Source organism: Peromyscus leucopus, chromosome 13 (genome assembly GCF_004664715.2).
Source record: "Peromyscus leucopus breed LL Stock chromosome 13, UCI_PerLeu_2.1, whole genome shotgun sequence".
Classification (NCBI taxonomy): Eukaryota; Metazoa; Chordata; class Mammalia; order Rodentia; family Cricetidae; genus Peromyscus; species Peromyscus leucopus.
The window spans coordinates 21845992-21897077 of NC_051074.1; the positions used below are offsets into that span (position 1 = coordinate 21845992).

At 48.3% G+C, this 51086-nt stretch overlaps 1 protein-coding gene across 2 annotated transcripts; it reads left to right on the forward strand.

Moving 5' to 3' along the window:
* The first annotated feature begins 2830 nt into the window (after positions 1-2830).
* On the forward strand, positions 2831-37281 carry Ddx11 (DEAD/H-box helicase 11). Of its 2 annotated transcripts, XM_028873971.2 has the most exons (27): positions 2831-2961; positions 4424-4571; positions 7865-8107; positions 8587-8676; positions 8953-9107; positions 12971-13019; positions 13826-13933; positions 15569-15656; positions 15961-16166; positions 17766-17918; positions 18707-18753; positions 19094-19173; positions 20243-20287; positions 20402-20469; positions 23517-23555; positions 23759-23879; positions 23983-24105; positions 24516-24628; positions 28648-28720; positions 29020-29123; positions 34825-34974; positions 35221-35289; positions 35399-35499; positions 35779-35863; positions 35948-36026; positions 36186-36340; positions 36415-37281. In XM_028873971.2, exons 2-27 carry the CDS (start codon positions 4428-4430, stop codon positions 36448-36450), a joined length of 2724 nt encoding a protein of 907 aa, XP_028729804.1. In that variant the 5' UTR covers positions 2831-2961; positions 4424-4427; the 3' UTR covers positions 36451-37281. The 2 variants fall into 2 exon arrangements, with proteins under 2 accessions (XP_028729804.1, XP_037066075.1); XM_037210180.1 differs by lacking the exon at positions 23983-24105.
* Positions 37282-51086: the final 13805 nt, after the last annotated feature.

The window sequence follows — 51086 nt, forward strand, 5'->3', positions numbered from 1 at the left end:
CAGGTCATGGCACAAGGGCAGCCGAGAAGCTGGGCTCAAACCTCAGACCCAGGCTTCTCTCTCATTCCTTGTCGGCAAGAATGGGGTCGGGGCTGTAGAGGAAGAACCGCTCCCATGATGCCACAGGGAGACTAGAGCAGGCACATGCCAGGAAGTGAGGAACAGGCTGCATACCTAGAGCTGTGAGCCCAGCTCTGTCAGACAGCCCACAGCTGGAACAAAATCCCAAGAGATGCAGTGACCCAGGTCACAGGGCCACCCTCTGACACATCTGGAGAGACCCTCCTCCAGGTCTCAGAAGCCAGAGGAAGAATTCTCAAGGAAGCTGTCGTCCTCTTGAGGGCAGAGCTCTTACTACAAGGAGGCTGCAGGGACCTAAGTCAAGAATAGGGATTTGTGGCTTCATCATCTAGCCCCTAAGTCCTTTGGCCTACAGCTGGCTCTGTCCATGCCGTTGTTGGCACACTGGGGAGCAAAGGACCCCTAGTGGTGGGACTGGACAGTCTGAGAACTCCTTGGACTTGGAAAGGGAGCTGTGAACGGGAACATCAGTGTAACAGCTCCTGGCTCGAAGGTCCTACGCTCGAAAACCCCAGGAGCCCTTCCAGGTTGAAACTCAAGAGTTTCATTCACGATAGTGAAGATGGGTCATGTCCAGGAGGGTCATAACTGGCAACAGCCTTGTGGCTTTGCCGTGTTGTCTGGCCTCTCTACCATCCATACCTTCCCAGGCTGAGGGTTTGGGGCAAGCAGCCGTATCCTCAGAAGATTGAGTCACAGAGGTTCTTGAGGGGTTCAGTAGTAAACAGAGAGCCAGGCTTGTGGTGGTGTTGTGTTCCCCAAAATATTGTGCACCCTAATAAACTTATCTGGGGTCAGAGAACAGGACAGCCACAATATTAAACATAGAGGATAGGCAGTGGTAGCACACACCTTTAATCCCAGCATTCCAGAGGCAGAAATCCCTCTGGATCTCTGAGTTCAAGGCCACATTGGAAACAGCCAGGCATGGTGACACAGACCTTTAATCCCCAGAAGTGAGCCTTTAATCCCAGGGAGTGATGTCAAAAACAGAAAGATATATAAGGCATAGAGACCAGAAACTGGAAGCATTTGGCTGGTTAAGCTTTTAGGCTTTTGAGCTACAGTTCAGCTGAGACCCATTCTGGATGAGGACTCAGAGGCTTCCAGTCTGAGGAAACAGGATCAGCTGAGGAACTGGCAGGGTGAGGTAGCTGTGGCTTGTTCTGCTTCTCTGATCTTCCAGCTTTCACCCCAATAACTGGCCTCAGGTTTGATTTTATTAATAAGAACTTCTAAGATTCCTGCTGCACAGGCTGGAGACAGTAGGGGCCTGAGGGTACTGTTTCCCCCGAGAGCCTGCATCGTGAAGCCCCCTCACAGTCCTTGCCATATTTTCCACACTGCATCAGAGCTTGGGGGACACTTATCCAAACCAGTCAAGAAGGTGGGACGACTCTCTGTCACCTCCTGATTGCTGGGATCATTTTGTTAAATCAATCCTAGCCGCTAGACCTGTGTGTAAAATGAATGACGATGAAGCCTGTTTGATGCAGCGTCAAGAGACTTTAGGGTTAAAAAGGATGGTAGGGTTAAGATGGCGAGGTCCTGCATCCTAGAGGGCTTGTACACACGAGACAGCCAGAGAAGAGGAAGGACTGGGGTCTGAGAAGACCAAGCCAGTATGGGCATGTCTGGCTCTCATTCCCATGAAACCTCCCCTTCCCTAAGGAACACATGAAAAAACGCTGATGCCTACTTACTTTTTTTTTGGTTTTTTGAGACAGGGTTTCTCTGTGTAGCTTTGTGCCTTTCCTGGAACTCATTCTGTAGCCCAGGCTGGCCTCAAACTCACAGAGATCCGCCTGCTTCTGCCTCCTGAGTGCTGGGATTAAAGGTCATGCGCCACCACTACCCGGCTTTTTTTTTTTTTTTTTTTTTAACATATTCTTGATCCTAATGCAGCTATTTGTAACAGACTAAACTGTGAGAACAACTTCTGAAAAGCCCCCGCACTATCCCCAGCCCATCCCACAGACAAGGGTCTAGATACGAGGTAACCAAGACCGAGTGCAGTCCATCCATGAGGGTTAGCTACTGCAGGCTTTGCCTTGAGCCTTTGATGCCTATGAGTAGGTGAGAACAAAACCAGCATAGTTAATTAAAGGCTGTCAGACCCCAGAAGGATTGAGTGCAGCTGCTGCCCAGCTCATTATACAGCGGGCACGAAAGGGCAGAGAACGAGTCATTCTTGTGTCTCTTGGAAAAGAAGAGGGAGAAGGGACCCAAGCTTGAGGCTGTGGTTAGGATTTCTAGCCACAGCCTCTGCAAGTGGGTCATGTCCAGTGTCCTTTATGCAGTAAACAGAGAGGTTAGTAAGGACCGATCGCTATGCTTTCTGTGCTGTGTGTGCTTTTTTAGTGACAGAAAACCAAATCTCGACAGATTGTTCCTCAGAGCCTGGCAATTCTTTATTTCTCATTACCCAACTCTAACGAATTCACCGTAGTACAACTTTGTACCTACAGTACTGCGAAACAGATTCACTATCTACATTAAGGAGGAAAAATTCATAAATAGATGCATGAAGTACTACATCAAAAAAAAAACCCCAACCTCTTCAGGCTTTATACCGCTGATAAATTTATTTTAATGTTTAACATTCTTCCATAAAAGTCTTATTTAACAACGATAACTGGTGAGGCCAAAAATCTAACGTCGGAGGTTAGATCAAGGCTTGATCCCAATATCGGAGGACGCTCACACACCCTTCAAACCCAGGCTCACAGCCCGCCGGTGATCTGAAGTGCGCAGGCGCAGTGGCGCGGGGGGCGTGTCCGCGCGGCGGGTTTTCCTGCGGGCGGACGCTCCTCCAAGTGCAGCCGCGGTTCCAACTCAGCCGCCGCTTGCTCGCCTTGGTGAGACCGTCCTGCGGCTGAGGTGAGTTCGGTGCTGCGTGGGGGCAGAGCTGAGGGCGAAGGAAGCGAAGCGAGAAAAGTCAGGCTCGAGCGGAGACGCAAACGAAGGGCGCCAGCGAGAGCCAAGGGGCGGAATGAGCGGAGCGCGCGGAACGGCCGGAAGTGGGGGTGGGTGGGTGGAGACAGCGCGTGATTGACTGGCCGAGAACCAATGCGAGGGGCAGCCCGGGGATAGCGGCGCCTTCAAGTTGAATGTAGTGTGTTGAGTTCTAAAATTTAGGAAAGCTGTATTAAGCGATTTTTTCCCCTAGGGAATTATTTCATTTAGTGTACGTCAGGTGTGCACCATTACCACCTCTGTTAAACATGAAGACGCAGGTGTTATTGATAATTATTAACCTGAGATCCATTTTGGCAATCTACCCCGGGGCCCGGCCCATACAGTTAAGTGCTCTGCTGTCCTGCTGTTTTTTAGGGCTCAGGAAGGAAGATCGGATGTATGTAAATCTACCACATTGGTAATGGAAGTGGGAGTCAATAATAAATACATAGTTCCCACACTGTCCTGAAATCCAGGCTCACTTGCGCATGTATGTCTAGTTTACCCAGACAGTGGCACTCTTCACCTCCGTGTGCATCATTCCAGGGAATCGCCTTTTTAGTCTTCCTAGTTCTGTTGTACTTAGGTGAGCTTGACCGAAGCAGAGCTCTATGGACCCGGGTTAAATCCGTGCTTCTCTTCTTGGAGTAAATAATGTTTCTTCTCCTTAACACCCCCGACAGCTTTCTGTTGGAGATTAAGATCAGGGCTGCTAGAGAGCCGGTCACCCCAGCCAGCAGTTACTTAATTTCTGTAGCCCCAGGAAGCTCCTTCGTCTTAAGGCCAGAAAAACGATGGCCAGTAGGTGGCGCTGCCTGTGTCGCACTAGAGGTTAGGCTGTAGAAAAGCAGATGTGAGCTGTCTGGTGCAGGAGGCTGTGGATGTGAACTGTCTGAAGGAGCCTGGCCTCTGTGCCATTTCCCTTCCTTAGTTCTAAGGGCCTCGGTCGCAGGAGCAGGTGAGGCAGCTGGGGCGTGGGAGTGCTTCACCACAGAGTCCTTGGAGAAGGGTGCCTGAGAAGGAAGGAATCACAGGGGCAGCTTTGAGCCTAACGCTCACCTTGGCATGAAAGTGCTCTGCTTTTGTGGAGGCACTGGAAGGGTATCCGGTAGCAGCGTGAGAGGCTCATGTTAGGGCTTTCCTGGGCTGGATGCTGCAATAATAATGTCTGACGGGCATCATGAGATGGAATGTATGGTTCTGGTATAGCATGTATATGTATAAATGGACAGAATGTGGTCTCTGATTGCCAGAAAATATACAGCTGAGAGGGGAATTCTGTGACAAGTGAGAAAACTGCTTTGGGCTAAAGATTTCAAGCCAGTTCATGGTTGATGAGAAAGGTAGTAGATTTCTCTTACTTTTTTTTTTTTTTTAACTCTAGGGCAATGGCTGACAAAAGCCAGGAGGTCGGTGGCATCCATTTCCCTTTCCCCTTCCCACCCTATCCTATCCAGAAGGACTTCATGGCGGAGCTCTACAAGGTTCTGGAGGCTGGCAAGATTGGGATCTTTGAGAGTCCAACTGGCACAGTGAGTGTGAGGGATGAGGGAGTGTCAGCCACTAAGACAACTTGGAGGTAGCCTTGCTTTCCTTGACAGTTCTGTGCAGACATTGCCTTCCTTGAGAAGAAACCGGGCACAGGAGTCGTCACTTTGCCTTTCTGCATAGCACTGGCTTCCGCTATTAAACTGTTAAGCACAGCACCGCAGTCTGAGGAAAATCAGGCTAAAGGCAGCTGAGACTTTAAAATTGCAGTGGACACCATAGCACCAATGCTTTGGGGTTTCTCTGTCACACTACTGCCTTGGTGTTGAGGGACATGAACATGGCTGTGGCTTTTCTCCAGGTTCGACGTACTGTTTTAGAGTGTAGGATATAGGTTCCTGAGTGTTGTGAGGAGCCCACCGAGGGACCCTCTGTTTTCCTTCCTGACCCAGATTGAGTGAGCGAGGTAATTGAGGTGGGCTGTGGAGACTGAAAGGGCTGTGGCTAGTGATCCCCAGCTTCTTTCCGGCACTCTGGTGTGTTACCTTGCATGGTGAGTACTATGTGATGGTGTGAAGATTCTCAAACTCTAGGCTTCAACCTCACAGATACAAAAACCTTTGGTCGCTGTTAACTGCGTGCCTGGTATCTGTGGAACTTGGCAAGGCTGGCCTACAGGAGGCTCTTCACATGAGTTTTCTGAATGAACAAATAAAAGACAGTGAATTATCCTCATCCTTATAAGTGTGCAGAAGTACATCTCTAGAATTGACACCCAGGATTCTGGGACAGAAAATATGTCTTCTGGGATACTCCGTTGTTCCTTTTCTACCAGTGGTTCTCAACTTGTAGGTCGTGACCCCTTTGGGGAGTAAAAAAAATGGCCCTTTCACAGGGGTTGCATATCAGCTATCCTGCATATCAGATAATTTTTACATTATAATTCATAACAGCAGCAAAATTACAGTTGTGAAGTAGCAACAAGAATAACTTTATAGTTGGTGGTCACCACACATGAGAAACTGTATTAAAGGGTTGCAGCATTAGGAAGGTTGAGAGAACTGCTGCTCTGTATGGTGAGTGGGAACATTTTCTGAGTGCCTTGTGAAGGTTGCTCTATGGCTTAGGAGAACATTTGGATTTGCAGGGTTTTGGTTTTGGTTTTTTTGAAACAGGGTTTCTCTGTGAGTACTTGCTATACTGGAACTCACTCTGTAGACTAGGCTGGCCTGGAACTCACTGAGATCCACCTGCCTCTGCCTCCCAAGTGCTGGGATTAAAGGCGTGCGTCACCACAGTCCGACTGGATCTGCAGCTTTTTAACAAGTTCCAGTCAACCTCTTTTAGTACCATTATTATTACTATTATTATTATTATTTCTGTTTTACATTACTTGAGACAAACCGGCCCTCTCAGTCTGCGGTTTTTATGGCCTTCTTACAATACCTAAGCCTGCGGGGCTTTAGTTACCATCGGTGATTGTGTTAGAGTGGACGCTGTTAACTTTGGAAGGTGATTTGGGGTGTACCCTTAGGAACTGCCGCTCCCTTTTTAGTGAGGTTTATAGGGGCTCTGTCCCTGGACCATTGTTGCACGCTGGTGTCTTACTGTCTTGCCCAACAACAACTGAGGACAGTTTTTCTTTTCCACAGTCAGCACATGATCCCCTTCCCCCCAGGCTCTTCTGGAGGAGTGCTGCTTGGATTTCTTTCCATTTAGTGTTTTCTGGAAACGGAAACAGTGCAATGGGGTGTTCTTTAAGTTGTGTGATCTGTCTATTCCTCAGAAGGGTCATCCTGCCAAGAACCATTCAAAATATTAATGAAAGCTGATAGATTCCACATCTCCGGATAGTGATATTCCATCATTATTTAAAAGTAGCAAGTACCCCATTTCTTACTTTACTGCCAGGTATTTTTTTTTTTTTTTTGTATTCTGCTTTCTGTGTATTCACTATCCTAATGCTTGTGTGGGCTCCATGAGTGGATCTTACTATTTTCTGTCCCAGTTTTGTATATATATGGAAATAAACTTTGAGAGTCAACTCAGAGTCCAGAGCTAGTAAGATGAGTTACTGTTTCATCCAGGATTGCAAGCGAGGAGTCTAAGGCTTATGTACCTCCCAGGGCTGGTAGGTCTAGAACACTGGTCTGCAGACTCTCAGCCACCCTGGACTAAGTAGGCAGAGGGATCAGTAGACAGAAGGCTAGCTCTAAAGATTCATTTGAAACCCAAATGGATCCTAGGAGCAGCAGCCTGGGAGACGCCTCCCTAGAACTATGTCCCTTTCCTGGGACTTCATAGTATAGCGTACCACAGATTGGGTGCACAGCAGAAATCCAGCATCTTACAGTTCTGGAGTTTCAAGATCTGGAATCAACATAGTAGCAGGTTTGGTTCATTCTGAGGGCTATGTGGGAAGGGTGTCCAGGCTCATTTCTTGGCTTGTAGATGCCATCTTCTTCCTGTTTTTCTTCATGGTGCCTTTCTTCTGTGGGTGTCTCCATCTGAATGCCCCTCCCTTTTTCATAAGGTTCCCAGTCCCTGTAAGAATTAGGACCCACCTAAGAGCCTCATGTTAACTAGTTGGACCCACCATGATTCCGTTTCCAGGAAGTTCACATCCTGAGATACTGGAGTTAGAGTTCAGCACAGGGGATGCAGGTCAGCCTGTGAAAGGGACCATGGAAAACTGACCTCAGTCAAGAACAGTGTTGTGGACAGCAGTCATCTTCAACAGTAGGGACGAGTGTGACTGATTATGTTGTATCCGGACTTCAGTTGCCTTAAAGTTAGAGTCGAATGTGGCCTTGGCAAGACTTTGGGATTTCATGCTTTGTCTTTGTTTTTGTTTTTGTTTTTTCAAGACAGGGTTTCTCTGTGTAGCTTTGTGCCTTTCCTGGAATTCACTCTGTAGCCCAGGCTGGCCTGGAACTCACAGAGATCCGCCTGCCTCTGCCTCCCGAGTGCTGGGATTAAAGGCGTGCACCACCACCGCCCGGATGGTTTTCATGCTTTGTATTTCTTGGATATTAGTGAATTTTTTCCACCATTGTTTAGTTATATTAACTTGCAGTGTTTGTAAGTTGAGAAGACACTTGAATTCTTTTGGAACGTGGAGCTATGTGGTTTCAAAGCTGCTCGTTACTGCTTCTTGGACCAGGTTTTACACCCCCTTGCCTGCTTCTGTGGACTCTGCTACTAACTCGTTTCCTTTCTAGATGGTCTCAGAGCATCCTCATGCTTAGAAGTACAGCTTCTTACTGTTAACTGGGGAAGTTGTCCTTCAGGGAAGCTTTGCTGCTGGCCTTGTCTGAGGTCATCTTTCTTCCTTCAGGGCAAGTCCTTAAGTCTCATTTGTGGGGCCCTCTCCTGGCTCCGTGACTTTGAACAGAAGAGATTACAGGCAGAGGCTCGTCTCCTTGCACCCGGGACTGGCCCCACGTGTGGGCAGAACTCGCTCCCATCTTCCTCCTCTTGCCAAGAGCCCTCTGACACCCCGAGGCCTGGCGGAGAACCTGACTGGGTCACCGAATTTGTTCAGAAGAAAGAAGAAAGGGACCTGGTGGAGAGGCTGAAGGTGAGCTCTGAGGGGCTGAGAGAGGGGAGCGACCCGGGACACAGCTTTCCCTGATTATTTTCAATTTATTACAAGTTGAGGAATTCCATATCCTTTGTTTTGGTGGCGCCTTTCAACCCTTCTGTGAACTTGTGTGGCTATCGCTGTCTCTTTCCGATGCGGGCAGACCTTTCCCATTTATGGCTCACTCGGCGAGGGACTCGGTTGAATCATGACTTTTGTATGCCCCAGAGAAAGAGGATGTAGTTCTTTTGCACTGAGCAGTGGGGCCAGACCTGCAGAGATGGAGCGTGTGTGTGTGTGTGTGTGTGTGTGTGTGTGTATGTGTGTGTGGTGGTGGTGGTGGTGGTGGTGGTGGTGGTGGTGGTGGTGTGGGGAGGTGTGTGAGGCAAGGGCAAGAAGGCCCCTAGTAGACTCCTGGCTGAGAAGGGCCCGGGTGGCCTTCCTTCAGGAGTCTCTCTGCTGTCCCTGTCCTTTAGGAGGAGCAGGTGAAGAGGAGGAAGCGGGAAGAGCGTCTGCAGCAGGTCGGCCAGGACGGAAGAAGGCTCAAGTTTGCAGCAAAGCGCACGGTGAGCATCTGGAGGGCTGCGGCATGTGAGGCAGCTGGACGCTGCCTGCGGTGGAGGTGAGGGACCAGAGTGGCAGACTCCAGTCCCTGCTCCCTTGGCCAATAGCTAGGGATCTTAAGTGGTGGAGAACTTGAGTCTGGAAGAGGCATTCTTGAGTCGGGTAGGGACGCTCGTGTGATGGGGTCAGTCTGGGTGCCCTGTCCTTGGTGACGACTCTGTCAGGGAGTCAGCAGGGCCCCAGTGCTGAGACTTCTTTTTGTCGTTGTTCCTACCCAGAAGAAGGAGGAAGAGGAGACCGAGACTCTCCTGCGCCTCAGCAGGGAGATGCTGGCTGAGGGGACCGGGCCGGAACGCCTGGAGCAGCTGGAGTGCGGGGAGGAGGAGCTGCTTCTGGCAGAGTACGAGAGTGATGAGGAGAGAAGAGCCAGCAGGTGAGACCTCGGCTGCAGTCAGTCTATAGCCCTGCGGGTGCAGCTCTGCCCTCGGGCCACCTGACGACAGGGCCTGATAGCCAGCTGCCCTTCACTCTATTCCGGCTTTTATTTGGAGTCCATAAATGCTGGTGACAACCATGGCTGGCCTTTACTCTGTGCTGGTCCTCTGTATATGTTGAGATAGTTTTCCCCGTGGTAGCTCAGTGGTGGAATCCTGGAGGCTGTGGATTGGTCAAGTGCCATGTCTTGGCCATTGCTGTGGGCTTATCAATGGAGGGGAGAGCTAGGCCTGGACCTAGGCCACCTGGCTCTAGTTCCCATATTCCCCCCCACTAAACCTCAGCATGTGTGGAGCGCAAGGTCCTAACTGTCAAAGAGTCCCTGACTCAAACTTGGCCACTGTTTTAGGCTTCTGGTCCAGATGGACAGGTAGGTTCCTATTTTATGAGCTTCACTTGGGGGTGAGTCAGGAAACCCCGATGGGGGGGACTTGGTCACTTCTGCAGCTCACAGAGCCTTTCCAGACCCTCCTTTCTCATTCCCACCTTAATTCTCGTGGAGGGAGTCCTGGTCCAGGTGCTACAGCCCGTAGTCACACCCCGAGTAGGCACAGTGACCATAGGTGGATGTGGCGTGGCCATTAGGGGAACAGAACAGGACTCCCCTAGCTGGGGATCTGCGCGGGGAGTGTTCTGTGGGACTCTGAGTAGTCAGTTGAGATGGGCGGGGTGTAACTCTGTCCATGAGCAGCATTTCAGGGCTGGGAGGTGGGTGCTCAGTAAGCACACAGCACCAGTTTGAAGCCAATGTGTTCGCTGCAGACAAGCAGTGCAGTAGTGTGTGGAGACATGCCAGAGGGGAGGCCTCTGAGGAGCCAGTGTGTTAAGACAGAGGCTTAGGAAACCTGGGGCGTGAGGGCTCTGATGAGGGGACCCATAAGCTCATTGGGCTGGAAGTGGGGACAGTGTGTGCTCGAGGGGAACCCCAAGTGTCAGAACAGAGAGATGAAGGAAGAGAGAGAAGACCCAAGGTTGGAGCAGGTACAAGTTTCTCTAAGCCTCAGAGCCCCGTGTGTACTTTATGGATGTCAGTCATTACAGCAGGAGGCTGCGGAGGGATTAACTAACTGAGCCAGAGTGAGATGTTCCATTTCCAGTACCAGGAAGGTCCTTAAAAAAAGCATTAAAGTTCATGGCTGTTTCTAATGGCACAAGGATTAAGGCAGCTTTATTGCTCTCCTGTAAAGGCCGTGGCAGGTCCCGTATGTGCCGTGCTCTGGTGGACACTGTGGTTGTCACATGGACTGATTGTTTCTAGTGAACACTCGGGAATTCATAAGGGATGAATCCGGGCTCTTTATAGTCCCTATGCAACGCACCTGTGTGACTTACAGCCACCCTTTGCCAGACACCAGTGAGGCAGCTGTTTTGTCTTCTCTGTTTGAGGGTTTTCTAATGTTGAAAACGCCCTTCTCTCCTCCCGAGGCAGATGTCCTCACTTCTTCAGAGCCCACTCTAGTCCTACAGCCTGGACAAGGACCGCGGGTCCTCCAGCTTCCTACACTGGACAAGGACCGCGGGTCCTCCAGCTTCCTCCGGCTGGACAAGGACCGCGGGTCCTCCAGCTTCCTCCGGCTGGACAAGGACCGCGGGTCCTCCAGCTTCCTACGGCTGGATAAGGACCGCGGGTCCTCGGCTTTCTCCGGCTGGACAAGGACCGCGGGTCCTCCAAGCTTCCTCCGGCTGGACAAGGACCGCGGGTCCTCCAAGCTTCCTCCGGCTGGACAAGGACCGCGGGTCCTCCAGCTTCCTCCGGCTGGACAAGGACCGCGGGTCCTCCAGCTTCCTCCTGCTGGACAAGGACCGCGGGTCCTCGGCTTCCTCCGGCTGGACAAGGACCACGGGTCCTCCAGCTTCCTCCGGCTGGACAAGGACCGCGGGTCCTCCAGCTTCCTACGCTGGACAAGGACCGCGGGTCCTCGGCTTCCTCTGGCTGGACAAGGACCGCGGGTCCTCCAGCTTCCTACGCTGGACAAGGACCGCGGGTCCTCGGCTTCCTACGCTGGACAAGGACTGCGGGTCCTCGGCTTCCTCCGGCTGGACAAGGACCGCGGGTCCTCCAGCTTCCTCCGGCTGGACAAGGACCGCGGGTCCTCCAGCTTCCTCCGGCTGGACAAGGACCGCGGGTCCTCCAGCTTCCTCCGGCTGGACAAGGACCGCGGTTCCTCGGCTTCCTCCGGCCTGACTCGGGCAGCAGGTCCTCTGTGGACACACCGATCCCATCTACAGAGGGTTTGCTCTTACCTGGCATTGTGGCATATGCTTGTTATCGCAGAAGTTGAGTGTATGAGGTGGGAAGATACTAGGCTTAAGGTCGTGCTGGGCGGTGGTGGCACACAAATCTCAGCACTCGGAGGCAGAGGCAGCAGATCTCTGAGTTTGAGGCCAACCTGGTCTACAGAGTGAGTTCCAGGACAGCCAGGGCTATGTGGAGAAACCTGTCTTGAAAAACAAACAAAACAAAACAAAACAAAACAAATCAGCCTGGGGTACGTAGTGAGATTCTGAGGAAAAAGTAATGACAATTTTTTTTAATCTCTTACCCAGATCCTGCTAACTACCCCACTTGTATGAGCCATATAGATTCAAACTTTTCACAAAACTGATGACAGCTTCTCACTGACTGTGAAGTTAGCCCTCCAGTTAGTCTCTACAAACCCCAAGGCATGGCATTAAAAAACATGACTTGGAAGGAAAACCTTTCTTTCTTTTTTTTTTTTTTAAAGGATTTTGATTTTGCTTGCTTGTATTTTTTGAGACATAGTCTTTTTATTTATTTACTTACATTTATTTATTTGTTTGCTTGTTGATTTATTTATTTATTTATTTTGTATAGTGTTCTGCCTGCATGTATGCCTGCAGGCCAGAAGAGGGCACCAGATCTCATTACAGATGGTTGTGAGCCACCATGTGGTTGCTGGGAATTGAACTCAGGACCTCTGGAAGAGCAGCCAGTGCTTTTAACCTCTGAGCCATCTCTCCAGCTCCTCTTTTTTTTAAAATTCTGTATGATACTCGATTAAGTTAGCATGTTCATGTAAGAGACCTTGTGTCTCTGTGGAGCCGGGTAGTGTTGACTGGATCTCCTTTCCTGGCCCTGGTGCAATGGGTCCTTTGCTCTGGGAGGGCAGACCGAAGCTGTGGTCAGAACCGACATCTTGCTTGTTCCGCCAGGCGGAGTGCTCGCTTCACTCAGGCCCAGGATTCTTGTAGCCAGATCAGGGGCACAGCAGAAACAAGAGGTGTTCTTGGCTTGTACACACGACTGGAGGCACACTAAGAGGAACTCACTTGGAGATGGGGTGTCACCATAGCAGGTGTGGCAGGGCAAAGCCCCAGCCACGCCCCAGGAGGACAGGGAAGAGGCATCAGTGTTTACGAGGGAGCAGCAGATAGAGGGAAGAGTTAAAGGCCCCCGAGGTAACAGAGGGGAGGTTCTCCATTTTATGGCAGAGTGGCCTGTGGGTGCCGAGGAAGCCTGGGAGGCTGACATCAGAGAGCACATCTAGGCTTCAAGCGTGTGAAGTGGCTTTAGGCTCTCTGGTCCCGTCCTCCATTAGTCTGTGTTTTCTGGGTTCTGCAGACCTGAGGTGGGTGTCCTGAGGAGCAGGGCTTGGCGGTTTCTGGGGGACATGTCTGTGTTGTATTCCGGGCTTGCCCCTCGGCCCTGTTGATGTCTGAGTAAAGGGTTGCCCTCCTGCTTGTCAGTGAGCGGCCAGAGCACATTCCAGTGCTTTTTGGTATCTGGTTGTCCTCCGTGTGCTGTGTGAAAACTCACCTCCGTGTTTGTCTGTCTCTTAGAGTGGATGAGGAGGAGGAGGAGGACCTGGAGGAAGAACATATAACCAAGGTAAGCTAAGCTGCCTACTCCGTGGATGCTTCTAGAGGCGGGAGAGGGGAGTTCCTAGGCCCAGGACTCTTTGTTCTAGCAGTTTCTCAGCCTCCTGTGGGTGAAGAGCTCCCAGCCTTGGAGGTGTGTGCTTCCCAAATGCAGAGCATCGATGGCTCTCGTTGCTCCCTTGACTAGCTAGGCTCAGAGGGGAGGCCTCGGGAGGAGCAGCATTCGGGGCCAAGGACTCACAGGGTTTCCCTTTGCAGTGGGCACTAGTGAGGGCAAGGGAGGAGCAAGCCAGTGTGCCCTCCTTATTCTTGGACTCCCATGGTGTGTTTCTCTTCCTGCTTGTGTTTCACATGCGTGGAGTGTAGTGAGCCATGTGTGGTCTGCCCATGATGGATCTTGTCTGTTGAAAGTAGGTGTCCTTCTCTGCTCTTCTCTCTCCTCACTGCTGAAACCTAGAGTTACCGGAATGTGCACCTCAGGCTCCATCTTTCCCTTCAGGGCACATGCAGGGAATAACCCTCCACCCATGTTCTCTAGAGGGCTGAGGGTCACTGCTGAATCAGGAGTCGGTGCTGTGGGGAAACTCACTCTCTGAGGGTCCCCGGCTCCTGCTGTGCGGTAGACTTGAGGTCCAGTGTGAGTCGTGAGAGTTGAGTCCTGGGGACTGCTTGGACTTCCAGAGCACTGCTAAGCCCTCCTCAGGGCTGACCTGAGCTGACGTGCGCACTTGTGACCGTCCTCCTTCCTCCTGCGGGACCTCAGGCCGGCATGAACTGGTCAGACCCCTCTTTGAATCCCTTACTCTCCTCTGGCAGATTTATTACTGCAGTCGGACACACTCACAGCTGGCCCAGTTTATCCACGAGGTACGGAAGAGCCCCTTTGGCAAGGAAACCCGGCTAGTCTCTCTTGGCTCTCGGCAGGTAAGCAAAGGGGGTGGGTATGGGGAGCTCAGCCCAGACAGATTCCTTCTTCTGTGTCTTTTGTCTTGGCCCAGGCATAGAAAACTGGTGGGGTGGAGGCGAGGGAGGCATTGGGATCCCTGCTCCTGTGCTGGCCTGTTGTTCTTGAGAAGGTGCAGGAGGAGCAGGCTGGGTAGAGGTCCTTCCTGTAACCTTCAGCCAGCACGGTTTCCGGTCTTTCACAGAAGCCTGTCAGTAGTCAGTATCAAAGATGTTGAGCTGAACTCAGGAATGCTGAGAGTGGGAGAAACAGTCTTCCCCAGGGAAGAGCACAACATTGGTTATCCTAGACCAAAGGGTCAGTGAAAACATAGTTACAGACGGAGCAGGCTGTAGTTAGGGATACTTATGCCTGTATGTGTACGTATAAGGCTGTAATATCAATTCATGAAGAAAGAGGCCATGAGTTTGAAAGAGATCCAGGAGCATTTGCAGAGAGGAAAGGGAAGGGAAAAATATTGTAATTATAATCTCAAAAAAATAGAAATTAAAAACTGTACTATTGGTCATGCTTCTCTCATCCAGTCCCAGAGACCACAACAAAGGACAGTATATTTTATTTAATGAGCTGTTTCCCCCCCCAAAAAAAACCTCACAGAAAACTCACCCTTTGGTTGGGAAAGAAACAGACTATCAGCACATTAAAAAAGCGTTCATTTAAGTCAGGCATGGTGGTGGGGGCACATCTTTAATCCCAATACATGGGGAGGCAGAGGCAGGCTAGTCTCTGAGTTTGAGGCCAGCCTGGTTGATGTAGTGAGTTCCAGGAAGTCAGAGCTTTGTAGTGAGACCCTGTCTCAAAAAAATAAAAAGCTGGGCGGTGGTGGCGCATGCCTTTAATCCCAGCACTTGGGAGTCAGAGGCAGACAGAGCTCTGTGAGTTTGAGGCCAGCCTGGTCTACAGAGCAAGTTCCAGGACAGCCAGGGATACACAGTGAAACCCTGTCTTGAACCTCCTCCTTCAACCCCCTCCCCCCAAAAAAAACTAACCAACTAAACAAACAAACAAACAAAAAAACCCCAAACCTCTCATACCCAAATGGGGCCAGGCCTCTAGCTGCAAAGAAGCAAGCTGCAAGCTTCCAAACTACCTAAAATGGGCTGGAGAGATGACTCGGTGGATAAGAGCACTTGTTGCTCTTCCAGAGGATCCAGGTTCAGTTTCTAGCAACCATCTGTTACTCTAGTCCAGGTGATCGTAGGCTGTCCTCTAGCCTCCTTGGGGACCAGACACACAGGGTGCGCAGACATACATGCAGACGGAACACCCACACACCTAAACTAAGAGTAGATAAGTAGGCACTGACCAGTACAGAGCACAGTGGGCGGCACATTTGAAGACAGCAGTTCCAGTCTCAGAAAAGGTGATGCGTTTTGTGTGCTATACCTTGGGCACAAACAAGTTTCTTTCATTCAGGAAGGCAGAAGAGCAATTTAGTGGTCGCATTTATATTAACAGTCCATTCCGTATTTGAGGGGAAACAGGTCAAGATGAGACAATATTTAGGGTTGACTGAGGGTGGGCTTGGTGGTCGAGGTTTTGCCCAATGTGCATGAAGACCACCGCTTTCTCTCTCCTTCTCTCCTGCCTTACAGAACCTTTGTGTGAATGAAGATGTGAAAAAGCTGGGTTCTGTGCAGCTTATGAATGACCGCTGTGTGGACATGCAGAGAAGCAAACACGGTATGCACAGGAACGTGGGCCATGCTGGACAGTGGAAGTGGCAGGCATGTGGTGGGGTTGTTACAGGGCCATGACGATGAAGACTGTGTTACCCAGAAATAATGGGCAAGCAGGCTTTCTGGGTCAGGGTCGGGAACCTGGCTCAGAGATGTTTGTGCCATCTATGGAGGGTATAAAGTAAAATCCCAGAGTGCTCTGATGAGCCCACAGTCGGCAGCAGGAGACGTGTTTGGACATCGCTGCACCTACTTCTGACCCCAGAGCTCCTTCATGTCCTTGCTTTCTCTCAACTGTCCCACCACAGAGAAGAACGGAGCTGGGGAAGACAAGCCAAAGAGAAGGAGAACGAAAATCCAGACCTCTTGCCCATTCCATAACCATGAGCAGATGCAGCTTCTCCGGGACGAGATTCTGCTGGAGGTGAAGGACATGGAGCAGCTTGTGGCCCTTGGGAAGGAGGCACGGGCCTGCCCCTATTACGGAAGCCGCTTTGCCATCCCTGCAGCCCAGGTGAGTGTGCTGGAGAAATGGGAAGTAGTTCTTGCACTAACTGGGGCTTGCAAGGCTTTTCCCTTCCTCTCTAGTAGTTGCGGATGTCCCTGCATAGGTTAGGCAGACAACTGTGCTGCATTGCATCCCCATGGCACAAAATTATCTTATCCAGAGCGTGGAGTTGCTTTGGGCTAGAGGCCAGTTGGCGTTATTGAGCATTCAGCGGATAGGAGCTGAAGGAACCAGACTGAAAGGGTGTTGGGCAGGAGTTGAGCCCAGAATGTGAGCATAACCAAACGGCTTTTCAGGTTGACTGCTGACGTGTCCACCGCCTGCCTGCACCCGGCAATCCTGTCTTGCTCAGACCTGCCCTATCTTTATATGGAGAGGAAACGCTGGTTTTTGTCTGACAGCCCCTTGCTGTTCACTATGGCTGATGTCATGCTGTCTTGCTCCCTCCCTGAAACGCGTCACTCATAGGGAGATCTGTGTCACCTGGGAGACTTAGATGGATTTCAAAAGAGGGCAGGTCTCAGTAATCACACTGCACAGTGCTCACTCGTGATGTCCCTGCTCTGTGTGGGCACTCACAGACAAACTGGGGGGCTGTCTATAGATGTCTCAGTGAGTTGGTGCTGCCGCCATTTATATAGAAGTATGAAGACCTGAAATTGGCATGGTCTTGACATGTGAAAGCAGTTTTCGCCTCGTTTTCCTTTGTAACAGTCCATTGAAATAGTCCTGTTCTCCCCAGGAGAACACTGGGGCCCAGAAGAGATGATTTTCTTTTCTCTCGCTGTCTTAAATGCTGGTACCCACATTGGCACCTGGGCCTTGAGTTTCCAGTTTTCTGAATTTTCGTTATCGGTATCTTTTTGTATGTTTGGTGGGTGCATGTGTCTGCACGCATGTGTGCAGGCCAGAGAGCAACTTTGGGTGTGTCAAAGCTGGTGGGTATGTGAGCCTGTTCTCGTCTCCCTGCTGCTGGAATTTTAAGCGGTATCACCACCCCTGGCTTTTTCCCCATGGGTTTGTGGCTCAGACTTAGCCCTTGCTTTCAAGGAAAACGCTTTACCAACAGAGCGATCTCCCTCAATTACCTGTTGTCTTTTAATAGGAAGATATTCATAGCAACATATACCTTCAGATTTGATGTTATACTCACCCCTCAATTGACATGGTTTGTCAAATTCACTTAGCTGATGAAAAACCAAGGGTCACTTAAATTAGGTTTTGCCAGGGTCACAGCTCCAGGACCACAGGCTACTGTTGCTTTCTGGTACTCAGTGTGCTGAAGAAGTTTGGAGCCTGAGGGCTACTTGGGATCTTAGATGAGGTTCACCTCCAGGGACTCCACCCCCTCCCCTTCCCCAGATGATCAGCTCCAATGTTGGTTCCTCACAGTTGACAGTCCACATAAAACATCTGAAGGAAGGTCTGTCGGAGCAGCAGAACACTGAGCTGTGCTGGTCTGGCTTGAACACCCCTGTGCAAGGTTGGCGTGAGAAACCGAACAACTCCACAGGACTTTAGTGGCCTGGAGTTTATTGCAGGATAAGCCTTCTGCCGTGTGCAAGACTGGTAGCTTCACTGTCCGACGGTCATCTTTCCCTACAGCTGGTGGTGCTACCTTACCCAATGCTGCTGCATGCAGCCACCAGACAGGCTGCGGGAATCAGGCTGCAAGGCCAAGTGGTCATCATCGATGAGGCGCACAACCTGATCGACACCATCACCAACATCTACAGCACAGAGGTCAATGGTTCCCAGGTGGGGCAGCCTCTCCCGTCTTGGGCAGAGTGACATAGGTCATTCCTTTAAATGCCCGGGCCAGGAATTCCTCTGGATGTTGGGCTCGGTAGAGGGCGAGCTGAACCGAAACCCTGTCTTTTCCTGTTCATCGGCAAGCGTGAGGTTCTTGGTACCCAGCTTGAGCAGAGTGGCATCCTCTGTCTTCAGCTATCCTTCAACCAGGATGCTGCTAACTAGTTCTCTGTCAGTAGGATGGTGTCGTGAGGGATCAGGAGTCTCACAGGGTCGCATTTTATCATTATTGATACTGCTTTGGGGGGTCTCTGCAGGCTCCTGTTTACTGTCAATCTGGTATGTGGCAAGCATTGAAAGGCGTTCTGTGTGCCTCACACTTTTCTCTTGGGGTGGGGGTTCACCACTTCAGCTTCAGAGCTTTGGGGTTCTGGAGGGCAAAACTGTGTGTCGTGTACCCACACTACACAGATTGAGGTAGCCAGCATTTGACCCCTGGATTCTGAGCATGAAACCTAGGTGATTATCTGTCACCATCTTGAATCTTACTCTTGGTGGAGTGTGAGTCATCTCCTAACCCAGTTCCCCTTTGGCCTCCCACCCCCCCCTTACCCCCTCAGCTGTCATCAGCCCATGGCCTCTACATGCTTGGCCCTTGTCTGTTTCTGTCAAGCTGCTCATCACCTTGATGGTATCCTGGGCCGACATTTCCTAGACACGGACTAATGTCTCTCGGCAGAGATCCCCTTAACCATATCCTGGGATGCCTTCATGCTGTTCTGTTTTCTCCCCAGCTCTGCCAGGCCTATTCCCAGTTACTCCAGTACATGGAAAGATACGGGTAAGACACTACCCTGAGGAAGAAGATCTAGCCATGCTCAGTCTCAGTGGCCTCCAGCTCAGCCTTCCAGAGCACAATGGAGGTTACTGTTAGTGCCCAGGTCTTGGAGGGTTCGCTTGAACTGGTCTGTTCTAGTGTGTGCCCTCCACATCCTAGGCTTTTTGGACAGAGCAGCAGGCTCTGAAAGCCTTGGTCTTAGCCAGCCTTTTTTTTATCTGCTGGAGGGTTCGTAGCTCACAGCCCAGCATGCCAGGCCCTAGGCAGAAAGGCCCAGTGGCATCCAGTGGAGGGAAGCTGCTGCAGGATCCTGTGGTAGCTCTGCCTGTGACTTGTTCCTCAGGAAGCGTTTGAAGGCCAAGAACCTAATGTACATCAAGCAGATCCTGTACTTGCTGGAGAAGTTTGTGGCTGTTTTGGGAGGTAGGAGCGTCATCCCCTGGACCACTCCTCAGCTTCACGTGGTGGTGTTAGTCTTGTTCCTTGAATGCCAGGCAGCACACAGGGTGTGTTCCGCTTTGAAGCCCTGGTTGGATCATTTGGGGATGTTCTTTCCAGTTTAACTTGAGACGTTCGACCACAGCTTTTCCTTGTTGCGGCTTTTGTCCCCTAGTGACTTCCCCATGGTTTGCTCCTTCCACTTTAGGAAACCTGACTGCATGGTTATGTTAATCACACGGTGCAGAGCGAAACCTGTTGTGTGGCATAGTCACAGCCACGTGGCATTCTGGCACTGACACACAGGCAGTTCTTATTTGCCCCCGTGTGGCTGGAAGCCCAGGAACTTTAAGCCTCGTTACAGAGGAAAAGCTAAAGCTCAGGGTGCGACCTGCCTGTGGCTCGTGAGACTGGAGGCTGCCGACTCCGGCATCCAAGTCTTGGGTTGTTCTGGTCTGGGACTGTTTCATTATATGAACATGCCTTTTTTTTTTTTAAATTTTTTTAATAAGATTTCTTTATTATGTATACAATGTTCTGCCTGCAGGCCAGAAGAGGGCACCAGATCTCATGGTTATGAGCTACCATGTGGTTGCTGGGAATTGAACTCAGGACCTCTGGAAGAGCAGCTAGTGCTCTTAACTGCTGAGCCATCTCTCTAGCCCCATGAATATGCTTTTAAAGGCTTCTGTGGAGCTGGATTTCCAGAAAGCCAGTACAGGCTTTTCTAGAGAGATCTTGTCCCATGCTGGTATTCTCAACTTCTTCCTCTGCCTGTGTCACAGGAAGATCCTATTTTTATTCTGGAAGATCCTGTTTTTTCCCTTGCTCTGCTCAGAGTGACAGTGGGGAGACTGCTCTGTTCCTGTCCCCTGCCTGGCCTTGGGCTCCTGGAACCTCCTGTCTTCTTAGTGTGTTCTTTGTCGGCTGTAAATGCCCCAAGCAAAGTCTCTAGAAACATGAATGTTCCTTGTAGTTCATGGAGACAGGACAGAGTTGAGAGCTCAAGTGAGCAGAGAACTGCCACCATGACCTACTCAATTCCCTTTTTTAGGTAACGTTAAGCAAAATCCTAGTACACAGAGCCTGCTCCAGACAGGTGAGGAAGTCGCTGTCGAGGGTGGGAGGTGACGTGAACCACTCAGAGCTCCACCCTGGGACTGAGCAGGGGACTCAGCAAGGTACAAAACCAGGGTCCTTTGTCTGTTTGCAGGGTCTGAGCTGAAGAGCATCAACGACTTTCTCTTTCAGAGCCAGGTGGACAACATCAACCTGTTCAAGGTAAAGGTCTATTCTGATTTAAGCACCTTCTGATTTACTTAAGGCTAAAAAGGAGAGGTGGGGTGGAGTGCAGGTGTGGAGAGGTGGGGTGGAGTGCAGGTGTGGAGAGGTGGGGTGGAGTGCAGCTGTGGACAGGGGGTGGAGTGCAGGTGTGGACAGGTGGGGTGGAGTGCAGCTGTGGACAGGTGGGGTGGAGTGCAGATGTGGACAGGTGGGATGGAGTGCAGCTGTGGACAGGTGGGGTGGAGTGCAGCTCTGGAGAGGTGGGGTGGAGTGCAGCTGTGGAGAGGTGGGGTGGAGTGCAGCTGTGGAGAGGTGGGGTGGAGTGCAGCTGTGGAGAGGTGGGGTGGAGTGCAGCTGTGGAGAGGTGGGGTGGAGTGCAGCTGTGGACAGGTGGGGTGGAGTGCAGCTGTGGAGAGGTGGGGTGGAGTGCAGCTGTGGAGAGGTGGGGTGGAGTGCAGTGGTGGGACAGGTGGGGTGGAGTGCAGCTGTGGAGAGGTGGGGTGGAGTGCAGCTGTGGACAGGTGGGATGGAGTGCAGCTGTGGAGAGGTGGGGTGGAGTGCAGCTGTGGAGAGGTGGGGTGGAGTGCAGCTGTGGAGAGGTGGGGTGGAGTGCAGCTGTGGAGCACTTGCCTGTTATGAGTAAGGCCTTGTGTTCTGCCTCTAGCACATGATCAAAATAAACAAGGAAGAAGTAAAATGCAAATCACTGTCCTTGAATAGTCTACCATCCAGGACCTGAATCGGGGACAGGCAGTTAGCAGGTCTTCAAACTGGGCAGCGACAGCCAAGTGCTCTTCAGTGGGGTTGGCAGTTGTAGGGTTTGGCAAGGGACGTTGCTGTTGTTTGCACTCCGAGGCCTAAACCCAGCTTCCGGTCCTCTCCATCCTTTCCCATCTCCGTTCTGCCAGTCTTTCTCCAGGGAATTGTTTTCAGATTATAATCCATGGTGTAATGTTTGAGGCGAGCAGGGTGAGAACATGACTGAGACTGCCTGACTTCTCTTCCTGCCGGAGCCTTGGGTTGGATGGCAGTCTCAGACCTCTGCTTATATTGCCTTTGCCATCTGATACTCCCGCAGGTGATGGTAGCTGTGAAACTAAACCACAACCTCGTGTGTCTAAATTGAGTATTATTTCCTCCGTGGATGCTGTCCCTTTGTTCTGAGCACTATGCCAGGACACACTATGGTTAAATGGCCGTTCTTAAATGGGAACAGGAATAGTTGCTCTGGAGGACTGGCCCAAGCTACACACCAGTGAACCAAGGGTGACTTGATTGGGCCAGTGCTCAAACCCAGCTAGACCCTTCCTAGATCTGATTCCCTCCTGCTTTCCTTTCACTTCCTTCCTGCTTTCCTTTCATTTCCTTCCTTCCTTCCTTCCTTCCTTCCTTCCTTCCTCCCTCCCTCCCTCCCTCCCTCCCTCCCTCCCTCCCTCCCTCCCTCCCTCCCTCCCTTCCTCCCTCCCTCTACCCCTCCACTCTCTCTTAAAGATTTATTTATTATTATACAGTGTTCTGCATGCATGTATGCCTACACACCAGAGGTCACAAGATCTCATTACAGATGGTTGTGAGCCACCATGTGGTTGCTGGGAATTGAACTCAGGACCTCTGGAGGAGCAGCCAGTGCTTTTAACCTCTGAGCCATCTCTCCAGCCCTCGAGGACAATATGTTTGTTTTTCAAGACAGGGTTTCTCTGTGTAGCCTTGGCTGTCCTAGAAGTCATTCTGGCCTCGAACTCATAGATTCACCTGCTTCTGTCTCTGCTGGAGTTAAAGGCATGTGCCGTCAACCACCCGGCTGCCTTCATTTTCAAATCGCTGTCCCTTAGACTACGCCTTTGATCATTGTGACTACTGGGATCCTCTCAGTCACCTTTGGTACCTCTCTTCTCCCCTTTGTGGTCCACTCTGAATAGCTGACAGGTCCCATGCTCCTTCTCCAGCTTGCGTCAGCCCTCTCCCTCCTCACTGGTTTTGTGAAGGCTGGCTGCAGCAGTCTTAACCAGATGCCAGTCTTTGTAGCCGTTTTTCTAAGTCATCCAACCTCTTGCTCTCAAATTGTGAACCGAGCCGAGGCACCAACCCCTACGTACTGAACACAGTGGGGGACTGCAATTCAATCTTTCCTGGGACAGGCCCAGGACCTCCCGCCTTCTTGCTTTTGTGCAAAGGATTGGATTTTTTTTTCTGTGTTTTTTAAAAGATTAGTCTTTTTATGTGTGTGCTGTGTGCATGGGCACACATTCGTGTTTTGAATTCAGGTGTGCCTGTGCCCCAGTATGTGTCAGATCCGAGGACCATGCTCCTTGTTGGTCCTTGCTTCCTGCCCTGGTTTTCCACTGGCTCGCAGGCTTCTTGGCTGTCTCTTGTCTCTGCATCCCATTTCTCAGTAAGAGCACTGGGGTTATAGACGCTCGCATCACTGAATCTGGCTTTTGTGTGTTCTCTGAGTATTCCAACTCAGCTTTCATGGTTGTGTGGCAAGCTTGTGAGCCATCTTCACAGCCCTTGGGATTGTTTTCAAACTACCTTTTACTTCTTCAAGGCCCAGTCTGCATATGGGCACTTTTACAATTTTGTACGTATGAGTGTTTTGCCTGCATGTAAGTCTGTGTACCACATGTGTGCCTGGTGTCCGAGGAGGTCATGAGAGGGCATCGGACCCGCCAGAACTGAAACTGTGGATGGTTGTGAGCCGCCATGTAGGTTCCAGGTTTTCTGGGAGAGCAGCCAGTGCTCTTCTCGGCTGAGCCAACCTTCTCAGCCTTCAGGTCTTGTCTTGAACACCCTTAGGGTGATGAGGGCAGTGGGGATATTTGTGAGGAGGCTATGGTTGTGAGGTCCCCTGTGCAGAACTCTGAGTTCTTATGGGTAGTAGAGCCGTGACCTCAGAAAGTAGACCAGTAAGCTTTCTTAGGATGCTTTGGGCTCCTCTGAGGTGCCGGTGAGCCGGAGCCCCTTAGTGGTATGGGGTGGCCATCTCTGTGGAGTTTGGACCACACTTTGCTTCCTTCTCACATAGGCCTGTGCTGGTTTTACAGGTGCAGCGGTACTTGGAGAAGAGCATGGTCAGCAGGAAGGTACCTCTCCCACTGTCCTGGCGAGGGGCCAGAGCAGCCCTGCCTGCTTTACTCTGCTGCCCCGGGGACCCAGGCCTCTGATTCCACTGTCCATAGCGTGGAGCGGCCTCTGGCGTGGGGGGAAGGGGACTGCAGACTGGCTCGGTGTCTCATTGGGGGTCTCTTCTCATTCTGTGTGTCTGCCCTGCTCTCCCCACACGTAGCTCTTTGGCTTCACAGAACGCTTTGGAGTTGTTCTTCCGTCTCCCTCGGCCTCTCAGGAGAACCGCCATCTCGACGGCTTCCAGCACTTCCTGAAGAGCCTGCAGTCAGGGCCTACTGAGGGTGAGTTGGGATGGTGAGAGAGAAGAGCCAGGCACAGGCCCTTGGGAGGAACATGGACTTGACCTGAGGAAGGCCTTCTTTCCCATCCCACCCTTTTCTGTAGACTCCCTGGAGGAAGGCCAGGCCACAGCCCCACGGCCTGCCTCTCCACTGATGCACATTGAGGCCTTTCTGGCAGCTCTCACCACTGCCAACCAGGATGGCAGGGTTATCCTGAGCCGCCAAGGTAATCGACTGTTCGTCACAAAGGGGCCTAGCTTGAAAGGGCTCTACCATACTGCCCCTATGCTGTGTGTGAAGGACCCACTCCAGGCCTGGAGCTGGCAGTGGTCCTGGAGACTGGGTTTCAGAGGTGCCGAATTGTCTCAGGCAAGGTCCCTACAGAACCTAGAATCTTACGGTTGAGGTTAGATGGGGTTGGACTTGGTTTTTGTTTTCTCGTCTGAGGGTTATGTGATTCTGGCCAGACTATCTTTGCACCCGAGTCTTCACATAAGTCCATAGTACCGATGGCAGGAGAAATGGGTTTTTTCTTAAAGGGAGAGTGCTAGCTCGCGGGCCTCTGTGGATCATCTGGGGTTTCCTGTGCCTAATCTACTCCTCCCTTTGCCTTTTGTCTGTCTGTCTGTCTTTCAGGCAGTGTTGGTCAAAGCAGCCTCAAATTCTTGCTCTTGAACCCAGCTGTGCATTTTGCCCAGGTGGTGAAGGAATGCCGGGCAGTGGTCATTGCTGGCGGCACCATGCAGCCGGTAAGGCACCACCAGGACATAGGTGTGTCGGCTCTCTTCTCTGTCCCCTGGAACCCTAAACAGAAATGGGCCAGCACATGCAGTGCCCACTAGGGGCCGCTGCCCTTGCCTTTGGGCTGGTGTGCAGCCCCGGAGCAGGCTTCTCTGAGAAAAGCCCTCTGTAGTCCCAGACTCTGACTTCGTCCCCTTCTGGTACCAGCATCTCTCTTAGAAGGTGATTGCATGTATGATCTTAGAAAAGTTATATAGTTTTATTATAGAAATCAAAGGCAAGCTGTGGACATCAGAATTCTACCAACAAAAGATTCATGCAGGTGTATGCACCCTCCGTATGGACTTACATTTTGCATATGTATGTACATATTTTTTAAAAACCACACTCTACATTATTGGTATCATTTGCTTTTTCTCTCTGCAGCAAAATGTTAATATTTATCCTTGTCAGCAGATATTTATTCTAGCATATTACATTCTGACCATATAGATATGTTACATTTCACCATATGCCACTCACACCACGCCCGCTTTGATGGTTACTTAGATTGTTTTCCCATTTCCTCTGGTTCTGTGATCAATGAGAACAAAGCAGATCTAAGGACTGTTTCCTAATTTCATCCTGAGTGCACTCAGGGTTAACACTGTTGGGCTCCTAAGTACAGGCTCCAGCCTTGGCTGCCCGCTGGAATGGTCCCAGAGCTTCCTTTGGCTTTTCTGTTTTGTTTTCCCTGTATTACTGCGGATGGACCTCAGAACCATGTATGGGCCAGGCATATACTCTGCTGTCAAGTCACATTCCAAGCCCACATAGGCATTTGTTTTGTTTTTGGTTTGTGGTGTGTATGTGTACATGGATTTGTACATTTGTATTATTTGGTGGGTTAATGTAGTGCATGGTCATTATTGTTCTTTTTTTTTTTTTAAGATTTATTTATTTATTTATTATGTATACAGCATGTATAACTGCAGGCCAGAAGAAGGCACCAGATCTCATTACAGATGGCTGTGAGCCACCATGTGGTTGCTGGGAATTGAACTTAGGATCTCTAGAAGAGAAGTCAGTGCTCTTAACCTCTGAGCCATCTCTCCAGCCCTTTGTTTTTTATTTACTTTATTTTTTTGTGGGGGGGGGGATGGTGTCTTACCATGTAGAGTTTGTATTTGTTTGTTTGTTTTGAGACAGGGTCTCTCTACATAGCCCTTGCATTCACTCTGTAGACCAGGCTGGCCTCAAACTCACAGAGATAGACCTGCCTCTGCCTCTCAGGTCCTGAGATTAAAGGTGTGTGCCACCATGCCCAGCTCTTACTATGTAGTCTTGAATGGCCTTGACTGGAGTTACAGACTGTTGTTAGTCACTATGTGGATGCTGGGAACCAAACCCAAATGCTGAACCAGAGCATTGAATGCTCTTAACCACATAGCCATCTCTCCAGCCCCCCAGTTATTTATTAGATGTTTTGTACATGTATATATGTTGAGCATATTCCTCCTTGTACCTCACTCTCTTCCCTGTTCTCACTCCTTTCCCTCTCATTGGTCCCCATTGTCCCCATAGACAGCGTCACTTCAACTGTGTGTTGTGTACATGTAATGATTTCATTATTTATAGAGACTCTAGGACTGCGGCTGGCTTAATCACTTAATGTGATCTTCCTCGGTTGCAACCATGTTTTCTGACAACCACACACACACACGCACACGCACACGCACACACATATATATTTGGAGACAGGATTTCACTGTGTAGCCCTGGCTGTCTTGGGACTCACTGTATAGATCATGCTGGCCTCAAACTCACAGAGAGAGTGCTGGATGAAAGGCCACGTTTTCTTTGCCCAAGCCTCTGTTGATGGGTGTCTTATTTACTAATTGGGTTTTATACACGGTGCTGCAGTGACCACTGGTGTGAAGTGCTCTGTGGTACACTGGGGGGTTCGGGCTGAATATTCTGCTGGGGTAGCTAGCTGGTGTTAGGTCTCAGAAAAGGGGACAAAGGGCTAACTGGGGTGTCTGTTAACATACCAAAGGGTATGCTCTCTCAGCTCTCCCAGCCAGCATGGCACCTGTGGTTCCTCCCAGCTCTTCTCACCCTGCCCCCCACCAAAAGTTCTCCCCTCCTGGGGCTGGACTTCCTCTTCCCTTCCCCAAGCCTGATCCCTGTGTGACTCAGCCACGTTGGCTGTGCTGCTCTCTTGGCCCTGGGGCAGACTCTCAGTCAGCTCCTCTCTTGCTCCCCCCACCCCCATCCCTCTCCTCTGGTGGTACTGTTTAGTCTGCCGGTCATGTTCAGCTGGACTCGTCCCTCTGCCTGCTTTCTCTCTAAGATCTATAATGAAAATCTTCTCTGCACTTTAGGAGGAGTCCTGGCTTCCTCCTTTTATTTGATTTTTTTCATTCAGCTGGGCCATATTTTCTATGTGTTCTGTTTTGAGAAACCTGCATACTGATTTCCTTCCATAGTGGCTAGACTCCATTTTCTTTTTTTTCTTTTTTTTTTTTTTTTTGGTTTCTGGTTTTTGGTTTTTCCAGACAGGGCTTCTTTGTGTAGTTTTGGTTCCTGTCCCGGACCAGGCTGGCCTTGAACTCACAGAGATCCGCCTGGCTCTGCCTTCCCGAGTGCTGGGATTAAAGGCGTGCGCCACCATCACCTGGCTAGACCCCATTTTCATGAGTGGTGTATAAGGGCTCCTGTTGTCCACGTCTGGGCCAGCACTCGTTTTTCTGTTTTCTGGCCTTTTAAGCAATATTTTCATTCTTTGAGAAATTCATATGATGTATTTTGAACATGTTCATTGTCCCCTCCACCTCTTCCCATCACGTCCATTTTGTGTTGCCCAGTTAGTCGTGGCAGTAAGTCCTGTGTGATTGGTGTACTAGAGACTCACATCCTTAAAGAAAACTGACTTTCCTCTCCCAGCATCCGTCAAAGACCAGTCATTCCTCAGTTAGTGGTGGGATTTTGTCCCCACAGCTCCGTCCATGCTGTGATTCTGCCTGGCTTGAGCTTGCTCTGGTCTCAGTCTGTCACAATCACTATGACATAGTTAACCTGCCCTCTTGTGTCCTGAAACAGTTTTCTTTTCTTTTTCTTTTTACATTTTTTTTTCAAGACAGGGTTTCTCTGTGTAGTTTTGGTGCCTGTCCTGGAACTCACTCTGTAGACCAGGCTGGCCTCGAACTCACAGATCCGCCTGCCTCTGCCTCCCAAGTGCTGGGACTAAAGGCATCCACCACCACCGCCTAGCATGAAACAGTTTTCTTAATGTTACTTACCACCTCTGGCTCTTAAAGTCTTTCTTCCCTTTTCCACCTCTTCCTGATGATCCCTAAGCCTTGAGTGTTCTGTTTTCTTGACTGTCATTAGGTTAGGATAAGGTAGGGATCTTAATGCAGTTTTGATTTTCAGTTCTCTGGTAGCTTATAAAGCTGAACATTTTTCATACATTTATTGGCCGTTTCTTTTTTTCCTGTATTGAGAACTCTTTGTTTTGTCAGTCCATTTCCTCACTGGGTTGTTTGGTTTCTTGTTTCATTTTTTTTTTTTTTAAAGAAATCGTGTTTTTTTTTTTTTTTTTTTAAGATTTATTTATTTATTATGTATACAGAAGAGGGTGCAGATCTCATTACAGATGGTTGTGAGCCACCATGTGGGTGCTGGGAATTGAACTCAGGACCTCTGGAAGAGCATTCAGTGCTCTTAACCTCTGAGCCATCTCTCCAGCCCTCTTGTTTCATTTTTGAGTTCTTTGTATATTGTAGATAGTAGTCTACACTGTTGATTTTGATACACAGAAAGGGCCTGGAGCCAAATGTGCCATCTTCCTTTGCTCTTTTTTCTTGAGTGTTTTGTCAACACTGGATGCTATTATCAGTTGTTTTAACTGAAGGTCATTGGCCCTTGTACTTCCTCTTCTGGTGTATGGGTTTGCTGCCTCCTATCCCAGACTTTTCTTACCTTCACTGCAGAGCACACAACCCCCAGGCTCTGAGGTCATAGGGCCCTGATGTTATGGCTGCAGGTGTCTGACTTTCGGGAGCAGCTGCTGGCATGTTCTGGAGTGGAAGCTGAGCGTGTAGTGGAGTTCTCCTGTGGTAAGGAACTGTGGGGAGGGTAGAGTGGGCCAAGAACTCTGAGGTCTTGATTTAGTTACACTTGGCCAAAGTTCAGAGGGCACCACTGGGCTTGAGCCTTATTCTTAGTGGGTTTGCTCACTACCATACTTTCCCCAGGTTCTCCAGTCCTGGGCTCTCCTCACCACATTGCTTACATTGGCTATGTCAGAGCAGAGAGAAGTTGTGTGCATTTAAAATTCCTGCCTCTGGTTGGGGAAATGATTTGAGAAACTGCCCTACCTGGACACTAATTTTCAGCCCTCCTTTGATATCACCAGGTCACGTGATCCCTCCAGACAACATCTTGCCCCTTATTATATGCAGCGGACCCTCTAACCAACAGCTGGAATTCACCTACCAGAGGAGAGAGCTGCCTCAGATGGTTAGTGCCAGCCCACATCCTGTCTTCTCTGTTGTATGGCCAGGGGAGAATTCTTAGCAGCATTGGCATTGGGGCAGATAGTCACGTCTGGCATGAGGAAATTCAATTTTTTTTTTTTTTTGGATATTTATCAAGGAAGATCTTGGCTGCTTCCTCTCCTGAAGGAGACCAGCTCCCTCTGTCTCCTCTCTAAGGGTACTCTTGAGCAGAGAGAAATGAGGAATATGTAGATAGAAATACAGAGGAGAGAGAGACAGAAATCACAGGATAGCCTCAAGAGGGCCTGGGTCCAAACCTACCATCCCCTTCTGTCTCTACTAAAGGGCTTTTAAAGGAATGCCAAGAGGTGGAGCAAAAGACCTCCTCTCAGCCCAGTTAAGTATAGACCATCCCAGATACCTGGTGACCATGCATGTGGTCCAGCCATTCCCTAATGCAGCCCTGCTGTATAAAGCAAGCTCAGATCTCACTAGGAAAACTTTGTGGGTTCCCACAGGTCCCTCTTAATTTTTTTAAAGAGTCCCTGAGGCAACACAGAGTAGACTGAGGTCTTCTGTCTTAGGTCGTTCTCTATGATTATTTCTTCCATTACCCGTCATGGAGATATGCTTTTCATCAAGCATACTCTGTCTCAGGCTGATAGTTATCAAGAGAAAGTTGCCTGTCATTGACTCTCAGCCTCTGGTAGGAAGGCGTACTGAGCTTAATTTAGCTCTGGTCCAGGTTCCTATTGAGCTTACAACCTCCACAGCAATCTTCATCGCTGCCACACCTCTCAGTGACAGGAGTGGAGGATGATAGAGATGGCATATCGTTTTTGGAATGGGTCTTAAGATGTGTATAACAGCCTTAGCTGTGCCAAGCCCTTTTTAAATCAATAAGCTCTTTATGCTAACCGAATCCAATAAACTATATCCATCTTAAGGATTCCCTTAGCTTTTTTCAAAACTCTGGTTCATTAACCTTAACATAATTCTGGTATAAATATCACCATACATATTTACAACTCTCTTAATTGAATTATTATCATTATACATATTTACACTTTTTTTTTGCTATCTTACATGAGCATTTAGACTCACATCAACATTTATACTCTTCACAAACTCACATTCAGCATATACTGATTTATACTTTTTTTTTGAGACAGGGTTTCTCTGTATAGTTTTGGTGCCTGTCCTGGATCTCGCTTTGTAGACCAGGGTGGCCTATAACTCACAGAGATTCACCTGGCTCTGCTTCCCAAGTGCTGAGATTAAAGGGATGCGCCACCACCGCCCGGCTGATTTATACTTCTTACAGCTTATATTCTTAAGGAAATTCTATAGATCTATTTTCTATTTTACAAACTTATATTCATAAGAACTATTAGAAAGACTCTCTTAACAGAACTAGCTTACACTAGAAAGAATAGGACTAACATTAGCAAGTATCTAACTTAGCAAACACCTAAAAGAGATTTCTTAACACCTAGAAGAGATTTAGAAAAGATTTTTTAACAGTTAGAAGAGATGTTACATTATTTTCCAATTAGACAGAGAGTAATTTTCTTTGGACTTCATTTAGAAAGTAGAAATAAGAATAAACTGTTAGTTATCAAACCCAAAAAGGAAGAAAAGAGAATGAGAAGAAAAACCTGAGCGCATCCCGTTTTTGAATAGCAGTTCTACAACAGTCAACTTCCCGTGATTGTCAAAGTTGGAGTGGGTTTCCAGACCTGCAGCTTTCAGTGGTTTCCCTATGTACCAAAAACATTGCTGGAAATTCATCCCAAACCCCTCAGCAGTCTGGAGGTCTCCTTATTCTCCTACTATCCCCAGACTGCAAGATGGAACCTTCATGTCAGAAAATTGATTTAGCTGCTTATCCCTCCAGTTCCTCTAGAGGAGTGTCATTGGAGCTGACATTCCTCTGTTCCACACTCATCAAACTCTCAGACAATTTTCCTCCTTCTTAATTTTTTTTTTTTTAAAGCTGTATTTGCCATGAGTTCTTTTAATAATGCTGATGTTTCTGATGGATTTTTATTAGCCCAATATTTCTGGCAAGGTTATTTGTTCACCAAAACTGCTACTATTCAAAGGAGTCAAGAACATAGATGTTAGCCGGGCGGTAGTGGTGCACACCTTTAATCCCAGCACTTGGGAAGCAGACCCAGGTGGGTGGATCTCTGTGAGTTCGAGGCCAGCCTGGACTACAAAGCGAGATCCAGGACAGGCTCCAAAACTACACAGAGAAACTCTGTCTTGAAAATCCAAAAAAAAAGAAGAAGAACACAGATGTTGTTTCATAAAACACATCCTTCATTAGTGTACTCTAAAGAACATTTTCTGATTTAGTATTTTCACCTCATTCATAAGCTTCTCAACGCCTGATGTTATTATTAGCAATTGTGATATACACTGACCATGAGTCATTTAGCTCAGACTGTAGTTGTATCTTTTTAACATCGTATTTAGAACGTTTTTTCCTATTCCTCACAAACATCAGTGCGTTCGCTGAACAAGCATTCTGATTTAGCATTGTTTCGTTATAGAGAACTTTCAAGTGAAGTGACTGTTTTGTGATGTGGCTAGATTTTGTGGAGTTGGGTCCCCGTCTGTGAAGCAGTCATTTGAGTGCCTGCTTCCTTGTCCCCCTATTAGAGTTGTGAAGGAATCACTCGTTACAGCCTGTCTGTTCAAGGGGCAAAGAACTTTTTATTGTTTGCCCGTAGGTTTTTTTTTCATATGTAAAGCAATGTTCAGTGTTTGGACTGCTTTCCCTTGCTTTTGTAAGGATTTTAAAGTGGCTTGTGACAAACAGTGTGAGTATTTTAAATGTCTCCTGAGAGGCAAGCTTTTGATCACCCGTTGGTTTTTTGGGAGGTAAGCCAAGCTTTTTAGCAGTGCTTGGAAAAAAAGCAAAGTCGTGTCCGTCCCCGTCCCGTGTCCGTCCCCCCCCCCCCACACAGGGTTTCTCTGTGTAGCTTTGGAGCCTGTCTTGGAACTCGCTCTGTAGATCAGGCTGGCCTCAAATTCACAGAGATCCGCCTACCTTTGCCTCCCAAGTGCTGGGACTAAAGGTGTGCGCCACCACCGCCCAGCTACAAAAGCAAAGTTTTAAGTTGAGAATTTCAAAGTTTTTGTTCTAGTTTGTCTGCCTTTTCTCCATACAGGCTTGCCTATGCTGTCTTTCCCAGCATGCTTTGCTCTGTAGCATCACTATGTTTCAGACTTCATTTCCCAAGCTGCCTTTCTCTATAGTGGCATGCCACTACAAACTACCTTTCCCATAGTGCCTCTCATGTTGGCCACTTCTCTTTCTCTTTACACACTAAAACGCAAGGTTCTAAAGTGAAGTTTATGCTTTTAGCATGGGAAGTTTGAGTCAAGATTTTTGCTTTTTTAACACAGGAGATATGGAGATGTCTGTTCTCCCTGAGCTGGCATTGCTATATGTTTTTCTTTCCTGACACTGTACCCGGAGCTGAGTCACACCCGCCCGCTTGTATTCTGGTGGTACTTTCTTGCTTGAAGCAAAGTTCCCTGGGGGCTTGTTCATCTGCCCCAGCCAGTCAGTAAAAAGAAGTGAAAGCACTCAAAACAGAGCTTTCCTCCACTTCCTTCAGAGAGACTCCCTCCCAGACAGCTCTTGTTTTGGTCTCAGCTCATCCCTTTCCCAAGAAATAATGAAGGAGATATGGAGATGTCTGTTCTCCCTGAGCTGGCATTGCCATATGTTTTTCTTTCCTGTTAAGCTCCCTGAAGCTACAATGGCGGATTTGTTCCTCTGCTAACCGCTTCTGGAGGTAGGGGCTTCTCTCCCTGAATCTGCCTTAGCTTTTTGCACTGCAACCGCCATTTGGAACCCAGACACGGATTTTTTTTTTTTTTTCACACTAGCAGCCTTCCCAGGTCCTGCACAATTTGGGGAGGAATCTGTCCCTTCTTTGTCCTGTCCTGGCTCAGATCCTCCCCCAGATAGAGTCCCTTACATGGCAGCCCAGGTGCAGAAGCAGCTCGGCTTTATTGCTTCCTCCTCCTGCACTTTCCCACGTGTATGGCTGAGTTCTAGCTTCAGAGGGATTTCTGGATGCTCTTTTTCTAATATAGGCTTGAAAGAGACAGTGCTAGCAGAGAGAATTTGTCTAGCTCCAAGTAGTCTTTTTGTTTTTTCTTAAAGTGACCCACAGGTGATTTTTCTATACATATCATTAATAGGTGAATCTAATTTTGCCCCTACAGAAAGAGAAACTGAGAAAGTAAGTTCTGGAAGGCTTTTTAGTATTTTAGAGAGAGATTATGAAGTTTTTCCCAAGAAAGCTTTCAGTTTTTGAGAGAAAGACCACCAAGTTTCCCCCAAACTTCTATCCTCTAATCTTTGGCTTCAGTGGCCAAGAGGAAACTAATTCTGTTAGTATGGTGTGGTACAAGTTTCCTCAGTTACTGCTGACTGAGCAGAGGGTTTCTGTTTCCTCCATATCCACCTCAGGGAAAATTCTCTCCTCTGCCACTTGGGACCTGAAGTTTCGCATAGGAATCTTTTTCTCCCATTAAGATGTTCTCTGATAGTATTTCCTCTGATTTTTCCAAGTTTGCATTCCTAGATCCATAGTTAGAATATTCAGGACATGGTTCCTCTGTGTTGCTGCTTACTTTTTATAAGTTTTACTTTACATTATATTCCTAAATTCTACTTTTCTAAGTTTTTCCTACACTATATTACTACACTCTGCCTTCCTTATTTTTCATAGATAGAATTTTAACAGAGAGAAAAAAAAATAAACCTAGATAAGAGAGAAATTACGCTGTAGCCTTACTTGACCATCTTTCAACCCCTAATTCTTCCTCCAGAGAAGAAAACCCCCCACCTTCACTTTCAATACAAAATCACCGAGCAGTCCAACTGCTTCTCAAAGGGCTTCTCCCCAAGCTTTTGCCAAGTACTCTGGTTAGGCTCTGTTTAGGCACCATTTGAGGGAGATCAGCTCTGACTCCACCCCAGGATACTCTTGAGCAGGGAGTAATGTGGAATATGTAGATAGAAATACAGAGGAGAGAGAGACAGCTAGAAAACACAGGAGAGCCTCGGGTCTGGGTCCAAACCCTCCATCACTTTCTGTCTCTACTAAAAGGCTTTTAAAGAAATGCCAAGGGGTGAAGCAAAAACCTCCCCCAGCAAAGCCAAGTGTAGGCCATGACAAACACCTGGTAAGCATGCATGTGGTCCATCCATCCCATAATGCAGCCCTGCTGTATAAAGCAAACTCAGATCTCATGAGGAAACCTTTGTGGGCTCCCACACTCTCCTTAGACTACTACATGTTTTCTAAAGAGCTCCCAGCATCCTATTAATGCAGGATGGAAGAAGGCCAACAATGGGGGGTGGGGCCTCTTGCTGTTTGCCTGTATCCTGGGAAGGATGCATTTCTTGGCCACAACTCCTGTGGCATCTCAATGCTAATTTGTTCTGGATAGTGCCCCTCATGATACTGGGACTTAGGGAGATCTCAGTTCATACCAAAAATCTGGCTCATTTCTGGGGTGCCAGAGATGGGTTGTGTCATAAAGGCAGGCAACTCACCAGAATCCCCAGTTGGGCATGTCTATTAAGAGGGTAGTGCATTCCATGCTGTAGAAAGGGAGATGCTTGGCTTCTATCCTCTGTGGGTGTGGCTTTGGGTCCTGTTCCGGGCTAGCTCTTTGTCTGCCTCCTGCAGATGGAGGAGACAGGCCGCATCCTCTGTAACTTGTGCAACGTGGTCCCTGGAGGGGTGGTGTGCTTCTTCCCTTCCTATGAGTACCTGCGCCAGGTACATGCGCATTGGGACAAGACTGGCCTGCTGGCACGTTTGTCTGTCAAGAAAAAGGTGAGTGCCCCTTAGCCTGGTTATGAAGACATTGCTACCTGCAACTCTTCCCAGGGCCCTCAGTCTTGTGGAATTGGCATGGTCCAGATTCTCCTAGCTTCTAAATCTACCAAGTCTAGGTCTGGACACTGGCTGCAGGGATTCCCCAAAACTTGATTACATGTTCCATGCTCAGGCTCAAACCCCAGACTGAGGCTCAAGACTCAGTCTTTTGAAGCCTTTTTCTGGGTGGCCTTCTTCCTACAGCTATTCCAAGAGCCCAAGAGAGCAAGCCAGGTGGAGCAGGTGCTGATGGCGTATTCCAAATGCATTACGGTGAGAGGTGTAATGAGGCTGGATCCACAAGCCCTCTGTGCCTGGCAGCTGGGAACAGCTGTGATCTCCCAGGTTTGGCTCAGGCACTCTGGTGTGGCTCTCCTCATAGTGCTGCATTCAGGCAGGAGGCCATCTGACAGGGGCCTTGCTCCTCTCTGTGGTTGGAGGGAAGATGAGTGAAGGGATCAACTTCTCTGATGACCTGGGTCGGTAAGTGTGGTGTCCTTTTGTCTTCTGGGGCTGAGGGACCTGGGCCCTACTTGGCAAGCCATGCCATAGGGTCAGTACCCATGTGGGCAGCTTGGGGTCCGTAGGGTGTGGGTGGAGTGTCTGAACCCTTTCTCCATCTGGCTTTGTGGAACAGAGAAGTGGGCAGCCATGACTTGGAATCACAAACAATTAGTTCAAAATAGCAGGTAGTTGATCTCATGTGGATGATGACCCCATGGCTGTTTGTCACTTATGCCATGGGCCATGTAACCACTGCAGGTGTGTGGTGATGGTGGGGATGCCCTACCCCAACCTTAAGTCTCCAGAGTTGCAAGAGAAGATGGCCTACTTGGATCAGACCCTTGTGAGTATTGGCAGTATTTCAGATGATGAAAGGAAATGTCTAGGGAGTTCTGATCTTCCAATTTCTGTTTATTCTTTTTCTTAGCCTAGAACACGAGGTCAGGCTCCCCCTGGGAAGTTGTTGGTGGAGAATCTGTGTATGAAGGCTGTAAACCAATCCATAGGTGATCTGGGCTGCTGCTGGGGCAGATGGATGGGTTGAGGGAGGAGGGATTTTCCTGCTGTGTTGTCCATTTGAGGGGCAAATGAGGGAGGAGACTCAATGGACATGCCGCATTGGTAGACAATTGAACTCAAGAGTCCCAACCTGTGTGTCTACCCAGGCAGGGCCATTAGACACCAGAGGGACTTCGCCAGCATTGTGCTCCTGGATCATCGCTATGCCCGCCCTGCTGTCCTGGCGAAGCTGCCAGCCTGGATCCGAGACCGTGTGGAGGTCAAAGCCACCTTTGGTCCTGCCTTTGCTGCTATGCGGAAGGTTAGGTTTCTTCCCTGTGTCCCAGGCTTCCCCAGTGGGAAATGAAGCTTCTCATGGCTTTTCTCTCCCTGCAGTTTCATCGAGAGAAGTCACACCCGAGTCTGGTGTAGGATCCTCTTTTATTCTCGCTGCTTGACTCGACCTTTGTGTTTGGCCTAAGATGGTTAATAGCATATGCAGACTGTGAAGTCTACACCAGCCTTCCAGAGGCAATGGATTCCAGTGTTGTGACTTACATAGAAAAACCACCATGACAAACCCAGTTCATCCTGAAGGAACATGGCCTGGGGCACCTCATTCCCTGGGACCGATTTTCCCCGCAGCACCTAGCTCAATTTAGCTTTCTCTTGGCTTCAGGAGGCTGTGTAAGCAGAAGCTCTCTGCTCTCTTGTGAGGCAAGGCCCACCCTGCCATCATCCTGTCTAGAGACAGAGAGCTGTTCTTGGCCTTTGAATCCAGTCTTAGCCTCAGATGTCCATATTCAGGACCCTGCTGTCCACAGAGACTTCACATTCAAGCTGTATTGACTGGGTCTCCAAAAACAGGTGGATCTCTCTTGTTTTCTGCTGCTCCTTCCTCAAGCCAGGGGACTTCTTTTCTTCAGCCATCTGAGAAGAGACCAATACCACTGCACCTACCACGGCATGGGCAGCAATGCCAGCAGAATCATAAGACTCCTCCATGTGACTTTTTTAGAGTCCCTCTGAGTGATACCAGGGCATTTTTGGCTATGGAGAAATATCCCTCACTCTGCAATAGTGACCCCAGGTAACTCTATTTGGGACTCAGAAAAAATGCTCAACTCCCTCAGACATTCTGTCTCATTGCTGAGACCACCAGGGCAGGAGGACAGCCCATGGTCTGCTGAGCCATCTGCACCTGACAAGGCCACCCTTTCTCTACTAAATAAAGGGCACTGTTCACATGGGCTGAGGCCTGGAGTCACCATTGTTTAGTGTGTGTGTTTTCTCAGTTGTAACAAAGGTAGGCAAAGCATCCTGGGGTGGTGCAGTAGGTAAGGCAGTCACATGAGTCAGTGGAGTTGGCACATGGTGTACACAGCCCCAGGACATGAAAAGAGGTGAGGCAAGATGAAGGGCAGTTGTCCATCCACTCAGCTCTCTGTGGACAACAGGAACTTTAGAGGTCTACTTGCCCAGGAGTCTCTCCGGCTGTTCCTGCTAGAGTGAATGAGGAAGGCCCTGTCCTGCCTAGGGTTGCTGGTCTACAATTAGCATCACATCTTTGTTGGGCACATTATACTATTGGATCATAGATTCACATGTTTGGACATAACTGGTCATGGTTGTCAATGAAGCTTCCTAAATCCATTTGCTTTCTTTGAATTCAGACAGGGAAAATTGGACCTGTATCTGCATTTGGGTTTTAGGGAACCCAGAGTCAATCTAAGGAAAACATCCCACTTGAACAAGCCCAGATTCTTAAAAGGAGGATGGTTGTATTGTGGGTGCTCATTTAGGAATTTCAGAATAGAGAGGCATCTTAGCTATCAAGCTTGTGAAGAACTCTTAACATGGGGCATTCTTTGCATAGAGATTGTATTCCTGTTCATGGTAGATCTCTCCATGAGTGAGGCAATCATAGCTAGAATCTGGGTGTCTAATCAGAACCTTGGGGTGAGGCCCAGATTATCTCAGAGAAGAGCAGTTGAATAAAGGGCATCTCTTACTAACTTCCTGTACACAGGGCATCTCTCACCAGCACCCTTCATTCCTGTACACAGGGTATCTCTCACTAGTTTCCTGCTTTTCTGCCTGTACACAAAGCCCAACTGGAATATAACTTCTCTGGGAGGCCAAGACATCTCAGACTCAACATTTCTTAAGGAATAATCTGATTAGGGCTGGGTGAAGTAGAAGTTGGGATCCTTCTGTCTTAAGTGCTTAGTGGTAGAATTTTCCAGTTCTTTAGAATGGGAGATAAAGGTGTGTGTGTGTGGTTGGATCTTGGAGATAACCTGTGTTCAGAGATAGGGGAATTCCTTGGACTCTAAGTTCTCTCCAGTTCCTAAGCACCCAACATATCAAACTAGGAGAGTTTTATGGTGAGAAGATGAGTAATTGAAAAGCATTAAAATAGGAAGAAGGGGTGGGATGTAACCAATAAATTGTCAGTGTTTACATACATAAAAAAATTATACAGTGTTGTGGAATATTTGTTTAGGATGTGTTATATTCATCTATGCTGTGGAATGTTTGTTTAGTGATGCAAAGATGTGTTGCATTCTTTTATATTGCATTTGTTCAACTCTGTGAAGCTGTGTTACTTTGCCTGCCTAAAACATCTGATGGTCTAATAGAGTGCTGAACGGCCACTAGCAAGGCACGAGAAAGGATAGGAGGGGCTGGCATGTAGAGATAATAAATAGGAGGAGAAATCTAGGCTCAAGAGAAGAAGGGAGAATGGGAAAGAAAAGAGGAGGATGCCAGGGTCCAGTCATGGAATAAGAAGGAAAGAAAGATATAAGTAAGAAGCCCAGAAGCAAGAGGTAGTCAAAGAGAAATGGGATAATTGAAGTTAGAGAAGCTGGCAAGAAACAAACCAGTCTAAGGCCAGGCATTCATAAATAATAGTAAGTCTCTGTGTATTTATCTGGGATCTGAGTGGTGGGCTCCCAAAGAGGTGTTTTTTTTTTTTTTTAAAGAAACAACTACAATACGGGTTGATTTTATTGTCCTATTTAATCTGTCACCAACACTACCTCAGCATATAGGTGTTGGACACTGATGCTACAGAAGTTAAGAAACTGCTGGCTGGGGACATAGCTCACTGGTAGAGCCCTTGCTTAGCAGCAGCCCTGAGCTTACTCTCCAACAGAAAGCTGTCGGGGGTGTTAAGGAGGGGAAACATTAGTTATTCCAAGAAGAGAACCACGGATTTAACCCAGGTCCATAGAGCTCTGCTTTGGTCAAGCTCACGTAGGTATAACAGAACTAGCAAGACCACAAAGGCAATTTCCTAGAATGATGCACATGGAGGTGAAGAATGTCACTGTCTGGGAAACCCAGGACCATGGGCGACAGGCAGACTGGGACTCTTAGCACATAAACGCTGCAGGTTAGACTGAACTTCGAGACAGTCCAGGAACCTCACCACGTATATACTGTGGGCTGTCACTCTGCTCAACAACACGTGGAACTACAGTCTTCATTTTGCCATGCATTTTTAAAAATTATTTTTATTTACACAAACCTTGAACTGGAATGGCCTCTTGAGCAACCTCTCTTTTGGTTTCAGCTCCTACTGCCAAGGAAAATTCCTCAAGTTCCTTAGTTCTCAATCTCAAGTGAACACCTGATTAATCTTGCCTCTCTGTTTAAGGTAGATGACTAGTTGCCGTCCCTGTCTTGAAGCTGGAGAGAACCAAACTGCTCCTTTCTTTAGTGTCTGCATGGATTATAGAAGTCTAGAAACTTTGGTGAACTTAGCTATCCTGTTTATGTAGCTTTATGATTACTTTCATACAACACAACCACTGTTTTTGGTAAAGTTTCTATCAGTTATAAATTATACACTAATTAACAGAGATGTGAGTAAAGTGGGTTGAACCCAAGAAATGCACTTTAACCCACCCCATCTGTATCTGTCTCTCTAGTTTCCATTCTTTCTTCCCCCTTATTTTCTCTCCCTTCATCCTCCCTCCTCCCTTTCCACCCGACTCGCAAACATTAGCTCTAGGGTTTTCTGTCTTATGCTCATGTCTCTCCCACTCGGCATGAGGGGAATCACCAGGTTCCTCAACCTCAGAAGGATCATATGACAAAACTGTGTATTCTTTCCTTCCCATCCTCCAACTGTGATATTTATGACAACCAATTAAACCATGCTTCCCATATGATCTCTAAAGTGTCTTGAGTTTACCTGTGCAACAGACACCACTCTAGAGAGAGCTTGCCTGACCTGCTGTCCATACAGAACTGCCCTTATTCACATGCTTACCTGGTCCTTATTCAGCATCCTCCCTGGTCCTTATTCTGCATCCTCACCTGGTCCTTATTCACATGCTCACCTGGTCATTCTTCACCCATCCAAACCTGGTCCTCATTCAGTATCCTCACCCGGTCCTGCCCTTTTCCATCCTCCCAGTCCTCGCTCTTTGTAATCAGAGTCTGAGGCAGTATGGGTTAGAGGAAGATGGCCAAGATTGAGATCTAAAGTTCTTATCAATAAACCTGTGTTTCTCTGCATAAAGAGGTGGTGGGCACAGTCTTAATCTGGTTTCGGCTCAACAAAAAAATCCTGAGGAAGACACACATCCCTAAAGCAATCAACGTGAGACTTATACTTTCTTTTATTGTTTTTATTAAATTTATTTATTTTATCCTAACCACTATTTCCCTGTAGGAAAAGAGACTCCCATTACCTTTCATAATAAAGAGAATCTTCTAAGATGAAAAACAAAACAAAAAACCAAAACAACAACAAGAAAAAACAACGGTTCCTGAACTTCCTTTACTGTAGCTTTGTCAAATGTTATACTTCATTCTGCTTTAGGAGACATTGGTACCCACCACTCCACTGCCTTCTGGAATTGCCCTCCAAATGTTTCCACCAATGCATTTTTGATCTACCTTGATTTATCTTTGTTCTGATACTGCCCTGAAACTGCTTCCATGTTGGAGTATGGAACCTGAGGTAATCAGACTCTGGGTTTCCTGAGTTCCCTGGGACATGATCAATCAAATTTTGTTCCAGAATTAACTGTCCCTCATTCCCTTTGAGGTTTAGAGCTGTAATTTTGTACTGTTGGAACAGTGAAGACAGGTTTTTAGAGCAGGGATGAGGATTAGCAGCCATGGTGCAGGAGAGGAAACCTTAAAATGCTTGCCTGGACAAGACCTTGCCTATCATTGAGTGGGGGGTGGGGTGAGAGCGCCAAGGGGCAGACAAAGGCATGAGGACACGTTGTTATAGCAGTGAGTCCTGGTGCTGCCTTCAGGCTGTGCTCAACTCTGATTGGTCCAATGGTGGCTAGAAGCTGTGCTCTGAGGGTCTGCTCCAGGACAGTCCGCTTGAAGGACCCTGAAGTGACACACTAGTGGATGCTGGCCACTCAGTTCAACCACGCTGGTGGCAGCCATGATGGCCATGCCAGAGGAGGTAGATGGTGGGACAGATAACGTCCTCTCTGCCAACATTCTGATCTGGTTGACTAAAGCCTGGGTGTGGAACTCTGTCAGAATGGACCCTATACCGACCTGAACACATGACAGGAGTGAAAAGATAGGAGGTGCCTCAGGGTGGAAAATCTGAGGGTACAGACTCTCTCTTAAACAGAGTTTGTCCAGGCTTGTTCCACAGGGGGCTGGAGAGAAAGCTCACCAGAAGTGCTTTTGCCATGGGCTAGGACACCAATCCCCAGAGCCCCTCATGAGTCATTTAAAGCTAGAGTGAACATTTGAGTACTTACTAGGTGAAGTCATCTACCAAGGCCATAGCCAGGCAGCGGCCATTGGCAGGAACCGTGGAATATAGAGCATGGCGCACGACTCTGCTGCCCCCTGCCTTCCTTTGGTGTGTGGTCAGAGGCATTCCTTGGACAGACATGAAAAATGTCAGTGTACCCAGATCCGGTACTAACATCAGCCTGAAGAAATTATTCTACCCAAGTCTAGCTTATTCAGTCAGTGGGTTTACTGGAGCTCCTTGCAGAGGTAAGGGTCGGGATCACTTATAAGAAGGTTGACTCTGGGCTGGAGAGATGGCTCAGTGATTAAGAGCACTGGCTGTTCTTCCAGAGGTCCTGAGTTCAATTCCCAGCAACCACACGGTGACTCACAGCCATTTGTAATGAGATCTGGCGCCCTTTTCTGGCAGGCAGAACACTGTAAACCCAATAAATAAATAAATATTTAAAAAAATAAAAACAAAGGTTGACTTAAGGGCAGCTGTATCTCTCCATGCCTGTCCCAGCACTGGCCTTAGCTTAGAAGAGCTGAGTTTCTGGAACTCTCTGACAAACTGGATATCTTGCCATGCTGGTGATTGTTGTGGTTCATAGGCATCCCAGCTGGGCAAGACTATTTATGGCTTCCTCCATCTCCTTTTTTTTTTTTTTTTGGCTTTTCAAGACAGGGTTTCGTTGTGTAGTTTTGGTGCCTGTCCTGGAACTCGCTCTGTAGCCCAGGTTGGCTTTGAACTCACAGAGATTTGCCTGGCTCTACCGCCGAGTGCTGGGGTTAAAGGCATGTGCCACCACTGCTAGGCTAACAACCTTTTTCTTAAAAGCCTGAAATGATCTGAGATACTCAGCCACAAAGGCCACTGACACATCATACTGGCTTAGACGTCTGAATAAATAAACATTGGCCTCTTTGGTCCACGAGGCAAAAGCTACTGAAGGTCACAGGGTGAAATGTCTTCATGCTTTTCATTTTCTTCTGTTGTCCCAAGAGGAGCCACCAGGTTGAACCCAGCACCCCCGTATTCACAAAAGACTGTCCTTTGCATGAGATTCAGCAAACCCTCAGAAGCAATGCCCTTGCCACCTGGGCAGCACCCTGATTTGCAAACTGCTTCCACACTGAAATAGTCATTGCAGAGGCAGAGGAGGAGACTGAAGACATGCCTTTCAGGATTCTTTTGCCACCTGAAGCTCAAAAGTGATGCATATTGGTATCTTTCCCAGATTGAAACGGCAAGGCCCTCACACCTGTGTGATAGTGTTTAGAGACAGGCCTTCTGTAGGGAGGCAGGGACAGATTTTGTTGTGAGGGCAGGCCTTTCAGCATGCACTTAGGTCCAGCTAGAAAGAAGTCCCCGTCATATGAGGACCCAGAGATGGGCAGCCTCTGCAGAGCAGGAAGGAGCCTCTCCAGAAACCCACTCATCTGTTATCTGAAGAATATTAACTGCAAAGCTTTTCCTCTAGTCCCTGAGCAATAGCTGAGGGGCTGAAGCCCAGGACACATCAAGGAAGGCAAAGGGGCCCAGCACTAAGCAGGACCTCACTCAGAAGAAGCCTGACACAGGGTAGAATACAATGTCTGAATTGGCAAAACTGGTTTTCCATGTGCTCACAGGGAATCCACTGGCAGAAAAAGTCAGACTCCTCCCAAAAGACAAAATTATAGGTTCTCTTCAAATGTCAATGTTCCCAAACTTAAGTCCCAGGATTATCATCCACTTATCATAGCTGATTGAAACAAAACCTGAACAAATCTACTTTATGACTGAGTAGGAACAGCCTGTGAGCTGCAGTCTACAATATCAACGCTGTAGATATTTGTTTAGAGACAAAGCATAGAGCCAGGTACACACTGCAAGGGCACTGGGGAAATGCAAATGGAGAAAACGGATGGAACTGATCTAAGGGTCCTACAGCCTGCAGACCAAAGAGACCCAGAAACCTCATTTGTTGTGTGACCTCCATCAAGCCACCTAATGGGACCTCACCTCCTTAAATTGTGAATTTCTGATCAGAATGCTTGCTCTTCCTCCTCTTGAGAATTGCATGTAGAGAATGTCAAAGAGCTTATTTTGAATAACTCTTTGTTTAATATAGAAGCCAGTGTGTATGTGTCTGAGTATCTGTGTCCATACTACAACACAGAGGTCCAAGTGCTCAGCCTGGAAACCACATTGACTCCATGTCATCCTTCCCTCCCACTTGTCCCTCCTGATAGACAGCATTTCAGTGCAGGATTCCAGGCCCTTATGTTCTGACTGCAACCTCAGCTTCCTGAAATCTCTCTACCTTGCACTACTGGGGGTTCAACATGAACCCAGGCTTAAAGGATCGCCAGGGACTCATCTCACTGCAATTTTGCTCATGCCCTCAACTGCAATAGAATGCTTGAGCTGGGCATTGTACCTTTGTGTGCATATGAAGGCCCTTCTACCTTGCCTATGTTGGAAAGCTGGACACACCACAGAAATAGAGAGGCCAGCCTGCATGATAGGGTTTGGCTGCTTTGGTGAGGTTTAATAACTTCTCCAACCTCTTAGGTTCCCAGTTATATGTGAAGACTGACTTCAGAATTCCTCAAGGGTGTTTCAGGAGCAGTAGAACCCTAGTGGATTTAATCAAGGCACTAGATCACTCAAACATCATCATTGTGGTGTGCAGGTGATAAAGAGAAACAGTTGTTATCTGCAGAATGGGGGTCCCAGCAGAAGGAAAGTACCCTCAAAGTGCAGAAGAGTCAGCATAGTGTCTTCCTTGCTTGGTGTTATGGGAGGCAGCCATCTGACCAAGTAAGTGCCATAGCCATGAACCAGGACATTGCACACAGAGATTTGAAGCCAAAAAACATTCTTCTGTAGAATGCAGGATCAACAAAATGTGTGACTTTGGAGACCAGGCTCTGGACCAGGAGAACCTGGGGACATTCTAGACACATTCTCCTTTCTTGAGAGAAAACATTCTAAGCACATTCTCCTTCTCTTGAGAGACAGACAGACAGACAGAAAGACAGACAGACACAGACACACACACACAAGAGAGAGGGGGGGGGAGGGAGAGGGAGAGGGAGAGGGAGAGAGGGAGAGAAAATATGAATGAATATGTGGTTTTGAACATGTAATGAACCTGAGGTGGACATCCCAAGTCAGTGTTTTTTTCTTGCTTCAGCAGCATTGCCCTCTTTAAAGGGACCACTTTTTAAGAGTTGCAGCAGAGGACTCAAAGGATGTTTATTATCTTTTGATCTCATCTCCTCCAAAGTAGGAATCATCCTCCACTGACAGTTAACTGTCCTCCTGAGGTGGAATTCTACAGTGGAACTTCTGAGGAGGAACCAACGTCTGTTGATCAGTGACAAATGCTCACCAGTTTCTTCTCTTGAGGAAGGAGCCGACTAGGCAAGCAGCACATCCCAGTCCTCTTGACTGACAGTTAAAATGTTCATGGGACCCAAGCATCTTGATGAAGTGGAGTTCCATTCAGGCACGGCTGTATCTTGCTGCTCCACTATACACACAAAGGGCTTACTTCAGAGTGCTGCTAGCTGGTAGAAATGGGAGAAAGATCATCAATGTATTGCTATGACATTATGTGTAGAGGTGGCCGCATGCTGCTCCAGAAAGCCCAGAGACGTGCGAGGCTAAAGGAGCCATGGAAACCTCCTTCTCTTGTTCACCACCCTGCTCTCCTTCTGCATGCCAGCTTCACTCCAGATGAGGAATGAACTCCTCGATAGATGTGTCCTGACTCCTTGAATTTCATCTTTCCACTTACAGGGTATCCTAAGTCTAAACCTGGCCTCTAACAACTAAGAGAAATTGCTAGAGGCTGTAGGAAAGACTGAGTCCATTAGCTGGACATCAGAAGAGCTCACAGTTTGGAGAGCCAGGCTCATTCACCCAGGACATTTTTAGCAGATCCTCCTTCAGTAGGTGCACGATGATTGCCAGGATTCCCTGAGCGCAGATGGACATCATGGTGGAGTCCTGTTCAGGTTTTTTTAAAGTGTGGTGTCCTGTTATTTTCATCATTTTGAATCTAGACAAAGAGGGAAAGGTGTATAGTGTGTGTAAGGGACACATTGTAAGTAATCATCATTGGAGCACACACAAGGCTGAAGTGATGGAGGGAGCTGTTCCCTTGAGACACTGCACATGGCTGGAAGCGATTAGGGGACTCCTGGAGAGGACAGAGTGAGACAGTGGAGGGGAAATGTGCCTGGGGCCTAACATGGAGACAGTCACCGTGGGCCATATACAGCCTACTGTTTTTGGTCCATTTCTCTGTCAGACCTCACGGTGAGGGATGAATGTCCTGTATATAAGGCTGCGGGCTGACAGCAGTTCTGTCCCTAACAGACCAGGGGGATTATTTCAATAATTGTGGAACTTTTTCACTGCTATCTAGCTTGTTAGTTATTGAGTTGCAGCTTCTCAATGACCTTCACAGGAGCACAGTGACCACCTAGCCTCATGGCCTGCCAGCCCTAAAAGAAGAACCTAAAAAGTCCATACAGGGTTTTACTTGCCATCACTCAGGCTGTATTTGGCTCTGTGATACTGGCCTGTCATTGCCTCGCAGGCACCCCTCTGCCCTAAAAGTTGTAGACAGTGCAGAGCAGGACCTCTGGTTATCATGTCAGATGGCGACCCTGGATAAAACTACACCATCCTAACATCATTCGCCTGTGCTAGGTTATATCCACACGACAACATTACTACTTTGTGGCAGAGATCACCCCAGGAGGAAATTTTTCCAACTAATAATGAAGGAGGGAAGGCTGCAGGAGGTTGAGGTACAAAAAATATTCGGGCAGATCGTGTCAGCCATCACGGTTTGCCATGAGCTTGACATCGACCATTGAGACCTAAATTCTGAATATATCCTTCTAGATGAAGAGGGCAACGTGAAGGTGACAACTTTGGTATCACCATCTGATGTAGAGCTGGCACCGGTCTGCAAAAGCAATGTGGGACCAAGACCTTCAATGCCCCAGAACTGGTACTGGGAGAGGGCTATGATGGGAAGAAGGCAGAAGTGTGGAGTCTGGATGTGCTGTTCTATTTTATCACCGTCAGGTACCACCACTTCTGAAGAAGCACCCTGGAGGAGATCAAGGAGAATATCAAAAATAGGACCTATAATGATCCAGCTCATGTCTCTGGGGGACGTGAAAACCTACTTCACTAAATGCTGACAGATGCCCCACCAAGGAGGCCCTCCATTAAAGACCTTCAGCAACATCTGTGGCTCATGACATGGGAGGAAAACATCCCAAGTGACACCTACTTAGATTCCAATGTCCTAGACACACTGTTGTCTTGGGTTTAATATCAATGCCATTGTGTAATCCTTTGTAAAGAGAAAATACAATGAAATGATGGGGACATACCTCATCATCAAAGAACAGTCACACAAGAACTGGTGTTTTTGCTTGGCTGCACCACCTCAGCCTAGTCAGTGGAACTTGGAGTTGTGCCTCCCCCATCCCCAGTACATTTCTATCTCTGGTTTTCACCTAAAACAAAGGGCAGTGTGCTCACTTTTGGCCTCATCCACATCCAGACCTCAAAACAGCACCTGCTTGTTGCGCCAAGAGAACCAGGGCAAGGGGGCTAGAAGTACCTCCATCCCTCTATGCTGTACCCAGATAAAGAACCTCACTTGTACCTATGACCCATATCCACAGCTGCAGCTGCCCCATGTTATCTACAGTGGTATATTGGAAGAAGAAAAGACACGACACCTGGGCCGGACTTTAACATGGAAAAGGCTTCCCCCCTTCTGAACATCAGGGGCTTCAAGAGACTGCACAGGGTATTAGGACTTGTCTGTCAAGAGTGTGCTGCTTCTCTCCGGCTCCAAACACACAAGCCCATCCTATGTTCACCAATAAAGTGGTTCCTCTGAAAGAAGCAACCTGCAGAGCCCAGTGAGGAATTGGGCATGCAGGTATTGCTGATGCTGGCTTTCCCAGCATGCTTTTCTCTATAGCATCACTATGTTTTTGACTTCTTTTCCCAAGCTGCCTTTCTCTATATTGGCATGCCACTACAAACTACCTTTCCCATAGTGCCTCTCATGTCCACCACTTCCATTTCCCTTTACATGGCTAAAGTTTCTAAAGTCACATTACAGCTTTAACATGGGAAGTTTGAGTCAAGATTTTGCTTTTGGACCACAGGAGATAGGAGATGCCTGTTCTCCCTGAGCTGGGTTTGTTTTATGTTTTTCTTTGCTGACACTTTCCCTGGAGCAAGTGGGGCCTTATTCGAGGAAAGTGTTTTTGTGCCCCAAGGAAAAATCACTGGGAACTAGCTCATTTTCCCCAGCCTGTCAGTAAAAAGAAGTGAAAGCACTCAAAACAAAGCTTTCCTCCAGTTCCTCCAGAGAGACTCCCTCCCAGACAGCTCTGGGTTTGCTCCCAGCTCATCCATTTCCTCACAAACAGCCAGAGGCTATAGGAAAAGGCCGAGTCCATCATTGGACAGCAGAAGAGCTCACTATTTGGAGTATCAGGCTCATTCACCTATGACATTTTTAGAGGCTCCTTCTGCAGTCAGTGCATTATGCTTGCCAGGATTTCCTGAGCCCACAGATATATCATGGATGGTTCCTGCTCAGGTTTTTGTAAAGTGTGGTGTCCTGTTATTTTTTTCAGCCTTCTGTCTCAGAGACAAAGAGGGACAATGATGTGCAGAGTGTGACAGGGACCTCCTTGTAGGTAGTCACCATTGGAGCACACACCAGGCCGAAGTGATGGAGGGAGATGTTCCCATTGGACACTGTACATGGCGGGAAGCTCCTAGGGGACTCCTGGAGAGTCTAGAATGAGACAGTGAAGAGGAAATGTGCCTGGGACCTAACATGAAATCAGTCACTGTGGGCTATATATAACCTACTCTGATTGGTCTATTTCTCACTTAGTACTCCCTTAGAGATGAGTGTCCTATATATAAGGCTGTGGGCTGGCCTGCAGTTCTGTCCCTACAGACCAGAGAGCTGATTTCAGTAACCTGTGGAAGTTGTTCACTGCTCTCTAGTGAGTTGTTGAGTTATAGCTTCACAAAGATCTGTCTGCACAGAAGCAAAGTGACTACCTAGCCTCATGGCCTGCCACCCCTAAAAGAAGAACCTGAAAAGTCAATACATGTTCCTATTTACCATCAGGCAGGGTACATTTGGCTCTGTGAAACTGTCCTATCATTGACCTACAGGCACCCATTGACCATAAATGTTATAGACAACATAGAGCAGGACCTCTCGTTATCTTGTCAGATTGAGACCCTGGATAAACTACACCATCCTAACATCGTTCACCTGTTCCAGCTTCTTACAACAGCACATTTCTTTGTGACTAAGAAAACATGTTCCATCGAGTAAGGGATGAGGGCAGGTTACAGGAGGAAGAGGCACAGAAAATATTCAGGGAGATTGTGTCATCCATCAGGTTTTGCTTCTTCTGCAGTCAGTGCATTTATGCTTGCCAGGATTTCCTGAGCCCACAGAGATATCATGGATGGTTCCTGCTCAGGTTTTTGTAAAGTGTGGTGTTCTGTTATTTTTCAGCTTTTTGTCTCAGAATGGAGACAAAGAGGGACAATGATGTGCAGAGTGTGACAGGGACCTCCTTGTAGGTAGTCACCATTGGAGCACACACCAGGCCGAAGTGATGGAGGGAGATGTTCCCATTGGACACTGTACATGGCGGGAAGCTCCTAGGGGACTCCTGGAGAGGATAGAATGAGACAGTGAAGAGGAAATGTGCCTGGGACCTAACATGAAATCAGTCACTGTGGGCTATATATAACCTACTCTGATTGGTCTATTTCTCACTTAGTACTCCCTTAGAGATGAGTGTCCTATATAAGGCTGTGGGCTGGCCTGCAGTTCTGTCCCTACAGACCAGGGAGCTGATTTCAGTAACCTGTGGAAGTTGTTCACTGCTCTCTAGTGAGTTGTTGAGTTATAGCTTCAAAAAGATCTGTCAGCACAGAAGCACAGTGACCACCTAGCCTCATGGCCTGCCACCCCTAAAAGAAGAACCTGAAAAGTCAATACATGTTCCTATGTACCATTGGCCAGGGTGAATTTGGCTCTGTGAAACTGGCTTATTATGGCCTCATAGTCAGCCATTGGCCATAAATGTTATAGAGAACTTAGAGCAGGAATTCTGGTTATCATGTAAGTTGGCAAACCTGGATAAACTACACCATCCTAACATAATTTGCCTCTTCCAGGTTCATACAACAGAACAACATTTCTTTGTAACTAAGAAAACTTGTTCCAATGAGTAAGGGAGGAAGGCAGTTTGCAGGAAGAAGAGGCACAGAAAATATTCAGGCAGATTGTGTCAGTCATCAAGTTTTACAATGACATTGACCTCGTGCAGCGAGACCTGAATTCTGAAAGTATCCTTCTAGATGAAGAGGGCAATGAAGCTGGCAGACTTTGTTATCTCTACCAGATGTAGAGCTGGCACTGTACTGCAAGGCCAAAGTGGGACCAAGATCTTCAATGTCCCAGAACTGGTACTGGGAGAGGGCTATGATGGGAAGAAGGTAGATGTGTAGAGTCTGGGTGTGCTGCTCTATTTTATCACTACCGTGGACCACCACTTCCAAGGAAACACCCTGTAAGAGATTGAGGGAAGATCATCACAGGCACCTATGACATTTCTGCTCATGTCTCTGGGTATCTTGATAACCTAATTCACTGAATGTTGACAGTTGCCACAGACAGGAGGCCCTCCATTGATGATCTTCAGCAACATCCCGGGCCCATGAAATGGGAAGAAAACATCCCAAGTGACATCCACTTAGATCCCAAGATCCTAGACACAGTGTCGTGTTGGGTTTAATATTAATGCCATTGTATAATCCTTTGTAAAGAGAAAATACAATGCAATGTTGTGGACATACCTCATCATCAAAGAGCAGTCCCACAAGGAGCTAGGGTTTTTGCTTGGCTGCACCACCTCAGCCAAGCCTGTGGACCTTGAAGTTACACCTCCCTCATTCCCAGTACATCGCTCTATCTCTGATCTTCATCTAAAACAAAGGGCCAGTGAGCTCACCTTTGGCCTCTTCTACACCCAACCCTCACCACAGCACCTGCCTTTTGTGCCAACGGCCCCAGGGCAGACAGTGGCTAGAAGTGCCGCCATGCCTCTATGTTGTCCCCTGAAGAAGAGCCCCACATGTAGCTCTGCCCACTATCCAGAGCTGCAGCTGCCCCAAGTATCTACAGTGGCATACTGGAAAAGGAAATGACCCAGAATCTGGGCCGAACTTTGACAAGGAATAGGCATCACCCCTTCTC

Bases quoted from the DNA above. Each gene is read 5' to 3' on its own strand.
- Ddx11 (XM_028873971.2), top strand. From the start codon at position 4,428: ATGGCTGACAAAAGCCAGGAGGTCGGTGGCATCCATTTCCCTTTCCCC. The intron at 13,934-15,568 runs GTAAGCAAAGGG...CCTGCCTTACAG, and splicing joins TCTCTCTTGGCTCTCGGCAG to AACCTTTGTGTGAATGAAGA. The intron at 20,288-20,401 runs GTGAGGAAGTCG...GTCTGTTTGCAG, and splicing joins ACAGAGCCTGCTCCAGACAG to GGTCTGAGCTGAAGAGCATC.